This window comes from Hevea brasiliensis, chromosome 13 (genome assembly GCF_030052815.1).
Source record: "Hevea brasiliensis isolate MT/VB/25A 57/8 chromosome 13, ASM3005281v1, whole genome shotgun sequence".
NCBI lineage: Eukaryota > Viridiplantae > Streptophyta > Magnoliopsida > Malpighiales > Euphorbiaceae > Hevea > Hevea brasiliensis.
This window is the reverse complement of record NC_079505.1, coordinates 12655982-12728070: the sequence shown is the minus strand read 5'-3', so window position 1 is coordinate 12728070 and position 72089 is coordinate 12655982. Positions and strand designations below refer to the sequence as shown.

At 32.3% G+C, this 72089-nt stretch overlaps 5 protein-coding genes and 1 pseudogene across 10 annotated transcripts; 3 read left to right on the top strand and 3 right to left on the bottom strand.

The window, feature by feature from the left end:
• The first annotated feature begins 12694 nt into the window (after positions 1-12694).
• Positions 12695-28991, top strand: LOC110636185 (uncharacterized). The gene is made up of 4 exons (XM_058133041.1): positions 12695-12763; positions 15439-16655; positions 16883-17019; positions 28807-28991. The coding sequence occupies exons 2-4, from the start codon at positions 15481-15483 to the stop codon at positions 28989-28991; spliced, it is 1497 nt and encodes a 498-aa protein (XP_057989024.1). The 5' UTR covers positions 12695-12763; positions 15439-15480.
• Positions 28992-29509: 518 nt separating this feature from the next.
• On the top strand, positions 29510-34219 carry LOC110650147 (uncharacterized). 2 transcript variants are annotated; one of them, XM_021804973.2, is made up of 11 exons: positions 29510-29716; positions 29800-29892; positions 30105-30169; positions 31959-32013; positions 32290-32379; positions 32527-32611; positions 32709-32804; positions 33056-33240; positions 33319-33407; positions 33688-33787; positions 33861-34219. In XM_021804973.2, exons 1-11 carry the CDS (start codon positions 29663-29665, stop codon positions 33903-33905), a joined length of 957 nt encoding a protein of 318 aa, XP_021660665.1. In that variant the 5' UTR covers positions 29510-29662; the 3' UTR covers positions 33906-34219. The 2 variants fall into 2 exon arrangements, 1 of the variants encoding a protein (XP_021660665.1); XR_009142471.1 differs by having other exon boundaries at positions 29523-29716; positions 33345-33407.
• Positions 34220-35395: 1176 nt separating this feature from the next.
• LOC110652976 (uncharacterized) lies at positions 35396-36042 on the bottom strand (annotated as a pseudogene).
• Positions 35396-38110, bottom strand: LOC110650144 (uncharacterized). 3 transcript variants are annotated; one of them, XR_002493889.2, is made up of 5 exons: positions 37588-38110; positions 37440-37489; positions 37287-37343; positions 36077-36174; positions 35396-35977 (listed from the first exon to the last, which is right to left on the bottom strand). XR_002493889.2 is itself a non-coding variant. In XM_021804971.2 (4 exons), exons 1-4 carry the CDS (start codon positions 37883-37885, stop codon positions 36157-36159), a joined length of 423 nt encoding a protein of 140 aa, XP_021660663.2. In that variant the 5' UTR covers positions 37886-38110; the 3' UTR covers positions 35396-36156. The 3 variants fall into 3 exon arrangements, 2 of the variants coding, with proteins under 2 accessions (XP_021660663.2, XP_021660662.2); XM_021804971.2 differs by having other exon boundaries at positions 35396-36174; XM_021804970.2 differs by lacking the exon at positions 37287-37343 and having other exon boundaries at positions 35396-36174.
• Positions 38111-39844: 1734 nt separating this feature from the next.
• Positions 39845-41627, top strand: LOC110653014 (60S ribosomal protein L19-1). Its single transcript, XM_058131851.1, has 2 exons — positions 39845-40064; positions 40990-41627. Exons 1-2 carry the CDS (start codon positions 39953-39955, stop codon positions 41421-41423), a joined length of 546 nt encoding a protein of 181 aa, XP_057987834.1. The 5' UTR covers positions 39845-39952; the 3' UTR covers positions 41424-41627.
• Positions 41628-42493: 866 nt separating this feature from the next.
• LOC110651773 (uncharacterized) lies at positions 42494-65768 on the bottom strand. 3 transcript variants are annotated; one of them, XM_058131849.1, is made up of 42 exons: positions 65419-65768; positions 63691-63766; positions 63281-63361; positions 63115-63195; positions 62233-62309; positions 62040-62094; positions 61889-61937; positions 61485-61622; positions 61036-61114; positions 60040-60118; positions 59915-59961; positions 59568-59762; positions 58628-58703; positions 57581-57661; positions 57418-57498; positions 55905-55981; positions 55763-55817; positions 55622-55670; positions 55357-55494; positions 54663-54744; positions 54485-54563; positions 50956-51002; positions 50637-50848; positions 50299-50386; positions 50021-50140; positions 49611-49729; positions 49454-49526; positions 49253-49372; positions 48638-48706; positions 48359-48529; positions 48213-48260; positions 47905-48046; positions 47268-47365; positions 46054-46198; positions 45877-45965; positions 45697-45807; positions 45490-45564; positions 44319-44384; positions 44022-44210; positions 43820-43930; positions 43139-43219; positions 42494-42937 (listed from the first exon to the last, which is right to left on the bottom strand). In XM_058131849.1, exons 1-42 carry the CDS (start codon positions 65533-65535, stop codon positions 42758-42760), a joined length of 4146 nt encoding a protein of 1381 aa, XP_057987832.1. In that variant the 5' UTR covers positions 65536-65768; the 3' UTR covers positions 42494-42757. The 3 variants fall into 3 exon arrangements, with proteins under 3 accessions (XP_057987832.1, XP_057987831.1, XP_057987833.1); XM_058131848.1 differs by lacking the exon at positions 65419-65768 and adding an exon at positions 64471-64702; XM_058131850.1 differs by lacking the exons at positions 55357-55494; positions 65419-65768 and adding an exon at positions 64471-64702.
• Positions 65769-72089: the final 6321 nt, after the last annotated feature.

Genomic DNA, 72089 nt, shown 5'->3' with positions numbered 1-72089 from the left:
ATAAATATATATATACATATATGTATATATTTTTTAAGAAATATTGTGTCATTTTCGATGTTAATATTACATTCTATTAAATGTTTTGATTATTTAATTATTCATAATTTTTTTAATTATTAATTATATAAATTATATAAATTTAAAATATTAGATAAAGTAAATGACTCATTGGTTTAAATAGTGACATAACAGTAATAAGTGTTATCAAGGCGAAAGGCGATACTAAAGCGAGGAGTTGCCCTATGGCCTTAGACCCTTAGGCAAGAGACGAGGTAAGAGTTATTTTGAAGCAAGGCGCTATAGCTTTAATTGCCTAAATTATATATGTGTGTGTATGTGTCTGTCTACTTATAACGTAAAATTTCATACTTTTAACTAGTTTGATAAGTAAAAAAACATATTAAAAAGAAAAAAAAACATTATTTGCACTATGTCTGTAAGAAATATAAGAGAAATTGAAAATGGTGCATACCTACATTTCCAACTTAAGTATAAGATACAAGTAAAACTGTAAAATTGAAATTTATAGTATAAGCAACAACACAAATAATAATAAGAAATGTTAGAAAAAAGAAATAGTTCATACTTGCATTTTTCAACTTATGTATAAGATAAAAGTGATGTTATAGAATTATACATAATAAATAGAAAATTAGAAATAAGTCACAAGTCATAAAATAGAAAATGTAAATCATAGAAGTTCATACTTTAATAAATAGAAATAAGTTACAAGTCATAACAAACAAAATGCAATAAGTAAATAAAAAAACTTGCAACTAAAACTACTCATTATCAAGATTTTCAAAATCATCTTCATTTTCAATAGCAGCGATCACAAATTCTTCCTCCTCTTCATCATCATCAACTTGCGAATATGATGCACCTCTCATTGGACGAGGCCTTTGAAATGATGGAGTTTCAATAAGTGTTGATCTTGCAGCCGATCTCAATTCATAACGAGATTCAGAAACTCCAGTTGCCCTATCACCCCAAGTCAACATGTCATCCATAAAAATAAGAGAATCATCATCATCATCCCCCATCACCTTTTTCTAATTCATCAAGCAACCATTTATTACTTTCATCAATATTTGTCAAATCAATAGGTGTTGTGATATCTCCAAAAGCGTGTCGGTATAGTAATGCTCTATTGTACTTCACATATACCAAATTGTCAAAGCATTCTTGAAATAGTCGATCTCTTTTCTTATTATGAAGTTGTCATTAATTTTATAGTAACAAATAAGTTAAACTTCAAACTTAAAAGGTTCAAAATAAAATAACAAAGTAATAATATTATATTTAATATATATATATATATATATATTAATTACATGCTCAAATACACTCCAATTTCTCTTGCAACTACTTGCACTACATGTGAGACTCATATCTTTACAACTAGGGGTGGCCGCGGTTCAAGAACCACCGGTTACGGTTCCTGAACCACCGATTCAGGTTCAATGAAATCATGAACCTGAACCAAATCATCATTGGACGGTTTGGAAGACGGTTCTTGAATCGCCGGTTCCGGTTCGAGCCCCGGTTTTAAAATGATTTGAAGGACGGTTCGAAAAATGATAGTTCAAGACGGTTTGAAAGCTGTTTAGGGGTGGTTTAAGAGCAACTTAAAGAAAAAAATTAGAGGAAAATTTTATTGATTTAGAATTTAAGTTATATTTGTAAAAATATTTTAATTTTTCTTAGAAATCTTTCAATCAAAATAAAATAAGAAAAATAAGAATAAAAATAACTTATTTTTAAGAAAAATTTAATAAGCAAAGACTTGAACTTATTAAAAAATTAGAGATAAAATTAATTTTTTAAAAAAAATTAGAAAAAGATGCATGAACTTAATTTTGCCTATATATCCATTTAGGATTTAGAGGAATCAAAATTTTCAGTTATAAGTTGAGAGAAGGGAGATTGAGGTGATTTGGTCATATGAAGCATAGACATAGGAAAACTCCAATTAGACAAGTAGAGCATGTTGGGTTGAGGATAGAAAGAAAATAATAGGTAGACCTAAACTGACTTGGAGGAGAATAGTACAACATGACCTAGAAGCATTACACATTTCCGAGGATTTAACCCAAAATCGTTTAGAGTGGAGAAAGAGAATCCATATAGCCGACCCCAATAAATTTTTGGAATAAAAGCTTAGTTGAATTGAGTATTACTTGCCATTTTTAAAAAAATTATATGATAATTGATAATTAAAAAAATATAAAAGAAAAAATAAATCAAAATAGAGGGTATTGAAAATTTTATTGAAGATATAAAATAATAACAGAGTAATTGAGATAGTATTAAAAATTTCAATGAGCATAAAAATAATAAAGTAGGGGAATTGTGAAAGTACTGAGAATTAAAAGGAGTATAGAAAATAATTATTTAGAAAATTTGAGAGAAATTGAAAGAGTATTAAGAATTAAAGAGAGTGTAGAGAATAATTGTGTAGAGAATTAATGATATATATATATATATAAATGAATTAGGAGTAGAGTGAAGTATTTATTGAATTTTTTTGTATTTAAATCACCGGTTTGATCCGGTTCGGAATCGTCGGTTCAATCCTGTTCGGAACCGCCAGTTCACGGTTTCTAAAAATTATGAACCTGAATCAAACCGTAGAATGACGGTTCCAGTCCTGTTTAAAATCGATTCCGGTTTTAACCGGTTTCGGTCCGGTTTTGACCGAACCGGTTTCGATTCGGTTCCGATTCGAAATCGGACCGTGGCCACCCCTATTTACAACAAATTTTTGTAGGTTTGGCGTTGAAGAGCCGTATGTTTTCTACCAAGCAGCTATTAAAATATAAAACCAATAATTGTTAAATTCATAATATAATTTAATAAATGAGCAAGATGAAAAATTAATAACTTTGAGATTTGGTTGTTCTTCTTTATAATGGCAGAAGAAAAACCAAAGGTGCTCATTCCTTGTACCTCTCAATTTCATCAAGAATCATATCGACTTTTACTGAATCTTTTTCCATTTTATGAATGCACAAAAGCACCTCTTCATCAGAGTCAATTCTAATCTTTTTTGGATAAAAAAATTCAGGATTTAGGAAGTATCTGCAAGCATGCAAAGGACGATACAATTGAAGTGACTATCTCTCATCAATAATCTAAAAAATATTCTTGTATTTCTCTTCATTTCCATTACACTTAGCAATGGCTTCTTTACATAAATATATCCCAAGGCTGATTTTTTTTTTCCATTATCAACCAGTCGAAGCACATGAACAAGAGAACCAAAAACTCTAAGAGCATAAATAACATGATTTCAGAAGGCAGGACTCAAAACCATCTTTTCACACTTTTTGCCTTTCAACTCTTTAGCCCATTTACTAGTTGTCTTACTTTTTGAAGTAAACATTTTTGTAATATTGGCCTTCTGAAGATGAATCCTTCTCAATATAATAAAAGCAGTAGCAAATCTAGTTTGCCCTGGCCTTAGCAATTCTCCTCCATTAGTAAACTTTTGCAACATATTTAGAACTTCTGAAGAGCCGTATATAAAACCAATAAGCTCAACACCTTTGTGGAACACTTCTTTGAAAACATGGATCTTAAAAATATCCTCCAACATCAAATCTATACAATGGGTTGCACATGGAGTCCAGTATAGATGAGGAAAATTTGCTTCCAACATTCTCTTTGTCATAAATAAGTAAATAACTCATTTCATTGATAATAAAAAAAATGATATTTTTTCCATTAATGGAAAATATTAAATAAAAGTTTTACCCGCTACTACATTATAAACACTAGTGTAGACACCATATTTTGGTCAACCATCAAATACAATATTCTTTTAAAATTGAAATTTCATTATGTTGTCCGTTCTCAACCGATGACCCGATCACAGGTCGCTTTTCCGAACTCAGCAATGGCTTGTCTTCGGAATAACTCGATCTCACGTTCAAGTTAGATTGTTTTCCAATCTCTTTGCCTTTATCCAATGTGTTCGGATCAATATTGAATCTCCAGACCATTCAATCTTACATGCTATTGTTTTTTGATCTCTCTATGTTTAAATACCTCAAAATTCCAAATCTGCATATAGTGTTATGATCAAGTATCTCGCTCGAATTGTTCAAACATTCCTCAAACAAAGCTAAGGTTTTATCCGATCTCTAAATAATGATTCCGACCCTAATAAGCTCAAGTCATTTTCAAATCTTTATAATTCTACCAAATCACTCTTCAAATGTTTCAAGGTTTCAGTCGATATTCGGTCATAGCATCGTTCGATCTCATGTTCACGTGTAATGGTTTTTTGATCTCTTGAAGTGGCTTGATGTTTTATAATTAATAATCGATCTCAGGTTTAATGTTTAACTGTCAGGCAATTTGGTTTAGATATTTTCCAATCTCATCAAGAAAAATGAACATAAAAAGACTTGGATTCATTTCAAAATATAAAAAATATACAAGTCATTTGGCAGGAGAGTCTCCCCTAATCTACTCTCCAGGTACATTTTCGGTTCCATCATTCTCTCTCTCTCTTAGGTTCCTCCTCGCTGTCTTCTTCAGCTCTTGGGATGAGATCCACCATCCAGGAGAAGTCTTCCTCAGGATGGCGCTTCGTGAGCTCAGCCAGAAGATCTCCATGTGCATTCACATAAGACCAGCCTCTCTCGCCATAGCCTCTTCTTCTTTTGCCTTGATCTCTTCGGTAAGTCAAGTGACATCTGCAAATCGGTAGGCTCGAGCATCTTCAAGTTCCCGCTCCAGTTCAGCTATCCTTTCCTCATAAGATTTCACCCAACCTTTTATCTGTCACGACCCAACCTATGGGCCGGACCGGCACTAGGACCTGGGCTAGCCTAAAGTCCCCGAGGCCCATAGTAAGCCTAACTATTCCTCAACCCATAACCAAGCCCACAATTTAGGCCCAATATGCATATAAAAATAATTTAAATTAAACTGTTATAATTTTATTTCAGGCCAACTTAGCCTAGAAATTCTCAGAAACTAAAATTAGGGGAGCCCAGCTCAACCCTATTACCTCATTTATAAACTGTTTAAATACCATACAAATCTTCATTTATTAATCTCAAAAATTTAAATTAACACAATTTCTAACAAGGTCCATACTATTACTAGCACATGCAGAGTTCTAGATTTCAAATTTAGAAAAAAATAGTAAAACAATCAAATAATCGACGTTAAACCTGCAAGGAAGAAAACAGGTTGCTCTATAAAATAACTCCTCCTGTAGCCTGGAAAAATAGGTGAACAGGAGTAAGCATTCGACTCAGAGAGTAAAATATCAATTTTAACCATAATCTCTATAACTATCTAAAGCTAATGCACCCTGTAGAGTGAAATGCAACATCGATAATATTTTTACATCATAACAGCAAAAAGGTAATTTGGAGCACTCACACACCCGATAATGTCAAACAATACATATATGGGAGCTGATCCCCTATACAGCTCTCTTAATCCAACATGTGCCAGCGAAGAACTCAAGCTCAGACTTCCACTTAATAAACTAAATCGAGGTCCCAGCGAAGAACTCAAGCCGTGTCTACCCCGAAGGACCGGGTCCCAGCGAAGATCTCAAGCCGTGTCTACCCGTCTTGTCCATAGCCAACACCATACCACACGCACGCCAACTTACACACACTGCTCCAAATTACCACAACAACATCCATGGCATTTTAACAATTATGAATGCAACATAAAAAAGTGCCTAGTGTTTAACTACATAAATACATATTTATAAGTGATGCATGGGCATGCTTGAACATATAATAATATCGAAATTACAATTAAAATTAATATTTTACTCACGATTAATCGAGGACTATTGTGGTCTTTGGATGGAGAAAAATAGCTGACATCGATCACCTAATAATTAAATTATAAATTTATTAGTACTAAGTCAAAATAAAACTCTAAAGAGGTAACAGACAGCCTAATTCATGCCAGAAATTTGACAGAGTTTTCCCTATACCTGAGACCTACCCAACCTGCAAAAAGGCTCAAATAACACTTCTAAATTCAACTCATTTCTCATCATCATTATATGGCCCCTCCTAGACCCTCCAAACCAAGCAATACTCTAAACCTTAAAAATTTCGTTTTAGTCCCTATAATTAACATTTTGTAAAAATCCACTCAAATAAGCTCTAAAAATTTTAAAATTTTGCCCCGCATTCCTTAATAATATTATAAGGCTATTGCAGAATGAATTGTAATTTTCTAAGCACCCATTAATATTTTACTTAAAAATATTACTCAATTTCATAAGTTTCCAGCAGCTAACATATTCTTAATTCAACCCAATTCAATATTCACATATTTAAACCTCCATCCTCAAGCTTCAACCAATCATATAAAATTTAAATATCATAATTTCAAATAATCTTATATGCCCATATGCTAAAAATCTAACTAAAATCCATCTATATTTTTTGAAAATATTCTACAATCACTCAAAAATTCAACAAACACCATAGAATATCTCCAAATAATTTTACTTTCATCATATATTTTTCTTAGAATTTTTCTCTAATTTTTCCTGTTTAAGAAACACTGTATTTATGCTCCACAGACAGATAAATAATGAAAATAATCTTACCCAAAGCTTGTCTGTGTCTCAAAAATTCCAAAAATTTATGAAGAAGCCTCTGGAAGTTGAATCATCTCCAAAGCTCACCGGAGCCACCGCCGGAACCACCGCGCACGGTGGCCGGCCGCTGGTCACCGGCGACATTTGCTGGATCTGATTGTACCATCATGTTTCTCTCCTCTTCCTTAGTCCATAGGTAGTCTCGGATCGTCGATCCAACGGTCGGATCGTCCTAGATCTGACGAAAAAGATTGAAAAACTCGAAACTTCTCTCCTCCATATCTCACTCATCCAACCTCCATTTACTGCAAAATTGGTATCAAAAAGAAAGCTCTCGGAACAAGCTTTCCAACGCCACCTGAATCGCCTTGATCATACGTCAGATGAAGCCGGAAGCGCGCCAGAAAGCCGCTGCCCACTGTGCGCACATTTTCTCTCTCTTCTCCTTCTCTTATCGCCGCGTTTAGTGGTGCTACCGGGCAGCTGGTGGCTCGCCGGCGTCGCCTGGGGCCGCTTGGTTGCCGGTCAGTGGTGGTTGACCTCTCACCGATCGAAAAGTGTAGAGAAAAGGGGGAGAAGAGATGAGAGAAAGAGAGATGGGTGAGGGAGAGAAATGGGGCTCTGCTGGTTCTGGTTTTTTTTTTTTGAAATTTTGGGAATGAACCTAGACAGACATGTTGTCCAGATTCATTCCTGGAAAAAAAATATTAAATTTTTAAATGTTTAATTTAATTTTTAATTTATTTAATTATTATTATTATTATTATTTTTAAATTTTTGGGTTGTTACATCAGCAATGTAGTTCTGGGCAGTGGAGAGTTGGGCCTTGGCAGAAGATGCATCCTGGACCGCTTTCAGAATCTTCTGTCTCAAGAGATGAGCATTTTCTCTAATCATATGTTGGTTTACAATAACCTCTAAACCCAGGCTCATCGTCTGAGCCAGGAATTCGTCAATGCTATCATGGGCCAATCTATTCCGATCTTCTTGAAAATAGATGGTGGCGCCCAGAACCTTGGCTAGGTCTAAATTACCCCAAACTGAACGTTTCCTTTCCAGATAATGGATAAGGACTTGGGAACCTCGAGAAAGAGTCCTTATGGCCGATCGGGAAGGTCCTCCTTTTGCACTTAAAGAAACCGGTGGAGGTGGAGGTTCGGCCTGTTGAGGTGGAGAAAAAACCACCTCTACCTCTGAGACTAATTGCTCTAAAGGTCGGAATGGAGAGCTCGGTACTTCTACCTGTTGACCCCACAAGCTCAAAGGAGCATAGATTTTGATGATACCAAAACTCAACTAGAATCAAACTAACATTGTTTTAAGTGTTGTGTATCTCAAAGAAAAAGGACAAAAGGATTTCATGATGGATTCGTGCTTATGAAGAAAGGATGACATTCTAAGGATAACACAAGACGAAGCAAAAGAGATAAAAGAAGAAAAGGTTACCTTCCAAGGCTGCAATTGAAAATCAGAATTGAAGGTACATATAGTATTAGAGTTAGTTTTATTTCTTAGGATTACTTGTGAAAAGAATTGAGGAGTAAAAGTCAATGATCCTTATTTTCAATCCCTCAAATGATTTTTTCTTTGAAACATCATTATTATTGGCCTAAAAAATGTTTAACTATGATTTGGTGAAAAGTTTTATAGTTTTGAAAGTTATGCAGAAAAGTTTTCCTGGTATGCTAACTGGTTTGCTACTATTTTAGTATGCTAACTGGTTTGCTATTTTCTCAAGTACGCTAACTGTTTCAACTCTGCACAACATCGCAGAAAACGACAAAATAACGGCTATTTTCTTGAAATTCGTATCTGTAACGTTCAAATGAGTTATGCAACGGTAAAAAACGTTCCAAAGCTATAAATACACCTTCCTTTGGCCATTTTGCACTTAATGAAAGTCCCTCTACTGTTCAAAATCTTTAAAGCTTTCATTCAAAGTGCTCAAAGTGATTTATTGCTCATCATTGGCTTATTTACTCAACTCTTCTTTATAGTTGCTGTTGTAATTGAGTGAGAGTGAGTTTTTCAACACATTATTATCATTTGTGAGAGGTCATTCAAGCACCTATTGAAGCTTGGTTGTGATAAGTGTTTGGGATAACACTTGGTAGAAGTGTGAAGCTACTTGTAAAAGCTTTGTTGAGAAGATTTGTAAAGGGCTTTGTCTCTTGCCTTGAAAAGAGAAGAATAGTGGAGTGAAGACTCAAAGTGGGATCTTTGAGAGAGTGGATGTAGGCTAGTTAAAGCCGAACCACTATAAAAATTCCAGTGTTCATTTTCTCAACCCTTGCTCTTTACATTTTTGCAATTTAGCTTTATGAATGATATGCTTTTGCTGATATGAAAATTGATATCATATGCTGTTGATCTTGCTGCTAACTGAGAAAATTAGTTTACTGCTAAATCTGCTTTTACTGGTAAAACTGCTGATATCTGATTTAATCTGCATGTTGTTTGATTTGCTGTCAGTTGGAATATTTGGTATACTGCTCTAGTTGCTGTGATAAAAACGTATTCAGTTTACTGATATATTTACTGAATGCTTATATAGTCTGTTATATCAGTATACTGATTGCATACAGCTTAACCTTGAGTCAACTTGTCAATAGAGCTATATTGTTCATATTTAGCATTAGTTAATTAAGTTGAACTTAGCTGCAATTTTCAAAGGTTTTGAGCAAGAACCGAAAATTGTTTTTAAAGTCCAATTCACCCCCCTCTTGGACATATTTTGGGACATCAATTTGGTATCAGAGCTTGTCTCTCTTGCTTGAGGATTAAACCCCTTAGAGTGATCCACACACATGGCTAGTTCATCTAGAAATTCTGCTGGTATACCTGCCCCCTTAGCTGAAGGTTATTCCATCACTAGACCACCACTTTTTAATGGCACAAATTACTCCTTTTGGAAAACTAGAATGAGAAACTTTATACAATCTGTTGACATTGATGCTTGGAGAATAGTTAAAGATGGTCCTTATATTCCTTATAAAACCAGTGAAGGAACTGTACAAATTCCTAAAGCTGAAGTTGAATTTGATGATAATGATTGGAAGAAAATTTCTACAAATGCCAAGGCTATTAATATTCTTCATTGTGCTCTTGATATTAATGAGTATAATCGTGTTTGGGATGTCAAATCGCAAAGAGATATGGGACAAACTAGAAGTCACATATGAAGGAACCGATGTGGTAAAAGAGTCAAAGGCAAACCTCCTCATCCGTGATTATGAATTATTTGAGATGAAACACAGTGAAACTATTGCTGAGATGAGTACCAGTTACTGGACCTTGTAAATCTACTTAAAGCTCTTGGAAAGAGATTTGAAGAACAAGAACTTGTAAAGAAAATTCTGAGGTCTCTTCCAAAGACGTGGGAAGCAAAGACTCTTGTTATTCAAGACACCAAGGATTTGAAAATACACCTATGATGAGTGATTGGTTCTCTCATTGCACATGAGATGATTTATAAGAAAGATGAGAATGAAGGTGATCAAAAGAAAAAGAAAGGGATAGCTTTCATATCCAAAAAGTAGATGAGAAAAAGAAAAATGTTGCTCTTAAAGTGGTTCAAGTGATGATTCAAGTGCTTCAAGTGATGATGATGAAGATATGTCTATGATAGTCAAAAGATTCAAAAGAGCATTTAGAAAAGGTGGAAGCAAATACAAGAAGTTCACAAAGAAATATGCTCCAAAGACTCCAAATCATTCAAGTGAAATAGTTTGTTATGAGTGTAACAAACCAGGCCACATTAAGCCAAAATGTCCTACATTGAAGAAGAAAATAAAGTTTAGAAAGGACAAAAGCAAAAGGCAATGGCAGCAACATGGAGTGACAGTGACTCTTCATCAAATGATGAAACAAGTGACAAAGAAGTTGCAAACACTTGTATGATGGCTATTGAAGAAAAAGGTGAAAGCTCACACATCGAAGATAGTGAAAATGAGGTAAATCTTGAACTTTCTAATGTTGATGAATTAGAACTTGCATTTGTGAAGACATATGATAAATATAGAACTTTTAAAAAGAAATGCAAAATTTTAGTTCATGAAAATTGTGCTTTAAGATCAGAAAATATTTCCTTGAGTATGGCTTCAAAAGAGAATGAATTTTATAAATCTCAAATGAAATTATTTAAGGAAGTTAATGATGAGCTTCAAAGATCAAAAGAAGTGTGTGAACAACTTCTTGAGAAAAACAGAATTCTTGAAGAAAAAGTTGAATCTTTGACAAGAGATTTATCTAAATTTACAAAAGGTAAAGAAACACTTGATATACTTCTTGGGAATCAAAGATTTACAAATGAAAAATCTGGAATTGGATATGATGGATTTATGAAGTATGGAAAATACAAACAATTTTTTGTTAAAGCTACATCCTTTTCTCAACCAAGTATTACATGCTTTTATTGCAATCACAAGGGTCATATGATTAATGCTTGTCCTATTAGGAAAGGAACCTTTAAGGCAAAGAAAGTATGGGTGCCTAAAGGAACCCTACCTAATGTTACTAACATTCAAGGACCCAAAGTTGCTTGGGTACCTAAGAGCGATTAAGCGATTTAGTGCGCCTAAGGAGTATCTTTGGAAAGCAGAACATTGGTACATTGATAGTGGCTGCTCTAGGCACATGACAGGAAATAAAGGCAAGTTTTCCTCTCTTACCTTGAAAGAAGAAGGTTATGTGAAATTTGGTGATAAAAGCAAAGCTAAAATTGTTGGATGTGGAACTATTGGTAAAAATCCTTGCATTGAGAATGTTGCATTAGTTCAAGGATTAAAGTATAATCTTTTAAGTGTTAGTCAACTTTGTGATAATGGTTTTAAAGTGATTTTTACTTCTACACATTGTGAAATTCATGGAAATAATGTTATGTTTGCTGGTGCTAGAATAGATAATATTTACCTACTTGATTTAACAAGTCTTGAAGAAAATTGTGAAACATGTTTTATGACTTGGATGATAGTGCATGGTTATGGCATAGAAAATTAGGAAATGCTAGCATGAGTACAATTGATAAAATTTCTAGAAAGAACCTTGTTAGAGGACTTCCAAAGTTAAGATTTGAAAAAGAATTTCAATGTAAAGCTTGTGCACTTGGTAAGCATACAAAATCATCTTTTAAATCAAAAAATGTTGTAACTACGTCTAGACCATTGGAATTGTTGCATCTTGATCTTTTTGGTCCAATCACACCTAGAAGTCTAGGAGGCAAGGCATATGCATTTGTAATTGTTGATGATTTTTCAAGATTCACATGGACTTTCTTTCTTGCTCATAAAGATGAAACCTTTGATATATTTGAAGCTTTTTGCAAAAGAACTCAAAATGAAAAAGGGTATTGCATTACATCTTTAATGAGTGATCATGGAAAAGAATTTGAAAATAATTTGTTTGAAAATTTCTGCTCTCAAAATGGTATTTATCATACATTTTCAGCTCCTAGAACTCCACAACAAAATGGAGTTGTTGAAAGGAAAAATAGATCTTTGCAAGAAATGGCAAGAACAATCTTTGAATGAAAGCAGTTTACCAAAATATTTTTGGGCGGAAAAGTAAATCTGACATGCTACATTTTAAACAGAGTTTCCATTAGAGCTATTTTAAAGAAAACTCCTTATGAACTTTGAAAAGGAAGAAAACCCAATATTGCATATTTTCATGTCTTTGATTGCAAATGTTACATTTTGAATAACAAAGACAGCAATCTCAAGAAATTTGATGCTAAATCTTGTGAAGGAATATTTCTAGGGTATTCAACAAATAGCAAAGCATATAGGATCTTCAATAGAAAAACATTAACCATGGAAGAATCAATGCATATACTTTTTGATGATGCTAACACTTCCTTGCAAAGGAAAGATTCTTGTGATGATGAATTTGAGCAGATTCTAAATTCAAAGAATTCGAATAATGATGAGCTTGAATCAAAAGAACAAGTGGAGGATGATCAAAATGACAAAGAAGAAGAACTCCCTTGCTCCACAAATATTGAAATTCAAGAAGACTCCCAACCAAATGTGGAAGAACTACAAATTGAGGAACCTCAACATCAAGATATTCCACAAGAATGGAGATACCATAGAAATCATGCCAAAGATGACATTCTTGATAGTCCATCACAAAGAATGATGACAAGAGCTCAACTTAGAAGATATTTTGGTAATGTTGCTTTTGTTTCTCAATTTGAACCCAAAACATATGATGATGCTCAAAATGATGAAAATTGGCTTTTTGCTATGCAAGAGGAATTAAATCAGTTTGAAAGAAAAAAAGTTTGGACACTTGTTCCTAAACCTAAAAAGCATTCTGTTATTGGAACTAAATGGGTATTTAGGAATAAGATGGATGAAAAAGGACATGTAGTTAGAAATAAAGCTAGACTAGTAGCTCAAGGATACAACCAAGAGGAAGGTATTGATTTTGATGAAACCTTTGCTCCGGTTGCTAGAATTTAAGCTATTAGAATGTTGTGTGCATTTGCATGTTTTAAGAATTTCATGCTTTATCAAATGGATGTTAAAAGTGCATTTTTAAATGGATACATTGATGAAGAAGTTTATGTAGCTCAACCTCCTGGTTTTGAAGACCCTCACTTTCCAAATCATGTTTACAAGCTTACTAAAGCTCTCTATGGTTTAAAGCAAGCTCCTAGAGCATGGTATGAGAGACTTAGTAAATTCTTGCTTCAAAATGATTTTAAAAGAGGAAAAGTGGATACTACTCTTTTCATTAAGAAAATTGGAAAAGACATGCTTATTGTGCAAATCTATGTAGATGATATTATTTTTGGTGCTACTAACCATTCTCTTTGTAAGAAATTTTCCAACATGATGAAAAGTGAATTTGAAATGAGTATGATGGGTGAACTTACCTTCTTTCTTGGATTGCAAATTAAGCAAATGAAAGATGGAATTTTTATAAATCAGTCCAAGTATATAAAGGATATGCTAAAGAAGTTCAAAATGGAGGATATGAAAAGTGTTGGAACTCCCATGAGCTCAACAATTAAATTGGAGAAATATGAAAAAGGTAAAGAGGTAGATAACAAATTTTATAGAGGTATGATTGGTTCTTTACTCTACTTATGACATCTAGACCGGATATTCATTTTAGTGTATGTTTATGTGCAAGATTTCAGTCATGTCCAAAAGAATCTCATCTTGTAGATTAAGAGAATTTTTAAATACCTCATTGGCACTCACAATATTGGCTTGTGGTATCCAAAATGTGAATCATTTGATCTTATTGGTTATAGTGACTCAGATTTTGCTGGTAGTAGATTGGATAGAAAAAGCACTTCTGGAACTTGTCAATTTCTAGGTCATGCATTAGTTTCATGGCACAGTAAAAAGCAAACCTCTGTTGCACTTTCTACTGCAGAAGCTGAATATATTGCAGCTGGAAGTTGTGTTGCACAGATTTTGTGGATGAAACAACAGCTTGAAGACTTTGAAATTAAATTTGATCACATTCCCATAAGATGTGACAATACTAGTGCTATAAACCTATCAAAAATCTGTGCTCAACACTCTAGAAGCAAGCATATTGAAATTAGACATCATTTTATTAGGGATCATGTTCAAAATGGTGATATTCAAATCGAATTTGTCCCTTCTGAAAAACAGCTTGCTGACATTTTCACAAAGCCACTTAGTGAGGAAACTTTTTGCAAAATAAGAAGAGAACTTGGTATGATTGATGCTTTTGATTAAATTTTGATGTATTCTCATGTTTCCATATGAAAATGAAGTGATATATGTTGATTTGCAGTGTTGAAAATGCATTCTGATATTTTTGGTGCAATTTGAAAAATTCTGGGTTATATCAGATATGAACAGTAATCTGCAGAATTTGCTCTCAGTGGCATACTAATCCGTTTGCTAATTTTCTTGTTTGCTAAACGCTTTACCACTGCTCCTACTTTTTCGTTGGCAAACTGGAAGTCAGGTCTGATTGCTCTAAAACTCTAAAATTATTTTTTTTTCGAAGCGCCTATTCTGCATGTTTAAAGCCCATATGACTTAAATACCCCTCTACTTAAAGTATTGCATCATTATGTATTTAAGGGCAAAATGGACTTTTTAACACTTTGATTTGCGCGGGATTTAATTTTTTCTTCTGAACCATCAGTCTTCTCGCCGTCTCTCCTCTGCTACACGCTACCTATTCCCTGCAAAACCTACAGTTGTGTCCTTTCAAGTTTTAAAATTCAAAACCCTTCTTTCCGTCGCCTCGTTTCCCAGAACCCGAACGGCTGCCTTTCTCTTTCCATTCACAAAACCATTTTGGTCGCACCCCTTCAAGCAATCGTTTTCCTTCATCATTTTTAAATTCTTCCGAAACCTATTGTTAGTGAATCGATTAAATCGATTGTTTGCAGATAGAAAATTCCCAAAATTTTTCGTTTCCGTTATTTCTCTAATCTGCCGAAAGAAATCATTTGCTGTTGGTTATTTTTCTTTGTCGATTCGCACACTCTGTTTCAGTATATTTCAGGTATAAAGTTTAAACCTTTAATGGAATCGTGTTTCATATTCTATTTATGCCTGTTTGTTCTGCTATCGTAATGTGCTGATTTTTTTTTATTGCTCTCGGTTGTTTGTTCTGTTCTAGCGCTCTGTTGTTAATTTTTTTTGGGCATTAACACTTCGTGAAATAATAAATCGACTGCCATGGATTCGTAAGAACCCGAATATTTTTTCTTTGCTGTCTGTTCTAATTTTTTTTTGTCATTGCGCTCTGTTGTAAAAAATGGATGTTGATTTGCTTAAAATTGATTATATATATAAATGTATATATATTGGCTGCTCACTTCACTGAATTTATAATCTCAGTTCTCTCTGTCATTTCGGCCTAATTTGTTTCTGAGATTGGTTATGGCACGAGACAAAGGAAAAGGGAAAGCCAAAATCACCACATACTCATCATCAAACTCAACTGACGCAAGTATCCCTGCGTCACCACCTCCACAAAAGGATGCTCCTCTGATAATTGGTAAACCAAAAGAAAAGACCAAGAAAAGAACAAGCGAGCCAGTCCAAGAAAAGGGAACCAAAAAGAAAAAGATTTCAAAAGCTCCAGTTGTGCATATGGAGAGGGCTATTCATGAGCCAAGGTATATTCACTGGCCTGCTTTTGTTGAAATTTCCGTTCCTTTGCAATCTTTGTTTGAGTATCAAAAATGGGATAAACTGTGTTCTGATACTGAAGGAGTGTATGTGGACTTAGTGCAAGAATTCTATAAAAATTTGAGGGTTGATGATTCTGAAAAAGATGAGTCCTTTAAGGTGAAAATGAAAGGGACAATTTATGAAGTGACAGTAGCTAGATTAGCTAAAGCCCTAGGAATTCCAAACAGTGGAAACAAAATCTGCTCCCACAAAGATGTTTTTGCTGTTGGTGGGTTTAACAAAAGGGATTTTGAGGGTGAAGTGTTTAAAGGAGAAGTGAAGGATAAGACTAGCATTACCCATGCTCATCAACACATTAAAATTCTTCATAGTTTTATCATTTATGTGTTGAATCCTAGAACCGGCAGTCCCAACTATTTGAGTACCCTTGACCTCTGCATAATTTGGCATATAGTGAACCAAATTGAGTTTAATCTTGCCTATTTTATGCTGAAACAAATCATGAAATGGAAGCCACCTTATAAGCTACCCTATGCTCATCTTCTAAATGGTCTATTTAGAGACTTTGGGATACCTTTGGAAACTGAGAAACTTAGGACCAATATGATCCCAGTCACTAGCTTGCAAAAAGATGATGATGGTAGAAAGCTTAGATTTGAGCAAGGTGCTAGCTCCAAAGATAGTGCAAGTGGTACTTTCAATGTTGAAGGTATTTTGGAGGAAGTAAACAATTTGAGAGAATTTGTTGAAATGGAACTTGGAGAGCTACAAAAATTTAGAAATTTTCAAACTATTCTTATGAATGCTCTAGACTCTAAAGTTGATGGATCTTTGATGTTGATGTACAAGATTGTTGAAGAGTTGTTTAAAATCAAAGTCCATTTGGGTATCTCAACCAGAAATTTGGAGAAACCGATAAGGTTGCTACTGGTTCTGTTCCTCTAGCCGAGAAAGTGAAAGAAAAGGAGAAAGAGAAAGAAACAGAAGAAGAAGAAGAAACAGAAGAGGAAGAGGAAGAAGAAACAGAAGAAGAGGAAGAGAAAGAAACTGAAGAAGAAGAAGAGAAAGAGGAAGAAAAGGAAGAAGAGGAAAAAGCTGAAGCAGAAAAAGATGATGATGATTCTGATGAAAGTGGTAATGGAGGCAGCAAAGATGGTAGTGGGAAAGACATGAGTGACTCAGAGTCTGAAGCAGAACCTGAGACACCTGCTCCTGCTGCTCCTGCAAAAGGAAAGGGCAAAACAGCTCAACAAGAACAAAGACGCAAACAGAAAGAGGAAACTGGTAAACCCACTGGCAAAAAGACTAAAACTGGCAAAAAGTCTGCAGCTGAGTCTGGCACTACTGAGTTAGCAGCTGGGCCTATTGTTCCTTTGACACCCGGGACTGAATTGGCTGCTGCAATTCTTCAAACTTTGAGTGACAAACCTATCAAGCCCAAAAAGTTGAAAATGGGTGCTCCAAAACCAATCAGAAGAAGTTCCAGGCTGAAAGGATAAACTGAATTTTAATTAAATTTTGTCTAACAGTCTGTCTGTTAGTTTGCTACTTAGTCTGCTACTTTTGGTTTTTCTGAACTTTTAATTAGTTTGCTATATCAGTTACTATTTTGACTGTTTATTCACTGCACTTAAACTGAATTTTGACTTATTCACACATGCATGATTTCTCCCATATTCTTTTGATGCTGACAAAAAGGGGGAGAAAAGTAATGAATGGTAATCTTGATACTTGATATAGTTTGTGATTAATGGTGCATGATATAGTTTGTGAATAGTATATTGTTGATATAATTTTATGGTGTGCATATTGTTGATATCACTTGTGAATGATATATACAATTTGTGATTAGTGTGTATATTGTGCATATTTAGTTAGTATCTTTAGTCACACTTGACTCCTTAAGAAAATGCTTATGGATGTTTTATTGAAATTATTAAGGGGGAGTTATTTGTGATTAATTGTTGATATAAGCACATACATAGGGGGAGTTATTCTCACATACACATTCATACACATACTCACACTTATTGACATTTACTTGGTGATTCAATTGAGTTTTGTCATCATCAAAAAGGGGGAGATTGTTGACCCCACAAGCTCAAAGGAGCATAGATTTTGATGATACCAAAACTCAACTAGAATCAAACTAACATTGTTTTAAGTGTTGTGTATCTCAAAGAAAAAGGACAAAAGGATTTCATGATGGATTCGTGCTTATGAAGAAAGGATGACATTCTAAGGATAACACAAGACGAAGCAAAAGAGATAAAAGAAGAAAAGGTTACCTTCCAAGGCTGCAATTGAAAATCAGAATTGAAGGTACATATAGTATTAGAGTTAGTTTTATTTCTTAGGATTACTTGTGAAAAGAATTGAGGAGTAAAAGTCAATGATCCTTATTTTCAATCCCTCAAATGATTTTTTCTTTGAAACATCATTATTATTGGCCTAAAAAATGTTTAACTATGATTTGGTGTAAAGTTTTATAGTTTTGAAAGTTATGCAGAAAAGTTTTCCTGGTATGCTAACTGGTTTGCTACTATTTTAGTATGCTAACTGGTTTGCTATTTTCTCAAGTACGCTAACTGTTTCAACTCTGCACAACATCGCAGAAAACGACAAAATAACGGCTATTTTCTTGAAATTCGTATCTGTAACGTTCAAATGAGTTATGCAACGGTAAAAAACGTTCCAAAGCTTTTAATACACCTTACTTTTGCCATTTTGCACTTAATGAAAGTCCCTCTCTTGTTCAAAATCTTTAAAGCTTTCATTCAAAGTGCTCAAAGTGATTTATTGCTCATCATTGGCTTATTTACTCAACTCTTCTTTAGAGTTGCAGTTTTAATTGAGTGAGCGTGAGATTTTCAACAACATATTAACATTTGTGAGAGGTCATTCAAGCACCTATTGAAGCTTGGTTGTGATAAGTGTTTGGGATAACACTTGGTAGAAGTGTGAAGCTACTTGTAAAAGCTTTGTTGAGAAGATTTGTAAAGGGCTTTGTCTCTTGCCTTGAAAAGAGAAGAATAGTGGAGTGAAGACTCAAAGTGGGATCTGTGAGAGAGTGGATGTAGGCTAGTTAAAGCCGAACCACTATAAAAATTCCATGTTCATTTTCTCAACCCTTGCTCTTTACATTTTTGCAATTTAGCTTTATGAATGATATGCTTTTGCTGATATGAAAATTGATATCATATGCTGTTGATCTTGCTGCTAACTGAGAAAATTAGTTTACTGCTAAATCTGCTTTTCTTGTAAAAGCTAGCGATATCGATTTAATCGCATGTTGTTTGATTTCTTTGTCGCTTGGAATATTTGGTATCTTTGCTCTAGTTCTTTGTGATAAAAACATATTCGGTTCTTGATATATTTACTGAATGCTTATATAGTCTGTTATATCAGTATACTGATTGCATACAGCTTAACCTTGAGTCAACTTGTCAATAGAGCTATATTGTTCATATTTAGCATTAGTTAATTAAGTTGAACTTAGCTGCAATTTTCAAAGGTTTTGAGCAAGAACCGAAAATTGTTTTTAAAGTCCAATTCACCCCCCTCTTGGACATATTTTGGGACATCACTACCGAGTCCCGGCTTGGTTTCTGAGCGGCAGCAGCAGCAGCAACCTTCATCTTCCACACTTTCTGGGCGAGCTCCATTTTTCGCTTGCGGTTCTCCTTTGTACTCTCGCCTCCTACCATACCTGCACAGAGAATAAGTTAGTGAGATCACTAAAGTTAGGAGACTGAAAATTTAGATTATACCGATCTCGGGGCTGAGGTCAGAGAGTTGCAGCTCATAGTCCTCACGGGCGATCACTTGCATCAACCACCATTTCAATTCGGCCATAATCGCGTCCAGACATGAGTACTTATGAGTGGCCGCCTGATCCTTCAACTCCTTCACCATGGCATTCTCATCTTTATTTAGGGCGATCTTCTTTGGAACTGAAGGAACCAAATACTGCCAACTACGCAGGATACCCTCAAAGCCATTCGGGTCCTTGCTCCTTAATATGAAAAACTGATCTTTCCAGTTCTTCAATGAAGAAGGGAGATCGGTGAAGAGCCCACAGTTCGGTTTGGCTTAGAAAAACCAATATTCATCGTTGTTTCGTCGAGCGAGCCTATGCAACTTAGCAAAAATCTTCACCGCAGGCTCGAGCTTTTTAGCTCGGCATGAACCTCTGAAAGCCACCAGAGCCCGCCAGGAGTTCGGATGCACCTGGGTTACACAAACAAGATGGAATTTCAGAACGGCTCTATAGAATTCATTCAGGAGAAATCAAAACTTGGCTTTCAATTGTTCTTCATATACCATGATCAGGTCGGTTTCTTCAAATAAATGATGGGCTCGGAGATCGCCATGACATCTGATAAGTTCGAAGGAGTCAGTCAGATGGTTGTACTCTTGGCTAATGGACTGGAGATTGGTCTCCTTGAGAACCGATGGCAACTCGTCCACGGGTAAGTTCTCTTTTCTTGAAGAAGATGCTTGTTTTGACTTGGTCGCCTGACCATGGGCTGGGACAGTGGTTGTAGAAGGTTCGGGTCGCTCACTCGGTCTGGCCACCTCACCTTTGTCCGATGTCCATGAGATGTGAACAAAAGGAGGACTAGCAGCTCTCTGACCGTCGGTACCGCTCATTTTCAAAGATAAAAAATGAAATTAATCAGAAAAAGATTAAAGCTCTTACTGGAGTATAAACCAGCACCGAAAAACTCTATAAAACAAGGGAGAATGTCGAAGTCACTAAAAGAAAGTCTGAAAATGATATAAGGGAGCAAATGGCTAACCCCCTCCCTATTTATACCCGCTTGAGCATTAAATGCTCATGAAGCCCCAAGAGACGCATCGGTTAGCGGGACTGGGCCGTTTCAATAACACATCAAAAGAAGATTCCAGAAACATAGTAAAAGGTCGGACAAATAAGATCGGTTAACGAAGATCATCAGATAGAACAGGGTTCCGAACCAACAGATCGGCAGAATGGCAATTCGTCTAGGGATCAGATCGGGCACAGTTATCAGAGATCGAAATAATAACCAATGCAATAATAAAAAAAGAATAAGCAGATCCAAATTTCAATAATAGATTTCATTTCATTTCCAAAAGGTCAGATTACATCATTTGGGCGATCTCTCATGATTAGCAATTACAAATGTCCTTACACTACATTCTACCTAACTTGGACTACTCCCGAACCCAAAGTGTCGCACACTAGGCCTGTGTCAAAGCCTAGTCTTATGGCTGAATCAAAAGATGTGTTTGATCAGAAAGCCAGCAATAAATACTGGATAGATGTACAGCTCAGATTGGGTGACTATGACTCTCATAATATTGAGCAGTGTCATTGTCTATGTCATTGACCAGAACTGAGTTGTAGTCGGGACAACCGACATTGTTAGGAGCCAAATGAACTTTAAGAGATAGTCACCGACACCAAGATTGAAATTAGCAGTCTCCTTGTCTGATATCGGTCCGTAGATCATACTGGTAAACCGATTGGAGATCGGCACGGTAATCATTTTGGACCCTGATCGAATTAGTCCAGTTTTCTCGCTGTCATCATGCTGTGCTCTAACAATTCTGTGATCACCAAAATTATCCATTTTCAAGCGATGGGCGAAGAAGATGATCGAAAAAAGATTAAAGCAGTTGTCATCACAAGAAATTTCACCGAAAAAGTTAAGAACTGGAAAGCGGCACATTAGATATTCACCAGGGAAGGAAAGAATGTAAGTGTGAAAATGACGAGCTTCTCTCCCACATATATATAGGGCTTGGCATTTAATGCCTACAGAACTCGAGGCGACTCATCGGCAATTGAAAAATTTATTGCTTTGAACGACACAAAGAAGGGATGAGAAGGAGGTCGGAGAACAGGAAGAGATCGGGAAGTAAAAGACCAGATGCAAAAGAAAATAGAGATCGAAATAATAATCCTAAGACTGGTCAGTCACAATGAGAATATCAGAAAAGGGAAGGATGACCTATAGAGATTTGGAGAACTCAGGGAGTTGAATAGCTTCTAATCATAACCTTTAATTCATAAAAACTAGCTCCCTCCACCATCAGATCCGAGTCAGTTAAAGCATTACATGCATGATCTAATCTTCACCACACATCTCATTTGTAAGGACGTACTCCTAGCCGTCGGATTCCAAACGATTGAAGCAGCCCAGTACATCTCGATTTACACCGTTTATTATAATTGTAAAGATGGATTTGAGGCCTTCGGATAAAAAATAAATGACAGATTTGACACTTTTTGTTCCCAGCCCTTGGATCCATTTTGTAAGGCAAGACCCTTGACCATTGGATTAAGGGGCGAAAGGACAGAAATTCCGAATGGAATCCCAACCCTCAATTTTGATTCTCTTTAATTCCAAGACGTCAGATTATGTTCTTTTGAATCTAGGCTTTCTGTCTCCTCCTGCTAGAATCCTGACCCTCTATTTTGAGTACCCATCTCCTATAAATGCCTGCATGCAACGCTATGGAGGTAGCGGTGATTATTGAGAAAAAAACCCTAAAATTTTGCTGTAGCTTTATTTTTAATAAAAAACTCTCAAGGTTATATAAATATATGTATGTAGTTAAATACTAGGCATGCTCTATGTTGTATTTTATTATTTGAAAGATGGACGTGGATGTCGCCTTAGAGTAATTTAGAGCTGTGTGTGTGTGTTGACGTGCGTGTGGTGTGGTATGATGGATATGGGTAGGATGGGCAAATTGGCTTGAGTTAGTCTCACTTGGTGCCCAGTCCTTTTTGAGAAAGTTAGAGTGAGTACGACTTTGATTTGATCTCGCTGACCCCCGCATTTAGATTATTAAGCGAATGTCCGGCTCGAGTTGATCTCGCTAGCAGACTTTGGATTAAGAGAGCTGTATAGGGGATCAGCTTCCATATGTATTTATATTTGATGTGATGTATGGGTGTGTGAGTGCTCCAAATTATTCTTTATGCGAATATTATTTGAATTTGGTGAAATTTATTAATCGGTGTTGCATTTCATCCTTAAGGATGCATTAGAACTATATAGTTATAGAAATTATTTTTAAAATCAATATCTTACTCTATGGGTTGAATGCTCACTCCTGTTCACCCTATTTTTCCAGGCTGCAGGAGGAGTTCTTTTTTTTTTTTTTCAGAATAACCTGCTTCCTTTTTCGCAGGTTTACTATTAGTTACTCATTTATATAATTATTTCTTAAATCTGTAATCTAGAACTTCGCATGTGCTAGTGATATTTTATTTAGCTGGGTCTGTAAAAGATTAGCTATTTAAATTTGTTAACTTATCAATTATGTATGTCTGAATTTATGGATTTATTTGTTTATGTGAATGAGGGATCTAGGCTCCCAGTGATCACATTGTGTAACATCCCCACTGTATATATTTTGTACGTTCTATTGCTCCAGTAGTCAAATAACAGTCCAGGCAAGTAAGTATGTCTGGAACTACACTTCGGTGATAGTGAACAGACATATAATGATGAAATAAATAAAAAGAAAATACAAGAAAAATCAAACAAAAATGAAAGAGAGAAAATGAAGCTAAGCTAAATGAGCCGGCACCACAGTGATGGGTGACCGCACCGGGAAGGCCGTTGCCGACCCCAGGACCGCGGGGAACCCTCTGAATCTAATTTTGAGATATAAATAAAGGTTTATTGAAATGTAATTGACACAGAAATATCAAAGAAAAATTAATAAATTAGTATCGGTGTTACCGAAAAATCGAGAAACAGACAAAAATCGGTGTTACCGAAAAATTGAGAATATAACCCGAAGTGGGGCATTTTGGTCAATTGACACCTAGAGTTGGCTTTTGACCTAAATGTCCATTAAAAATAAGTAGTATTAAATTTTGGGAATCCCATGAAAAAGGAAGTTAAATGTGTAATGAAAATTAGGGAAAATATGGGGGAATTAAATTGAATTATGAAACTTTGGATTATTAAAATGTTAATCTAAGTTAGTGGGGTTAGGTGGCACTATTTGAGGCACATAAGGACACTAATCAGCCCATTTTTCATCATCTTCTCTACTCACCCTTCCCATGGCCGAATTGGAGCTTTAAACTTCCTCCATGGCCGCCCCATGTTCAAGCTCCATTCCCCTACCTTTAAGCCATTATTTCTTCAAGCTTCCTCCATGAAAAATGATCCTCACCTCATGGGAAAGCTATAGGCAGCAAAAAGAAAGGAAAATTTTGAAGTTTCACAAGCTTGGGAAGTTCTTGAATTAAGGTTAGTGCTTAATCTCCCCATTTTCTTTCATTAGATCTTGTTTTGAGCTTTGGGTGAGTTGATTTGTGAAGAAATTGAATAAATTAATGTATATTTTGTGAACCCTTCATTTCAGCAGCCAAGAAATTCATGGAATTTTGATGTGTTTAAATGATGTAGATGAGTTTAAAGATGATGTTTGATATGGGTATATGTATGGGAAGTGATAGGACTTGAATTGATTGAAATTGAGAAATTTAAATTATGGTTTGAAACAATTATTGGAGATTTGTGTTGTTGCTTCATTTTTGGGCAGCCATGAACCTTTGTTGAGCTTGAGTTATTTTTACTTCTAATGAATGGAAATGAAGGTTGATTAATTCAAATGAAAGTTGTAGCAAGTTTGTATCTAAGTATATGCATGTAGTGTTTGAATTAAGGGTGTGAAATGGAACTTTGATGCCTTGAGCAAACTGCCATGTTTGGCAGCCCCTAATAGCCTGAATTTGTGTGTGAACTTGTGGTTATTAATGATATATACTAATGTTAAATTGTGGGCAGCAAGTGTAAGTGATATTGAAGTATGAATATGTTGAAGTGTATGTGTAATATTGACATTGAAGTATGTTGAATTTTGGTGGAAGTGAATGTTGAACTTAATGATGAATTGTGTGCATTGAGCACTTGAACATTCTACCCAAAATTGTTGCTGGGATTGTGTACAAAATATGTATGGAAGTGTTGATTGAATATTGTAGTAATGAGGAGGAGAAGGAACATTATATTGGGAGTGTATGTGCTTGGTGCAGGTTATATATTGAAGGCAGTACCTAAATGAGGCCATAAGTGCCAAACCATGAACCCAATTGGTATGAGGCCAATATGGGGTGAAACTAGACACCAAATAGGCCAACTTTCATGTACAAATATTGCCAAAATTCTGCCTAGAAACTGACCTTAAAAAGTGACCAAATCCGGATTAGTGCATTTAAGGCCTGAAAACTGACCATTTGGGCAGCAGTTAGTGTTTAGGCCATAACTCACTCAAAACATGTCCAATTGACCTGAAATTTTGACCATGAATAGTTAAGACCTATATCTACAAGTCTTATGAAGAGACTCAAGCTCAGAAATGACCATAAGCAAGTCAAAAAGCTTGCACAAGTTCCGGTCCAAAAACTGGCCGAACCTAAAATGACCTAAAATGACCTAAAGTGACCAATTTTGATACATTTTGACCAGCAATAGTAAAATGACCATAACTTGGTCTACATAACCCAGAATGACCTGAAATTTTGCCCCGCGTTCCATAAGACATAGACCTACAAGTTTGTAGTTTGGACCGAAACCCAAAAATTGAGGAAACTAGGTCGTCCGGTTAGGTCAAAATTGTACACCGAAATCTGGTAAATTGCAATAAAATGCAATACACTTGGAAATGAAATTGGTAATATATACCAACACTAAAGGGCTATAAAATGTGACATATTGGTAACATTAGAATTGACTCACGTAGAGTGCATCAAGGGTCAACATTATCGGTTGACTAATGAAATGAATTGAAGGGAATAGTACCAAGAGAAATAGGACTTTAAGCTAAACAAATCTAGCACACAAAAATTGAGAAATTGACCAAATTTTGCACCAAAGGTGCAATATGTCCAGTTTTAGTAAATTGACCATAACTTGGTCTATACAACTCGGAATGACCTGAAATTTTGCCCCGCGTGCAATGAGACATAGAGCTACAATTTTGCTTCTTTGACCAGAAGCTAAAAACCAAGAGAAATAGGACTTTAAGCTAGACCAATCTAGCACACAAAAATTGAGAATTTGACATTTACATACAATGATGCTTAAAGCAAATTGGCAATGAATGCCAACTTGTAAAAATGGTAAATTGCACTATATTGACAGCATATTGAAATGCAAATTGTGACATGTTGATACTATAATCAACTTATCCATGATGTATAAAAAGGTCAATATTTTCATTGATAAGTGAATTGTGTAATGACCAGTAAATCCTGAAAATAAAGAAATAAATATTTAATCTTGTAATATGCCCTAGTTTGCCTAGTTGACTAGTTTGGATAGGTTGGCATGCCAATAGGATTCTGACAGCTGTTCTGTAAATGACTTTATGTCATACTGTGTTTTATGGCTTATTATGCCATACTATGATTTTAATAACCTATGGCTATACAGATTGTGTTATTATACTCGGCTTAATGCCTGATTGATTATATGGCTTTTTAGCCACACTATTTGCACACCGGGAGACACTTTGTGACCGATGGTGTGACGGCCCGAGGTATTAGGTACCCAGTGCTAGTATATCCGTTTATCCAGTCTGGTCAGTGCATAGGCTACACGGGCAGTCAATTAAAATATTATTCAATTCAAGCAATTAAGTTAAGTGAAGTATAATGAAATTTCAGTATAATTAAATTAAGTATTGAATGAATGAGTAACAGAGATTAGCAAAAGAAACATAACAAAAATATAAATTGCAGAACCGTAGAGACTTGAAATACAATACAGTTAGAATAATTTATATACTGGCTAGTATTACTGAAAAGTTATAAGTTAAGCACTTCCAAAGAGGAACAAACTAGTATGTAAGATCGTTGATACTAGAAATACCATACCAAGTTAAATTGATTCCTGGATATCCGAAATGATGATTTATTTCTTTCTTTACTTGTATATATTATTTCTTGTTATACTATTGCACCACTAAGCAGAAATGCTTAGCGCGATGGAATTGCTTCCTCACGCAGGTACTAAAGGTAAAACCAATAGACTGTCGACTGAGATTTTTGAAGTCCAGATCTGCAGAAGTGTCAGAAGAATTGAAGGTTGTCACCTCCTCAGCAATGCATGTAGATAGGGCTCATATTTACACATGTTATGTATTTTGTTCATTCTAAGTATAATGTAAATTATTTGTACATCCTGTACTTGATAGATTTATGTAATTAAGTTGGCAAATTATGCAAAATAATAAAATGTAAGAATTTTGATATATGAGTTAAGTATCTAATCATGATGATTCTGATTGAGATTGAGTATGAAAAATTTTGAGACTGATTCTGAGTTGTGAATTTCAGTATATATTGAATTTGTTTTTGGCAGGTTCAGAAGAACTGTTAGTCCAAATTACTGCCAGCACTCTGCTGGATTATCATTAAAATTTTTGAATTTTCCAAATTAGTCAGATTTTGATAAACAGTGAAAATAGCCTAAACCTCAGATAAAGTTTTTGAACAAGTAAATCTAGAACTATAATGAAATCGGATAAGATCAGGTGCTCCGGCACGCCGTGTAGCATGCCTTGCTCGGCTACACTGTAGACGGGTGAGGGGTGTTACACATTGTATTGATTGAGGATGTTGTGCGTGAGCTAAGCTCCCCAAATAGTTATGTATTGTGATTACAAGTCGGGTGAGTAAAAAACTCATCGTTGGATAGTCCTGGATATGGTCGAACCCTGTCCGATTGATTTTTTGAAATTGGACTCCAAATATGGGCTTCGTGGATGGGCTAGAGATTAATTAAACTTACTATAGGTTTCGGGGGCCTTATGATAACCAAAGTCCTAGTGTCAGTTTGACCCATGTGATCAGGTCGTGACAACTTTTTAAGCACTATGATGAAGCTATATAGAAAATACTCTTGTGAATTCATTTTTAAGGATTGGGAAGTATTTAGTACTATATTAATATAGAGTAATTATTATCTTTATAATTTTTAATCTTTATTAATATTATTTAGATATTTTAAAAAAGTATATTAATTTTTATTTCATTAATATTTATACATTCTTAACGGGTTAAATAACTTTGGAAGGATTAGGTTAATAATTACCTTTTTAAAGGTTAAAATTTATAAAGATAACATTTAATCCATGATTTTTTAACATTCTACTAAATACACCTAGCTTAATAAAAATAATAAGTTACTCCATGTAAAAAATACATCAAATATTATATGTATTTTTTATATAAAAACTTTATTTTTCATAAATTAATAAAATTTTCATAATTAACAATTAAAAAAAAATCAGATTATAAAAGTTTTATGTGATAAATTATAAAAATTTATTAAATTATCTTATTTTAGTACTATTATCTTGTAATAAAAAAAATCAAGTAATCATAGAATATATCAATATAAAAAATATATTTTTATTATAATATTTATACATTTTTATCTATATATATATATTATTTTAATAAATAGAATTTAAATATTTTATTAAATTATTAATAATTTAAAATATAAATTATTAATAATTTAAAATATAAATTATTAATCAAAGTTATTTTATGTAGACTATTAATTAAAATATATAAAATTAAATAAATTTGGGTATTATTCGAATGATACTAATCGAGTTTAAAATAAATTCGAGTAATTTAAGATAAAATTTAATCAGACTTAGAATAAATAAACATATTAAGGATGATATTCGAATTCGAATAAGATGATATTTGTGGGTATCAATTATCATTATTAGGGCAATATAATAAAAAAAATTTTCCATAAAATTGTCTAATAAATAAAAGGTAAAAGACTCATTTTTAATCTTTTAAGTTATATTAAATAGCCATATTAACTTTTAAAATGTTACGAGTTTAACTAAACACTCAACTTTTTAAAATGATACATTTAAGCCTACACCTAAGCTTTAAGTTACCAACACATCCCTGTTCATGTGTTTAGAAATGTTTCTCTCCAAAATCATCAATTCTACCGGTCAGTTTAAAGCGACAATCCAAATTATGCCGTTCAATTGAATATAATGAATTCTTGAGGAAAACAGGTGACTTGAAGCTCATCGAATCCATCCCCATCACACAGGCAATTGAAGGTCTTCATTCTTTCCGTAATGCTTCACCTGCATGTCGTGGTTATATTAGACTTCCACCTCTATCATCTCCGGTAAAAATTTATCTATTGGGGCCTGTGTTGATGTCTCGTTTGAGGATGCATGGTGTGAAGCTGTAATGCCCGTTTGGCATCGAGCTTGAAGGCCTAAAATTAATTTTTTAAATAAAAATATTATTTTAAATATTATTAAAAAAATAATTTAAAAAAATAATTTTATTATTTTAATATTTTTATAATTAAAATTTATTAAATTTAATTTTAAATTAATTTTTATTATTTTTTAATTAATATATTTTAAAAAATAAAATTTTCAATAATAATTTTAATAACAATAACAAATAAGCTCGTAACCTTCGATTTTCATGATAATGCATATGAGATTTTCTGGCGAGGAGAAAGACTAAAAGTTTTATTGTTTTTGATATTGATCAAATTTAAATAAAAATTTTTTTAAAAATTTAAAAATAAATTAAATAATCAATATAATAATCAATAAAAGTTTAGTTCTCTTATTTTAAATAGATTAAAAAAATAAATATAATAAAAAAGTAAAAATATATTATGAATTTATAAAAATTTAAGAATGAACTAATGAATAATATAACTACTAAAAAAAAACTCAAAATTATCCATAAATAAAATAAAACAGAATTCTAAAAGAGCACAGAGCACAAATTACAGTAAACTGTAGAGAGCTGCAGAATTTTCCTCTCTCTTGTAGGGGTCTCCCCTCTTCTCGCAAGTCTCACACATAAATCTCCACGATTCTTTTGCTTGGCGTTCTCGCAATGTCAACGATAGACCTCAAACTCTCTCGATCCAACCGAATCTATTGTCCCTCTGTATGTTTTCTCTCTCTCTCTCTCTCTACAAATATATATGCACTGATCGTCAGATCAAACGACATTGCTCTGTATATTTTCAGGAACCTCTTCAAGGCAAAATCGTTATCAAGTCTCCATCTTCACTTTCTCACTATGGAATTCGCCTCACCGTCAATGGATCTGTTAACTTGCAGGTTTTCAATTCAATCCTCTGTTTGGTTTCTGACTGAATGTGAACCAAAATTTCAACTCATACATTCTCTTGTGGGAATGAAAACGATTCTTTTAGTTGTAAAATTTTCTTGGGATGAACGAAATTTTTTTTGGATTTTCGATTCAATTTTGGTAGCTTTTACGTTTGATACTGATTTGTGCTTCTACTTTTCGATGCTTTTCGTGTTTTCAGATTCGGGGAGGATCTGCAGGAGTTATTGAGTCCTTTTATGGTGTTATAAAACCCATAACCATTGTGTAAGTTCCTATTTTGGGCATTTGTTTATGCTCTTATTTTTCTAAAATTAATTGCAAAAATTCTTTGAATTATTCTCCCCATCCCTGAAACAAAAAATGAAGCGCGCACACACACGGTGCACGCGCGCGCACACACCCATAAAAAAAAAAAGAAAGTGGAATTATTTTCTTCAATACTTCGAGGGGTAGGGGAGCAATTGGTGTCCCTTTCAGAAGGTAAATGTTAAGAAGAGGAAATTAGTTGACAGTTGTGTGATCAATTGTGTACAACATGAAGAAAAGGATGAAAAATAAAGGAGATTGCAACCCAAAATCTATACTTAATCGATACATGTGAATTTGAATTTTTTAGCTGATAGTAGATTGAGTACGGGTAATATTGCATGTATGTTAGAGCTGAAAAAGGCATTTAAAGCCTGGTTGTGAGCTCTGGTCCAAGCCTTCAATCCTCTAATCATAAGTTGAGCACTTAGTGATCTTTGTTATTAAAGAGAGGAAGAGAGAGTTTCACTTTGGAACATGTGTAAGATGCATTGTGGTTTTTAAGATTTTGTTTACTCAGGAAAAGAAAAAAGAATAAGAGAAAAAAATGTGATCAGTTCTAGCAATTTGATAGTTGTAGTGTTGATGTGCTTACAGAGATAGATATGCATGCATAAAAACACATTCAAAAAGTAATGCTAGAGTTATGGTAAGTGCTTGACATAGACATGGAGCTTCGTTGCATGACACCATTTATAATTGTACCCATGTAGTGCCTGATGCAAAATTTTTTATGGATGTGATGTTGATGTAGAACGTCTGGTGAATTAGGGTTTAGAATCATGTGGAAGCTAAAATAGTAGGAAATTAACATTCGCAAAGTGGCATGATTTAGGATCAAGACAAGATAAACCAAGTTCTTGGAGTTAGAAACTATAGTGGTTTTGGCACTATAAATAACGGCACGATGGATGATAGCTTTGGGAAATCTGGGTAGTATATGAGGATTTATTTCTACAAGAGGGTCTCTAAGTTTCAAAGTTGTCAAAAAAGCAAGGTGTGTTAAGGTGCCAGTTTTTCATGTGTTGTTGGGGGGGGGGGGGTGGTTGGTGTGGTGTGTGCGGGCCGCTAAGCACAGGGTTCATGTGAATGCTTGAGGGATGTGAGACATTAATAAAATTTTCACATGATGCAATTAGGTATTAGCAAATGTTTTCCATGTGCAACTACTAATAAATAAATAAAAAGAAAATAAAAAATAATTGATAAATTATCAATATTGCAAATAAGATAACTGCTAACATTTATTCATTATATAATTTATAAGCACAACAGAGCATAATGGTGTTTATGTATAAAAAAAAAAAGAAAAAGTATTTAACCACACAAACACACAATGATGTTAATAACAAATTTTAAGCCGTGTCATAAAGCTATTAATTGATATAAGATAACAGCTAAATTAGTTTAAAATATTTCATGTGTTTATAAGAGCACAATGAAAATAATACTACCACAATGCATAATTCAACACAAACACAAGCAATCACAAGCAAACCTCAAACTGTCCTCTTTTGCAAATCATAGGTGGTATAATGTTTCGTAATTAATTCTACGATTTATACATGAATGAAGGATCTCTTTCCAAATTGCAAAATGCACTATGATAAATAATAATTACCATGCTTCATTTAATTTTTCAGTTACCTTTAATTTTGTGTAATATTTGTCAAAAATTTAATATATGCATATATATGGCTTATACCTGTATCCATAAAAGTGAATTCTTTTTCTCACTTGGTGATAGGAATAAGAGCATCGAGATTAGATCTTCAGGCAAGATTGATTCAGGTACAACAGAGGTAGATATAATTTACAGTAAATTAAATTTGAATGATATTTAAGTTTAAGCCAATATTTTGGTAGCGGATTTTCTTGTGATGGTGATTGAATGCCCAAAATGCCATTTTTACTGTTAAGCTTTTGGTTTCTCCTGCAGAAATTGTCTTCTTGCCAGTTATTAGATCATCGTAGATAGAAATTTCCCGATGTAGCTTCTATGTTTTCCTTTATTTTGCTAGCTGCATATGCAATTTGTTTCCTTTGGAATTTTATAAAGTGTTTGCATCTTGTGGCAGATACCATTTTCTGTAATTTTGAAACAACCTGGAGAAGAAAGTTTAGAAAGGTTTTATGAGACCTTCCATGGAACAGACATTAGCATCCAGGTGAATGTTGACTTATAAAAGTGAAAATATATAGTTGATATTTTCATTATCTCCTTGTTTTCTGTTTTCCACCCATCTAATTCTTCTCTTTTCTTTCACTTTTTTTTTAATGGAAAAACTTTGATGATTAATGAAACCTTGTGATAGTATTTGGTGACTGTAGATTTAATGAGAGGGTACCTCCATAAATCATTATCTACAACAATGGAATTTATAGTTGAAAGCGATAAAGGTGAGGTTGTGGCGTCATGTTTATTATTTCTCACTTTTTTTTTTTCTAATAATTGAACTAAATATCTCCTTCCTTTCTGTTGCTCTTATATTTTCAGCTGATCTTCTTGAGCAATCAGTTTCTTCCGAGATGGCTATATTTTACATTACCCAAGACACTCAGAGACATCCACTGCTTCCCGAATTAAAGTCAGGTCTGCTTCTTATTGTCTGATCTTATTCTCTTCTTTCTTAGTCTTTAATATAAGTTTATGAGCAGTAAATTTCAGCTACAGCTGTTTTTTCATATAATATAAATTAAGTATGCACACATGTCTATTTGTTTCATATGTGATTTGGAGGATATGAAATTCCAGCTGCATGCATTAAGTGTTGTATATATGTAGCTTCAAATTGTTCAGAGATTTGTTAACTGTGTGTGGTTTTGGACTTCTTGATTGAATAGGTGGTTTTCGGGTGACTGGAAGGATATCCACTCAATGTTCCTTGTTGGATCCTATTAGTGGAGAGCTAACGGTAGAAAGATCTGCAGTTCCCATTTGCTCTATTGACATTCACTTGCTTCGAGTAGAGTCAGTTCTCCTTGGAGAGAAAATTGTGACTGAAACCTCGTTGATTCAGACCACACAGGCATGACACGTTTCACATCTCAAATTATTTTAGCTCATATGATGTTCATTCTTACTTTTTTCCATCTGCATTTATCAGATAGCTGATGGAGATGTCTGTTACAGTATGACTTTGCCCATCTATGTTATCCTGCCCCGTCTTTTGACTTGTCCAACTGTCTTAGCTGGGTGAGTCTTGGAGTCTTGTTTGATCTATTTATTTTGGTGAATACATGAAGGTGAAAAGCAAGAGTAATCTTGATTAAATTAAATTCAGTTTTTTGCTGAAGTGTTCAACTACTGCTCAAAATTCTGTTTGCGATTTTGGTTGGTTCAAGTAGATTTTAAGTGCTAGCTCACCTGCCATTTTATGTGTGGCTAACATCCTTTGTTTAGCTCTAGAGCTGCTCAGGATTAAAAATGTCACTGGGACACCTCAATAATTTCTTTTTTCTTCTGTGTCTTTCAGTCCATTTTCAATTGAGTTCAAAGTGTCCATTGTTATCAGCTTTCAGTCAGAACTGTCCAAGTTGCATACAAAATCTGATCCAAGAACTCCAAGACTCTGGGTAAGCATTATTTTTAAATTTCACTACAGAGGCAAGCTATTTCTTATATCTAAAATGTCTTTTCAATTTTCAGCTGGCAATGGAAACTTTACCGCTGGAACTTGTCCGTACAAAGTGAGGAGCTCTATATGAAGGCAATAATTTTTGGATAACTTTGTACATGATTTTTCTAAATTCCTCAAGTACAATGATAACAATGCAAGTACAGCATTAACTGAATTTTCTGGGTTTTTTTGTGATCAGCTTATGCTTCCTCTCATCTGAAATATGTTTACAAGAAAAGAATTTAACTTTATTGTGAATATATAACTCTACTTCCAGATTAGAATCATGTTACTTGCATATGGAAACTGTAATCTGGTTATTAAGATCCTTGGATTCTTATCTTCTGGTTGTCATGCCTGTTCTATTCCATGCTCTGACTATTTGGCATGTTCTGTTGTTTCTTATGTTGAATTGAGAACTTCATGTGAACTCCCTCATAAATGATTTGGAAAATGAGGTTGATGCTAAATACCAAGTAAATATTCTGAGGTTTAGAAGTAGGAGCTTTTGAATTCGTGGCCAGTGTAAAAATGGTGAGACGATCAGTGGCAGAATCAACTTTTTTTAGCCTTGAATATTTATACTATTTAGTCCGTGAAATTTTAACTCTATATTGTTTAATACTATTTACTTGCTTAGTCTATCTGATCAAGGATAAAATAAGGTGACTGAAGTGTTTTTTTGACAGAAATCTATCAGAAGAGTTTGATTTTTCTAAAAACAGGACGTTTTAATTGGGTTTTGAAAGAACATGGACTTAGTAGTTAATTTTGATAAATTACAAGGACTTTTATAGCAATTTACCTTTTCTTAATGTTTGAACACCTAAAATGCATTAACTTCTGAATTTGATACTTTTTCTACTTTCAATATCTGGGGAGAGACCAATCATGCCATTTTCTGATCGACATGATAAATTTTTTATGATAAGTAATACTGATAATAGTATTAGCTTTGATAATATGAAAATATAAATAATATTAATATTAGCAATTGATAATAAAATTTAAAATGCCACAACAAACTTTTACAAGTGTTTTCTAGGAACGTGAGTGCACTACCTTTCTAAAGCATTGTGAGGAAATAAACAAAACAGAATGGATATGTAAACTTTGACATGAGTTTCTAGGAACGTGCACGAGCAGAGAAATTATTGTCTTAATTCGATTTATTATGGATTTATGATACAAAATATATGGTGAAATTCACATGTTAAATACATTGATTTCATATATTTGTGTCTTGGATTCATGGTGGATTAAGTCCCAAGTCTCTACTATATTATAAATATTAGCAAAAACTACACCTACCCAGTCCTGATAAACTGCAAAACCATCTATTGTTGAATGATTAATCCCATAACTGAAAGACACCAACATTCACAAGGTAATCTGGTCATTCAAGTTCTGGGTTATTTGTTCTGAGCAAGACCAAGACATTAGAGAAAGTGGGAATGCAAACACGAGGTTAAAATTCGAATCTTACTTACCTCATTTATTAATTAGATATTTTGACACAAGGTAAATTAAGTTTGTACTTGTTCATACTTCAAGCCATTGAGCATTGGCATGCAAAATGCGTTAAGGATGTAAATGTGGTATCAAATGTAAATGACCATAAGTTCTCGTTTGCAATTCTGCAAAACCAGAACCAAGCTTCATTCTCACAGCCACTCAATAGTCAATACTAATAATTCACTCAACTGAAAACTCAAACAACATTGTGTGCTTATACTTCTCACCAGGTTGAATGACCACTGATGCGAAGTTTGATTGTTTTCTGGCATTAGGAAACCCTTGTCTCTCTAAACGAAGACCTGAATGCTTTCCATAAACAGTACCTCCTTTATAAACAACTCCATTCACGTAGTTTCCAGTGTAAAACTGCATCCCAGGAGCATTGGTTCACAAGTTAAGGACCTTTAAGCTTGATGGATCCTTGAGTTTTGCAGAATGTTTCAAACCTGACTTTTCTTCCCCACAGTTAAGCACATATTTGTGATCATTACCCTAAACCAACTTCATGAATTGAATCACCAACCTTCTTCTCCAATAGTGAAGTCAAAAGGTGTGCGTGCCTTTAACTAGCATGACTGGAGATGGTTTATCCTTGGGCACTGCTTCCATGTCAAGCCTCATTATTGTGCTTGAAGTAAGCGTGTATGGTTCAGATACAGAAAGATCCCCACTTATTACCACAAGAAACGTTAAAGATCAGAGAGAGAGAGCAGTGAGTAGTGACTACCTTCCTATCCACCATGACTCTGGTACTCGAAGGTGATTGATGGGTGTTTTCGCCTTTATTATATTCTGCTACCTCCCATATTACATAATTGTGCCCACCTAAACATGTCCAAAAGATTATCAGTATTTAAATATAAGAACAGTATTAAACACAGGCATTTAATCTGGAATCCATGTTAGCCACATACTGAAACTATCTATCCTTGAAGAGTTACAAAAAAAAAAAAAAAGAAATGAATGAAATTTTATTAAGGTTGCAGCTCGTTCTTATATAAAAATTACTATGAGATTCATGCAAAGTTAGCATTCTCGTTATTTCAATTATGATCAGCATTGCAATCCTGTCATTCCCATCATAGCATATTTCCATTTTCCCCACAGAAATTGCTCACAAATATAACAAAACTATAAGATAAATTATAATTTAGCCCTTAAAGTTTAGTGGAACCCGTAGATTAATTCTTGTATTTTTAAAATCTACTTCATTGATATTTTAATAAACTTACAAATTAGTCCAATTGTCTACTTTACTGTTAATTATACAAAATAAATAATCAAAATACACTTAACTTTATTTTCAATATGAAACAATTTAGTCTTTAAGATTTTGATTTATTAACAAAATAATCTCTTAGATTTAATTTATTATTTTATTTATAATAAAATAACATTATAAATTTATAATATAAAATAGTCCTTATATTTTATAATATTTATTTTTTTAATTATAATATTATCATTTTATTTTATCAATACTCTAAGTATATTACATATTTAAATTAAAAGAATTCAATTAGAAAATTTATTATTATATTATATTATTTTATAATTAACAAAAAAAAAAAAGAATTTGAATGATTTCGTGTCCATATTTGTCTAGGTAGGGACTATAAGTTTATTAAAATATTAAGGATTAAATAGGTAGATTTTAAAAATTCAAGGACTAATTTATAAGTTTCACTAAATCTTAAAACTAAATTGTAATTTATTTAAACTACAAAATAGAAATAACAAACTTCCTCAGAACTATATACACTGATCCCATGACAGTTTCAACAGGATTGAACCATACAAGAACATGTTAAAGGAGTTTGATGATTAGACACCATGAAGACTGTTTGGAGGCTTGTTAAAAAAAGACTATCAAGAAAAGTACAATGATTCCCTCAGAATGCTAATGCAAGCAAGCAACAATGAATCCAGAAATATACCTTTCTTAAGGGAAAGGAAATCCCATGAATATGATCAAATGTTAATTGCAGGCAAAGCTGATAGAATTTTGATCACATCATTAACAAAAGCCAATCAATTCGCCAATAAGTTTGATTAGAATATAAACAGAAAGATGAATTGAATAGAATTACCAGATATGGCTCAACAGAGTCAAATCCAAGAACAACATCAGCTAAATTCCCTTCAAGATCAAGAAAACCGAGAAATCATTGATGAGAGAGAAACAGAATAACATTTGAGTGCGGAAAAAACAATAAAACAAAAAGAAGCATTAGCTACCATTTTTATCAGGTACGGGCATGGAAGTAATGATGCAACCGAAATTCGTGATCTTGACGAGCATGGTACCATTGTTGAGCTCAAAAATTTGTGGATTCTGGGTTTGATCTGCCATGGATATAGAAACACTGGGGCTCAGAGAGAGAGAGAGAGAGTGAATGTCTCTGTCTGTTTGGTGGCAAGTTCTGTTTCCTGTTGTATTACATTTGATCAGTTGGCACTTTCTCTCTCTTATGACGTCCTTATCCGTCTCCACGTAGATCAAGAGATTGGCCTTGAACTTCCAAGCAGTAGGCATAATAAAACTAAAAAAATCCAAATTGTTTTCTGTTGTTGGACTCTTTACAACTTTCTGACCTTTAAATTTTGCCAAGCAGCAGGCAGGTTATGTTCACAATCACCTACTGTTCCCTGTGAAGTTATGAAGGAATTAACAGGAAGGAAACATAATATGAGCAATTCATAGATATTTGTTGCATAGTTTGTTGAAGAATCAGTTTTAATTAATAGCTGCATAAGCATTTCTCTTTGATGACTTCTTCATGCATTGGATTGATGCCTAAATAGAGCATCCTTTCATATTTCACCTGGATTCTGTTCATTTCAAGCAGACTACTTTTAGTTTACCGTTTATTGTGATTGATCCCATCAATGACTAATTAGCCTGTGATTAATCAAGCCATTTTTGCATATGAAATCAAGCCATTTTGGTTGATCTTTATCTCCCTAGTTACTTCATCAACAGTGCCAGCAGCTTGTGGCTTTTGTTGTAAAACTACAGCTGCACTTGAAATCATATATTTGCTGTAGCTTCCTCTATTCCCTGAATGGTCTTATATTGGCTGTTGATCTGCTTGAAAGTGATTTCTAATCAGTTATCCTAACCATTCACTTGAAGTTAACAGATTTATCTCAGATGGGACTCATCATTTCTCATAATTCTTTCTTTGGCTACCTCTTTCCAATGTATTTCTTTCGGAGATGGCTTACCTTTTAGCTAACGTTGCTATATATATATATATATATACACGGAAACAAGTTTTAAATCGGTCTAGTTTCCGCTCAGAGATGTTAATTAGTGAGGGAGATCCATTACCAGCCACCACCGAGCATGGTAGCATGCCGGTTAACTTAGTGAGATAACATTGTCCCACTCCACTCCCTACACCAGCATAATGATTAAATATTATCTCTACATAGAAGTGTAGTGAGAGGAGACAGCATGTTGTCCAATATTTTGTCTCATTTGGTACTATCTCGAGTTCAGTGATAGATCCCCTATAGATTTGATGAAATCGAGAACGTTAACCGGTGACCCCAGGCCTAGGGCTGAGCATTTGATTTAAACCGAACCAAACTAAATCATCAAAACTGAATTAATTGAATTATTATATTTTAGAAACCGAGTTAAACCAAAATGAATGAAAAACCAAACCTAATGGAACTGAAATGAATGAAAAACCAAACCTAACCCAACCACTCTATTTTGGTTCAGTCCAGTTTGAACCAATTGATTTTTGAGTTTTAATAGATTTTTTAATTTAAACTTGATTTTCAAATTATTTAGTCTAATTTTGACCTTGATTTGAGCTTAATAACCATTAATCAATGAAATTAAACAATTTATATATATATATATATATATATATATATATATATATATATAATTCATAAATTCCTTATAAAATAAATCAATTTAAAAATCAATAAAGCAATTCAGTTTAATTCAATTGATTTTTTCTCTTCAAAATAAAACCGAACCGAAATAATTAAATTTCTTAAAATGTAAAACCAAACCGAACCTAAATATCTTAAAAACTAAATCAAATTATCGACTTAAAGTGGTTCGATTCAATTTATTCGGTTTAAACTGAATAGTACTCACTTCTACCCGAACCTCAAACTTGAGGGGGCTATGACCACATACATGAAGAGTCCTAATTTTTACAATCATATATATATATATATATAACCATTACTAGCCCCCCATCCCCAATTTGGAGCCAGTTCAAGGCTCGAACCTGTTGAGCCGGATGATCCCGATTCGGTTCACAGGCGAACTGGCTCATGACTAAGTCTATCCTGAGTCCTGACTTTGTCCCCAAGAAAAGAAACTGAGAAAAGTTTCTTACCAAATTGGAAAAGGTGACCAAAGTCAAACAAGAAATTCAAAACACTTGGCTCCCAAGTAACATTTCTATCTTTGACATCACACCCACAATACAAATGAACCATACCATTAATTCCTTTTATATATATATATATGTATCCATTCTTTCCTTTGCACATTGTCTCAATATCTTTCTAGCGTTTGATTAGAAAACAGAGGAGATTACAGAGCAGAGAAAGAAGCTGTAGAATCATAATGGTGTCATTGAGGCTGCAGAAAAGGCTAGCAGCCAGTATATTGAAGTGTGGTGAGGGAAAATTGTGGCTTGATCCCAATGAGACCAATGAAATCTCAATGGCCAATTCTAGTATGTCATTATTTACTCTTATCTGCTTCATTTCTTAAGCATTATTGTCTTATTTTATTCTTCTTAGGGAAAAAAAAATCATCACTTTTTTATAACTATAATTATGTTATAACTTTTTAATTTCTAAAATTAAATAATTATTTAGAAAAATATTTATTTATAATATAATAATAAAAAATTAATCATATTATTATAAAATAAATGAATAATACATATTAAAAAATTTTAAAAATAAAATAACTTTTTAAATATGTTTTTACAATGATTTATTTTTTTAATTATAAAAAATATGAATAATTTTTTTCTTTCCTTAAATTAGAAAATCATTTTATATTATTTGCAAGTGAATACGTTTTTTTATATTTTTCCCTATTTTTCATAGAAATGAAAACTCTAATTTTCTTAGAAAATGAAAAATGGAAAACAGAAAATTGTTTTCCACAAGTAAACAGATCCTAAATTTTTCATTACATTAAAGTTCCTAACATTTTAAATTAAACCATATTTTAGGCTTTTTTTATTTTATAAAAAATTTATTCCTTAAAAATATTTTTCATATTTTTTAAGATTTGAAATACTCAGTAAATACATGAACGAAAAATATTTTTTTAATTAAAGAAAAAATTAAGCAAGGAAAATGACTTCATCTATTAAAAATGTGATTACTGCAAAAAAAAAAAAAGAAAATAATTCCATGAAAAATGTTTTCTTAGAAAACAATAACATTTTCCATATACAAGTTCTGTGAAACAATCGAAGCATAGTATCTAAAAAGTCTTAAATTTCAATTACACTTTAGTTCTTCAATTAAATTTGATTCATTTGCTTTGTTCAACTTTATTTTGGGTAAAGATTATAGAATCAACAAACAACTATCTTCAGTATGAACACTATTATGAATATGATATTTGATGTGGAACTGCAGGGATGAACATAAGAAAGCTGATAAAGGATGGTTTCATAATCAGAAAACCATGGAAAATCCATTCCAGAAGTGGGTCTAAGGCGGCGAAGGAAGCGAAAATGAAAGGGAGACATTCAGGCAATGGGAAGAGGAAGGGAACAAGAGAAGCAAGGTTACCATCAAAGCAGCGGTGGATGAAGAAGATGCGAGTTCTTCGGCGTCTGCTTCGCAAGTACAGAGAGCTTGAAAAGATTGACAAGCACATGTACAATGAAATGTACATGAAAGTGAAAGGGAATGTTTTCAAGAACAAACGTGTGCTCATGGAGAGCATTCACAAGTTGAAAGCTGAGAAAGCTAAGGACAGAGTACTTTTGGATCAATATGAGGCTAGGAAAGAGAAGATTTCATTGAGGAAGACAGAAAGACTCAGCCAGGCTATATGTATGTATTAGATAAATAAAATTCCTCTTTAGGGAGAAAGTTCTTGTAAGTAATTTAAGTGATTCAATACTGATATGGTGTTTGTTTTTCCTGGTTTTGTCTGATCTCAGGCAAGGTTTAGTGTTTTTCTATTGCATAATGTGTATTAGTTTTGATGTACATAAACTGAATCGAGGATACTCTAATCGTAAAATTCTTGTGTCAATTAAGGTTAATTTCTTCTTCTTTAGACATCACTTACTCGATGCAAGTAGGAGTGAGCATTCGGTTCAAACCGAACCGAACCGAACAGAATTAAATTATAAAAACCGAACCGTAAATTTTAGAAACCGAACCGAATCTAAATATGTGAAAAATCGAATCGAACCGAATCGCTCTATTTCGGTTTGATTCGGTTTAAACCGATTGGTTTGATTTTTGATTAATTTTTTAATTTAGACTTAATTTTCAAGTTATTTGGTCTAATTTTAACTTTGGTTTGAACCTAATAACCATTAATCAATGAAATTAAACAATCAATATATATAAAATTAAATATAATTCATAAATTTTTCATAAAATAAATTAATTCAAAAATCAATTCGGTTCGATTTAGTTCGATTTGACTATATAAATTACTATTCAATTCGATTCGGTTTAATTGATTTTTTTCTCTTAAAAACCGAACCAAACCGAAATAACCGAAATTTTTATAATGTAAAACCGAACCGAACCGATTGAATTTTAAAACCGAACTGATTGAACCGAATTGACTCGATTCGATTCAATTTTTCAGTTTGAACCGAATTCTGCTCAGCCCTAGATGCAAGTTGTTCAGGAATATCTGAATTGGAATACTTATTATAATTTAATAATTGATCTCGCTTATATATTTATTAGGATATTCAGCTAAATTTATTTTTGAATTTTTATATAAGTTAGTTAAAAATTTCAATTTAAATTCAATTTCACTTAAAATTAAAAAAAAATGAACTCATTAATTTTAAACTAAATTAAAAAATAAAAAAAATATTTACTCCAATAATCAATAAATTAATCTTCTTGATTTTTATCTAAATTAAGAAATAGAAAAAATTTAAGAGATTTTAATTTTTAACTAACTTGATTTTAAATTGAAACTTCTTACAAAAAGTTAAAAATAATGAACTAAATTAAACATCCCTAATCCTTAATAAATACAGAAATGAAATTGAACATTTAGCCAATTAGGTTTCGAGTATTCCCATTCCCTAGTCCCAATGTCGTCTCCAATACACGGAATAATTTGATCTATAAACAGCAATGCCATGATGCCAAAGAAATTATTGCTGGTTAGGACCCTTCACAGTATCAAACAGAAGTAGAATCATGCTTTTCCTGCCGAACCAAACAAATGCATCTTTTCTGCAACCACAGCTTTCATTGCTTCTTTTGCAGAAGCTATAACATGGACCAAATCTTTCTTGGGGCTGCTCAGTGAGTCCATGTACGCCTTGCGTACCTCAGTATTCACATTGAACTTCCTCACACCCCGCTCTATACAGGCCTGCGTAAGGTATTCATGAAGATTGTTAATGTTTCAGCCTCAAAAGTTCATCCATTAGTGTTGATTTGAACTTTTAGGAATCCAATAGCATACTTTCAACCGAAATCCATTTTCTGTCTTGTTCCAGAAAACCGAAAGGAAGCTGATGCCTTGATATACAAGAATATTCGAACATTCATTCATATAAATGGGAAAGCATACCTTTACAAGTTCCTTGGGCAAGCCAGAAGCTCCGTGAAGAACCAGAACAACTCCTTTCTTGGAACTCAAGTCATGCAAATCCTAATGATAGTGACGATGCAGAGTTCATGTCAAATTAAATAAACTCTTAAATTGGCAAGCACAGTTTAGAAGTAGGCAAATCTTGACTTCTCAAACTACATTTTGTAAGCAACCCTGGTTAGAGGGAACACCAGAAAATTGAGATATTGAATCAGGGAAAACTTGAGCCATATGCAATGGAAGCACATTTACATGTTTACAATGTTTTAATATTTTGATTAGGAATTACTTCCACACTTGCTATTTAAAATGATAATCCCAGACCCATATTTACTTAATCAGACTAGCAGCATACCACAGGACCAGAATCTATGAAACAAGCCTTATTGCTTTTTTTTTTTTTTTTTTTCTCTTTTCACTTTCTTCCTCTTAAGTTACACAGTTTGTTTTTGCACGTACTGAACATCAATCACCCATGCAGAACCGCAAGCAAAGGTCAACATCAAATATGGAAGACATTACTTCATAACAACTGCTGCATGGTGTCCTTAATATACTAGAAAATTCATGCTGTCTGTGATTGAAAAGGTGGAATCTAATGCACAGAACTCATGAATATTACGCAAATCTTTACACATTGGCAAATGCTGATTATGATACCTTGAGCAAATCAAGCCTGAGCTTTGGGCCACTGGCAGGATACTTGCCATGTACATTTCCAATGCACACTGCCAAAGCGTCTATGCCAGTCTCATCGATGAATTCTTCAGCCTGAAATTCAAGTGAAGCCAATAGCATCACTTCACTGTATAAAATATATGAGGATGATTATTCCTGTCAAAGGATTAGGAAGTACAGTAACCTGACTAACATCAGTAAGCCTTGCTTCATAATCTTCAACAGTCAAGTCATCCTCTGTTCCTGACAATCTCCCTAGTTCAGCCTCCACCATTATATTTTTTGGATGGGCCAAGTCAGATATGCACTTTGTGTATGATATGTTATCCTTGAAAGGAAGATGTGAACCATCTACCATCACTGAATCAAATCCCTGGGGGATAGCAAATTCATTACTATACTAGTACTCTATGGAGATGAAGGGGTGAAGAAAAATCAATATAAAAACATGTCATTTGCTGAAAAACAAGAAGCAACTTACCAAGTCAAGAGCTTCCACCAGTTCTTGCTTCAAAGCTCCATGATCAAAGTGAACAGTAATAGGAACCTGCATAAACCAACAATTAACTAATAAATTTACAAGTAGAACAGGTTGTAAAAGGGTCATCACTCAGTTATGATCCTGCATTAGCAGGACCCTGCAAACGAAAATTTTAACGGTCCCATTCTTCAGCATTTTTGTATAACATGAATACATCCAAGACTATTGACAGCCAAGATTTTACCTTTGCACCATATAAGATGCTAAGTTCCTAACATAACTTTCTTCCATGGCTCTGTTTCTGTAGATCATAATGGTATACCATTTCACTAACTAGCAAGCCTCTCTCTCTCTCTCTCTCTCTTCGCGCACACACACTGCCATGGAACCACAAAGAACAACTGAAGGGAATAGAGGAAAAGAACTTAAATTCTATTAATTCTCAGTTGTCAATAAAAATAATAATAAGCTCTCCAGAAAAATACCTAAATTACATAGGCATTTATAGACTAATAACTAATCCCAATACTACTAGGATTAGGAATCCCAAAATAGGAAAACACTATACCAATACTAAGTTACTAAGTAGGAAAATAGTAAACCTAACAGAACTCTTCAAATATTTCTAAACGATAACTGAATTCCTAAACTTCCTAATTATAAAAATAAATCTGAACGAAAGATCATAATTTTACAACTAAAGACCAAATCAAAATAATTCCTTAACCTAGTTTTCCTTGACTGCATCACACGCGTACACACACTGACAGATATACAGGCATCACACTAAGCAAGGAAGGAAAAAAAACTTCCTAAAACATTAAGGTGTGATTAATAATTCCCACAATCTATATACCAAATTCCCTTTCCTCTTTATAACACTTAAAAGTTAACCATGAAATTGCTAAAATCCCTTCACTTTTATCCCCACATTACCTTAGTCCCTCAACTTCTCAATCATTTCAACCCTAGGTGTGCAAATAATGCCTCCTATGCCACCATAGTTTGCTTATAGCTGATATGCTCCAAACTAGACATCACATTACATGTAGATTATACATTGAATATGTTGTCTACTGGATGACTGATCTGTAATTATACTTTACATACCTACCCCCCTTTCTTCTATAGTCCTTTCCTTAATTTTCTTTAAAGTATAAATGACACTTACATTGGCCTGTTCAGCAGCAGAGACACAAGCAGCAACCAAGGGAATTCCTCCTTGCTTCAAGGCACTAGGATGAATCTGTAGATTGAATAGATAGCATTTATGAATTCATTAACCACCATATGAAACTCATAGCTACGTCCACAAGATGTTAAAGCTAAGTTTTGGTTAATTTTACATTGCTCAAATAATTCCAATTCTCAATCAAACCTGTAGAATGGCAGGACTATTTTCTTCCTCTGCTGCAGCAACAACAGCCTCAGCTCCTTCCATATTATAAACATTGAATGCACCAATGGCATATCCACCCTTTTCTGCATTCTTTATACAGAAAGAAATTGTCAATATGTGAAAAAAATATATTAAAACAATTAAGTTTACAGTCCTTACAAGAAGAAGCTCTTTTGTTGACGAAAGCCTAGAAGGACGAGCCCAAGGTTTCACTACTTCCGCCAATGCTTTACTGTCACCAACATTACCTGCAAAAGCATCTTTACAAGTTAGACTTCCATTTTCATTTTTATGGAAATAAAAGAAGTTTCAAAAATAATATAAGAATTAATTTACCTGGGAAAACAATGTAAGGAACTTCAGGATGTCTACTTTCAGGACCTAGCAGCCACAAGGGAACACCAGCCAGAGCTTGTCCAACTATTTTGGCACATTTTGCTTCTAGAGCTTTTGTAGCAAGGTCTGATGAGGTAATTCCACCCTAGAACAAGAAGACACATTAGCAAGTGTTTGCTAACTGACCAGTTAAGTCTCTTATATTTTGAAGAAGGGCTTGAGAAAGGAGGGAAAGGTTACGCCACAATATGAAAACAAAGGCCCAAGGAAGGGAAGAGTATGTCATTCCTTAGGAAGTCTGACAATTTCTTCTATGTCTATTTCATGGTAACCCAGCATAAAATATATAGGCAATCTGACACAAGGTTGGCTTACTTTTGTGAAGCTAGTAATGTAGTGCACATCATGGACTTAAATAATGGCTGTTACTTCACAGCTGTTATTTAACAGATTTTTTTTGGGTGTTTGTGTGTGGGAGAGAAGAAAGAGGGGGAGGGAAGCTGTTTTCGCCAGGGGGGGAGGGGGGGCCAGTGGGAGATGGTTGTTTACTGTTTAATTATCTAATTTAAATCTTCTTTTTCCTTTTTACAGCCACTACCACTATAGAACTGCCAAACTCCCACTCCTATGCATACCCGAATTTGCAGCCCTCATGACCACCATTTTCAGCTTTTCTTCAACTCAATAATTCAACAATCTTGCAGCTCGAAATTAATGCTTGATTTCACTTAGTAAGGAGAAGCAATAGAGCAGTTTCAGACTTTCCTAAAAATAGTTGGGTTAATTTTGACCTTTTTTTGTTGCCAAGATTTGGATCATTAATCCTGCACTAGAAGGTAAGCACACAACCACTAGGCTACTAGCCCCATGGCTTAGTGAACTCCTTTAATATCTACTAGTTTAATGCGTTTTGCAAATTTTACCCAAAAAAAAAAAAAACGCATAGGAAAGGCTGCAATAGGGCCCTTTCCAAATTCGGTTTACACTGGCAGGAGCCTTGCAATAAAGATCGGTTAGCCTATTGCAGGGTACATGTTACATTTATGGAACATATGTATAAAGGATTAAAAATAACAATGCAAGTCTAAAACACAAAAAGAAGTATATTAATTACTCAAATAAACTGGAGATTAAGGATTGAAGAACAAAAAGCTGATCAGTTAAAGCATAATCAATAGAAATAAAAGTTTGATTATTTAAATAAACTAAAATACCTTTGCTATAATGTATCGAGGTCTTATTGATATCCGCCGCACAATTTCCACCAGTGCAGAACTCACTTTAAAATTGATCTCCAAACTCTCAGAAGGAGCTGCAGACAGAAAAACATAAATAAGAGATGGGGCATTAGATGACAGTTGGAAAAAACATCTTCCCAAACTGATGTTATTTTTAGTGCTCTATGCCTATTTTATTAAAATAAAAGACAACCAAATGTTGAACTGACAGCATGTTGCCAATAATACCCAGTTCAAACATATTATCATGTACAAAAATGAAAATGGTTGGTGTAAGGAGTCACTACAGCTACAATGCCATAGCGACTACACAACATGAACGAATCAAATACAAAAAGTGAAAGATGATCATATAAAGTGAATGAACAAAATATAAAAGTGTAAATTATAGAAAGTGAATCATAAAATATATAAATTTTTATAAAAATTCTATAATAAAAAAGTGACTCACTACAACACTAGCTGTAGTAAGTCACTATACCTATCAGCATTCATGCCAAAAAGAGGTGAGAACTGTGTTGTCTTTGTTAAACCATGTAACAAATCACCATCACATGAACAATACCAAGAGAGAGAGAGAGAGAGAGAGAGAGAGAGAGAAGATATGACTGACATTTTCCAGTGATCAGTTCACGACTGGTCATTATTAATGTGTCCTTGCAGGTCCCAAGGAAAAAATCTGCCATCTCAGCGGCTCTACTAATTTCCTCCTCCCTCTGTTCCAAAGACTTCATGGCAAGTTTATCAACAGAAACCTGTTTATGTCAAAGAAGGAAATTCAAATCCCTTGCACTAACAATAAACACACACTATGTTATCAGATTAACTATCTAAAAGGTAACATGGTCGAATATTCTTAAGGGAAGAGCAAAATTAACATTATGGTCAACAAGATACAAAGACATTAGGCATTAAGTTCACCTCAATGGTTCTTAAGATATCACCACATTGTATTTTTAATTCTTCGACCTGTGAATTTCAATCCATGACAAATGTGAATCATATAGCAAATATTGTCATCACAGTGCTTAAATAGAAGCAAGGAAACCAGAGTCCACTCATTCAACCTGTTTTGTTGTTTTTGGAACATATGATCCCACAACAATTAGTCCACCTTTCTTGTATTTGTTTATTCCCAGATCCTTGGGAAGTATTGGAGCTTTTGGAATAATTCCAATTCGGGCAGAAACAAAACTAGCAGCAGTGCGGCATAAGAAAGACTTGCCCTTCAATTCTGCCTGCTTAATAAGCAAGAACTTATAAACATTTCTTCATTATTCAATCTAGAAAGGCCAAAGAATATACATATGTTTTTAAATAGAATAAAGAATAAAAGGATATTTTGCCTGGATCATTCCAGCTGCAAATACAGCCATGTCTCTTTCACTTGCTGCATTGACTATACAAGTTGAACCCTGTTTCAGCAAGTAAAAACAAAAGCACAGTCAGTGAGCAGTACATGGCCAAACTATTAACTCCTGGTGACAATGCAGCCTACAGGTTCAAAATGAGATCTTCAGAGGCATTATGCATCATTTGAATAAGCCCACTAAATAAATATTTACATTCGCCCAGAATAATTCACATGACAAGCTGATAATGTTTTGGGGGACCTTGGGGATGAGGGAGAGGGACTTAACTTCACAATAATAAAAACTCAAAAGCCCATAAAAAAAAGATTGTTTTAGCTAGAAAGTCAAAATATTTCTAATCCTAGCAATTTATAGGATGTCCAAGAAAGTCCAAGGGGAAGACAGACGCATAGAATAATGCTAGCAAAGAGATAACTAGTACAGGACAACGTACAACCATATGCATCTAACTTTTCACAATGGGGCAAGAATAGAACAAGCATACTAAAGAGTGTAAAAAGATTGTGCCAATAAGGTAGCAGCAAAACTAGTATACTGGACGTACAAAACAATGACGGAATTTCACACCACATTCCTAATTATTTGTACCTTCTGCAAGCCGCAGAGAAGCTCACAAACAGCATTTGGTCCGCCTTTCCTTAGAAGTTGGATAGATACAGATGTAACACCATTAGCTGTAATTCGGCCTTTAGTTTTCTCCTCCACCCACTAAAATTTCAGAGAGTTTTGCAAAATCACTATCAAAATTAACATTTTTGCAACTAGATATCAAAATGAAAAAAGGTAGACCTCTCGAAGATTGGATGATTTAAAGCCAAAAGCAGCATCTTTAGCAAACTCTGTGTCACCAGCAGGGACAAGCCTACAAAGGCAGTGGTTTCCATGTTATATGCTAAGAAAATTGAATCATGATCATTATGATTAAAGAAAAAGTGGAGACCAATACCGATCAGAATCTGCAACATAGTGTACATCTTCAATAGTATAACGGCCTCCTTGAAGGAAAAAAGGGCAAATGATCCATGCGTCCATCTCACCAAGTATAGAAACAGCTGCATCCGCTTCCTACACAAATCACAGAGTCTCATCTCATGCTGTGATTAATAAAAGTAAGCCACAGAAGCAGGTGTGGAACTAGACTTCTAAAATTGGAGGGGACAAAGATATATTTATTATGAAAAAATTGTTTAGATTATTGGGGCAAAGACATATGAAAATTTATGAATTTTAGAGAAGCCATAATTATACTTAAAAATAAAAAATGGGGGGCCATGGCCCTTGCAACCCTACACCTAGTTCCACCCCTGCGCAGAAGTGCTCGACATAATAACACTACTTAGGAGCTTCTGTCCTTGCCTCTGGAAAATGACCTCTTAATGTTGAATCACCTCTCAAAACTACAGTATAGTCAACATCCTCAACTGATTTAGCTGCGTTACTTAGGTTTCTGCAGATATCTTTTATCAGTGCACTGGCCTGTAAACAGTATTAGGTTACTCGTAAGTACAAGTCTCCACAAAAAAGTTTATTCCCACCAGCAGCAAGTGAATTCTTAATAAGAACTTATCTCACTTTGCTTATAGGAATCAAGCTTTAGGAATTGAATAATGTTCATATTGAAGAAATGTCTTTACCTTCTCAGAACTCAATGACCTGGAGTTAGTCAGAATGAAAAAACATGTTGGCTTTTTCTTGAACTTCTCAACTAGTGACTCAACACTCCTGAAATGTACAAAACACAGTTACTTAAATAACTGGAAAATGAGTTCAAGAGGGCTAGTATGTTATATAGATATGAAAGTATAGAGATTTCACATAGGATGGAATCTAAAAAACAAACAATATTAAACCAGTGATAAAGAGGAAAAACTTGCCCTCAGAACATAAAATATATCATAATTAAAAATATCTTATATTAGATAAAAAAAAAACCATTTTGCAAAGCAGTTATTTACGTAAGTTAAGAAATCACCATTCTGTTAATACTTCAATATCATGAACAGTTTGAGTTCCAGTTGGATCATCATCGAGAACAACCAATACTTTTGAATTGCTCTGATTCAGTCTATGTATATCATCAATGGGATCCACAGGCCACTCAGCTGGAAGACATTTCAAAACAGTTTCTTTCTTAAGAATGGGGAGTTTTCCTTCAACTCTAACACCTGTGAGAGTCTCATAATACTGCAGAGATAATGGAAAAACTTGCTGTCATTCCCATAACTTCCAACTTCAATCAACTATATTGAATATGCATGATGTAAATGTTCTAAGCAATTCGTTTTGCATACCTTGACTACACCAGCATCATCTTGACGACCCCAGCCAGCAGCAGAGCCTGTCCAATAGTGAAGCTCAAGTATTATGTAAAGCAAACTCAAATGCATATAAAAGAAACTGCACACACAAACTAACATATATTTTAAGTGCATAAACAATTACCGGCTTGTTTGGCATTAAGTTTTGAAAGCTAAAATTATTTTTCTAAATAAAAGTACTATTTTAGATGCCCTTAAAAAAAAAAAGTTTGAAAAAAGCTATTTTGTTATTTTAGTATTTTTATGACTAAAATTAATCAAATTTAATTTTTAATTATTTCTAATACTCTTTAACTAGTATATTTCAAAAGGTGATTTTCTCACCGATAGTCTCTACAGCAATGTCAAACGAGCCTACATTAACCTCACAAGCAATCTGAACAGTCAGTCCAAGAGAACTGGAAGCACCAAATACAACAATACCTATCTGTTTGTTATCCAAGCCAAATTGAGCTATAATCAAGGATAAAGATTCCACGACACGGCCAATTTGAGTATCAAAATGTTGCTGAAAAATATCAAGTCGTTGATCAATTGAGTCAAGTTTCTGATCAACTTTCTTCCCCCACTCAGATAATTCAGCAACTTCTCGTTGGAGTTGCAGAAAATCATCATTATTAACCATGTTTCCAGCAATTAAACTGCTTTTGTTTCCTTTCGTTTGAAACCCAACAATAACACGATATGGCCGCACAAAGTAATTATCTTTAATAACGGAAATTCAAGAGAAACTGAAGTTACTGCAGCTTTTCACTTCAAACAGCTGCCTCCCAGGCGACGTTGACGCGCGTGGACAATGAAGAAGCGAAGAACCGAAGTGGGCGACCCTGATTATAATAATCCAGCACTTTTCCGGAGAGATCCCAACCCGTCGGCAATGGATTCAGAACGAAATATCAATTCCAAGTATGTTAATGTTAATTTCAGTCAGAGGGAAAGTTCGACAGCAATGAATAGGGGGCACAAAAATACTCATCGATTTTCCGGTGCGGAGGTTCAAGCAAGGGGTAACCGGAAGTTGGGTTGTCGGTGATCGACGAATGTGGCAGTGATGGACAGATCCAAAGGATGGATTTTGGGTACTACACTTAAGAACGAATGTACACTAGACGGCATATGAATGGCAGCATCATCGCTTTTTGTAACCTCACATTGGGCAGAAACCTTCTTGTTTCATATTCAATTCAAGTACTTTCCATGTCCCTAGAATTTTTAGTATAAACAAAAATAAGAATCTTCTTGTCAGTGCACCGTGCTAGGCTTTTTTAAACTTTTATATTATTTTTCCACGGTTAAGGATGAGAGGGAAAAAAACACTTAAAAATTAAAAATGTTTTTAAAAAACATTATTTTAAATGTGATTAAAAAAATAAAATTGATTAATAAATTATAGTAATCAAATATGGGGTACTGTGATCCGGATCGCACATTTTAATTCTCGAGATATTTGCATCTCAAATTATTATTTTAATAATTAATAATAAATGATAAAATGAATTTTAAATTTAAACAGTATGTATATTAAAATAAAAAATTATCATATTAATTAATAATTTCTATTAAATGATATTTCTCCATTTATTTATTTTACTGTTCTTTTAATTATATAACAAAATTTTAATTTTTAAAATGATAAAAATAATTATATAAATGAATAATTTTAAATGCTTTTATATCTTTAAATAATATTCTTATTATATTACGATATTTTTATTATTTTTATTATAAAATATTTATTAAAAAATTTAAAAGATAAAAAAATATTAAAAATATAAAATAATATTTCACTAATAAAAAAATGAAATAATTAATAAAAAAATAAGATATTATTTGATTTCCATATATTAAAGTTAAAAAATGTAAATTAAGATTATTTATGTATTAAAATTATTAATAATAATGTGGCAATTCCATTTTATTACTGGCCTGCTATACCTACCAATAACTTGTGATTCTAATTTCTAACATACTACTCCATCAAACTTTAAGCCTCTGTTTGGATATGTGGAAAGGGGAGAGGAAAGAAAATAAATGATAGAAAATAAAATAAAATTATTATTTTTTGGGAATAGAAAAAATAAAAGAAAATAATATTTATTTTACTCTTATTATTTTTTCTTTAATTTGAAGAAAAAATAAACTAATCAAGAGGAAAGTGTACTTGGTTGAATAAAATTACTTATATATCTTTGTTTACTCATTTAAACTTTTAAATATTTATAAAATTGAGAATAAAATGATAAATTTAAAAAAATAGTATTATTTTCTTTCCCCTCTTATCTCTTACCAAACAAAGAAAAATAAATTTTATTTTCCTTTCTTCCATTATTTTTCTTTCATTCCCAAACAGAAGAAGAGAAAATAAATGATAGAAATAGGGGTGTCCGCAGTCCAATTTTGAACCAGAACTGAACTAGAACCGGTTCGGTCAAAATCGGACCAAAACCTATCAAAATCGGAATCGGCTTCAAACCGGACCGAAACCTTCCTTCTGCGGTTTGGTTCAGTTCATATTTTTCAGGAACCGTGAACCGACGGTTCTGAATTGAATTAAACCGACTATTCCGAACAGGATTAAACCGGTGATTTAAATGCAAAAAAATTCAATAAATATGTTACCACACTCCTAATTCATTTATATATATCATTAATTCTCTACACAATTATTCTCTACACTCTCTTCAATTCTTAATACTTTTTCAATTTCTCTCAAATTCTCTAAATAATTATTTTCTACACTCCTTTTAATTTCTAGTACTCTCTCAATTTTTCTACTTATTATTTTATATACTTACTGAAATTTTTAATAAAAAAATGCAAATAATAGAACTAGAAGTTTTGATTCCTTTAAATCCTAAAGGGATACACAAGCAAAAGTAAATTCATACATTTTTTGCTAATTAAAAAAAAAATTATTTCATCTCTAAAGTCTTTACTTATAAAATTTTTCTTAAAGATAAATTATTTTCTTTTTTTTTCTTATTTTACTTTGATTAAAAGATTTATAAGAAAAATTAAAAAATTTCTACAAATATAACTTAAATTATGAATCAATAAAATTTTTCTTTAATTTTTTTTGTCTAAGCTACCCTTAATCTGCCCCTAAACCGCTCCCAAACCGTCCTCCAAACCGTCTTCAAACGTTCTTTTTCGAACTGCTCTTCAAACCGTTTCAACTCGGGCTCGAACTAGAACCGGCGATTCAGGAACCGTCTTTTAAACCGTCCCCCAGCGGTTTGGCTCAAGTTCATGATTTCATTGAACCTAAACGGGCGGTTCCTTAACCGTAGCCACTCCTATATGGGAAAAATAAAATATTTTCCTTTCTTTATTTTCTTTTCTCTCCATTTTGTATCCAAACATAGAGTAAGACTAACCATTTCTTTCAGCCAGCTAAAAGCCTCAAACCATATGACCAAAATGCCACTACATCTTATAGATTAAAGACTCACTGACAAAGATACTAATAATAATAATAATAAGAAGGAGAAGGAGGATAGACCTGCCATGAACAGTTGGTGTGCAACAGTTGAAACATGAAGTGGCACTTTACGAGATGAGCATTCATGAGAAACAATGCCCTACAAATGTTTAAAGCAATTGCTTTAATAACCTGATGATGAATTATTTAAATGGTTGTTCTTATTTCAAATAGAACACAGAATCAAAATAGGTCTGACCAGATCTTTCACAAAGATATCGAGAGCCGAATATGGGGTATAGTCATTATCCAGCATGTGTGGAACACGATTCTCAAACATCCTGCAATAATAGCATTAAATTCAACTTCAAATCTGTCAAAAGTGTATTTCATTACATTTAATTAGCTGATATACAGCAAGAATGCGAGCACTTCATTTTTGGTACTAATAGTTGTTTGGCTTTTGTTTTATTTCTCGCAGTTGCCTAGAAAGAAAATCTTTGTTACTTTTCTTAGCCATTTTCTCCGACTTTCTCAATGCAATATCTTCATTTTCCCAAAAACCAAAAAGGGGTTCATAAAGGAATCACAAAGTCATAGGAGGAATTTCTGTGAATTGACAGAGTTAATAGAACCAGCTTTTTTTTTTTTTTTTTGCCTCAACTCAACTCAACTCAACTAAGCCTTTATCCCAAAAATTTGGGGTCGGCTATATGGATTCGCTTTTTCCACTCTGAACGATTTTGGGTTAAATCCTCAGAAATGTGTAATGCTTCTAAGTCATATTGTACTACTATCCTCCAAGTCAATTTAGGTCTACCCCTTTTTTTCTTTCTATCCTCTAACCTAATGTGCTCTACTACTCAAAATTTTTATTTTTCAAATCAACTCCATATGAAGAATATCAACAACGTGAAGGGAAAAAGGATAATCAAAGTGTAAGTGACACAAACCATGATGTTCCTCCACTATGTGCAATGAAATTAAACAGCATCCTTGTGTTGAGACCTAATCGGGCTCCAAATGCCATTGCCTCAGCTGCTGAAGCTATATGAACTCCAGCAAGCAACTGATTAACCATCTTTACAACACTGAAAATGATGATTCGAGAGAACAAGATAAGTTCCTTCACCTTCATATATGTTAGAACAGAATACCTTGTATGTATAATTAAAAATTTAATATAATTTTTTTTTTGTAAAATTGATGCAGAAGTACCTTCCAGCTCCACAACCTCCCTTGATGACATAAAGCCTCTCACTTAATGCTGTTTATGGTTAACAACCAACGATAAATAGCATTCTAAATTTTCAGAAAACCGTTCAATCAAAATTAAAAATTTTATGACATGTTTATTACCTGAAAGGACTGAACCAGCATGCATAAGAGCTTCCTCAGCACCAGAAGCCATTATCTGGGGAAAAAAAAAATAATAAATTTCTGTTACAATACAGTCAACAACACCTGTCTCTTTGTCCAATAAAATGTGTTATTTTCAAACCGTAAGTGTTCCATCAGAGGCCCTCTTGACACCACCAGAAACAGGAGCATCCACCAGCTTCAAATCTTTGCCTTCATCTATTATATTGGCAGTTAGATTAATATGATATTGAAGTAGATCATATATATAAGGCGTCGCACAAATCATAAATTTGACAGTCTAACACATCCTAAACAACTTGAAACCGCTAGGTATCCCTCCTATTTGTAGTGCCACCTTCTGCTTCTAGCTACTTACAAGGGTTAAAAGAAAATATTTGCACAATGTCCATTACAAAACATACCAAAGCTCTTCTAGTTTCTATAAGCAAGCATATTTACAGAGTAAAAAAAAAGGGAAAAAGAAAGTATACGAAACATACAAGAAAGAACATCTTGAACCATTACAAAAGACCAAGAAACCGATAGAGAAATGACAAGGAAGTGAGTCAATAAAAACTAGTGAGGGAAAAGGAGAAACACCCTAGTTATCACCATCTGTGACTTTGGCATAAAAAGCATGTACTCTGATAAAGTCAAAGTTTGCAAAAAATCCTCCGAGAATAGAAAAGAGAAATAGAGAGAGAAAGTTCTTGCAATATGTTCACAAATCTTAATATATTATTGAAGAACATTCTTAGTAATAGTTGAATAGCAAACATCATAGGTAAGAGATCCTGGTTTTCATCTGGATTAAAGGACCAAAATAGACATTCTGGTTCGGCCTTTCATAAGAAAAACATTCAAGCAATACTTACTGGTCATGTACCATTCAAGAATGATCATAAGGAGACTGGAATTTAATCAAATGTTCTCTCTTTCCTAGAATCTGTTCACCTCTCTGTCTTCCTCTCTTGCTTAACAACAAATTTGACTATAGTTCCCTTCTCAAGGAAATCACATTCAGCCGCACATCCTATTTCCCCATCACTAAAAGGAACATTTGAATTATATTTAGCTCCAGGATATTGAAATGTGTTGCAAAATTCCCCATTTCATTTTTATATATTTGTATTTGAAGGTTCACATACATTTACTTCAATGTATCTTGTATTTGCAGGCATGTTATAGTGCCAGATTTGTGAATGAACAAAAAGCTGAAAGGACATCATCACAATTATGACTTATATTTTAATACCTTATGGTTTTTCATGTTTCTTATTTTGGCAAGCATTCCAATAAGTCTAATAAATGAGGAAAGAATCGACAGAAATCCAGAGTTGAAAATGTAAGAGTTAACATGTGAAATAAGTAAAGCACCTTTGTACAATTTGTAACAAGAAGCAATGTGATTTTGTAACCATAGAGGTTTACTCCTTGTCCTTTGCTCTCCAAAAATGTCACATACTATGACCTATGCAATGTCTCTTCAGTATTCTAATGAATTCAATAATATTGTTCCCAGACACTACATGTAATTATATATTTTCTCCAATGGCAGTATTAATTTGCACCTCAACCAAATAGTTATTCACTTATTGGAACTGGAGTTTACATATCAAAATATATATAAGCATAACAAATATAGGACATACTTTGCAGTCGCCGATCTAGTTGGATCACAAATCCCGGAGATACAGTAGATGAAAGGATGATGGATGATCCTGACGGAAGTGCTATAGGACACAAAAAATAAAGTTGGTTGAGTAACTTCACCACAATATAGATAATAATAATTTAATATACTGTGGATGGTACCTGAAACTGCACCATGATGTCCAAACAAAACACTCTCAGCTTGAGCTTCATTTGTAACCATGAGTACAAGCACATCAACATCTGAACAACAAAGAGTAAGTACCATTAAGAAATAACTAAATATGCCAAACTATACTCAAATACCATCTAGCTACCTGATCATAGTTTCCTGATAATATGACTATGACATCAATATAGAGTAGACATATAGCAACTTAAATTCATAATGCTATATAAAATAAATCTCAGAAAAAGAAATTTAAAATTAGTGAAGATATGTCACAACCAGCAAAGGTAGTTCCCTCCAGAAACATCAGGAGGCAGGGAACATACTCAAATTTATGCCATTTTCATTTAATTTGTGGAATATTTAAAGCATCAACTGAACCAGAGAAGTTATTGACACTAAAACATAGGGTTTTGAATTGATCACAATATCAGTCATTTCTTTTTTAAAAAGTTACTAAAATTACTCAAATTCACAATCTAACGAATATTTAACTAAGTATACAACGTACCACTACTTCTAACATCTAAAATGACTCTACTTGTTGAGAAGTATGATAGTCATAACTGACATTCTTGAAGTACAACATTTTTTTAGTATTGTAAATTTGTAATAACAATATCTAAATTTGACAATCAAGCTTAAATTATAAACTAAAAAAATTTAAGAAACTTATCTTTAAAGTATTTAGTACAAAAGCCATGCTTTTATATAAATGGTTAGAAGAACTTTTATTAATACTTAACAACTTCAGCCCCTGTTCCAGTTGCATAAAATCGACAGTACAATGGCTGGCACTAAGCGTTACCCCTATTAGTGGCAATAAAATCCCCAACACATACTTGTTGAACTAAGACATGTCACATATTGGGGTGCAAGCCCCTCTATGCTGTTAAGCTGAACTGGATCACATGAAAATGTGGAAACATGTCAATAAGAAACAAATTACCTGTTTGCAAAATCATTTATCTCTATTGATCTTGCATAAATCCTTTTACTTGCCAACTGAAATTCATGACCTAATAATATGCCTAAATTACCTTTGGATATTTCTGCTGGAGTGTTTCCAATCAAGCCACCAGCATTGGCAAATCGAGTTAGTGTCGGTTTATATACCTGCCGGCCAAGAAAAGATGCATCTAAATTCAAATTTACAAAAGCAGTTTAAAGAAAAAAAAAATTAAACACAATCACGGCATGGAAACATACACCCAAATGTATACACATACATATATGCACATGCATAACTATGATACATGTGCACTTCCAGAAAAAAGCTGCAGAGTACAATAACACAAAGGTGTGCATCATGCATGCACACATATTTTCAAGGAATTTGTATTAGCTGGCAAAATTCTGGTAGCTCAAATCAGCAAGTAATTTTTCAAAACAAAGATTGAAGTCAAGATTATCAATTTTCTTTATAGATATATAAAAAAAAATCCAGCGAATAAACATACAAATTCAGGAAAAGTATAATCAGTTCTAACACTCAAAGCTTCTAAGGATATACAGTTAATTTAAATACTAGAATTTCAAAAACTATCATGTCCTGTTGATGCAACTCGAATCACCATCTCAACCCCTAGAAATTGGCAAGAAAAAAATTTTGAAAGATGATCTAAAAGACAATAGCTATTTATTCCTTGAAAAGTTTGTAAAGAAGGCTATTTTTATTCTGATTTAGTCCCCTGGCAGAATTAAAAATTTGATAAATCCACTTCAAATTAGAGTCAGCATTAACTAATGTACTTAACCCAACTAAGCGTGAGAGCTAAGAGAAAATTTTGAATCAATTAGTTTCAGTTTTCCAAAATTCAGACAACTAAGCAGGGAACCTGATGAATCATTCTTGATCTACTGTATAATGCATGAAATATAAATAAATTTTGGCCAGTTTATTAACAAAACAGTAACTGTACCAATCCATTTTTCCAGCCTCCAAATCACAATATAGTGACAAATAGAGTGAGGAATTACATCATAACCAATAACACAGAAATTTGATTTCAGCAGGTGCGTTGCCATGCCAAATCCCATTGCTCCAAGACCAATGAAACCAATCCGCTTCACAGCAGCAGATTTAGAAGTAATTTGGAATGCCAATTGTTCAGGGCTGTAGGACTCTGCACTGGCTGCTTCTTGAATATTTACTCTAAGTACTTTTTCCCAAACCTGGAGAAGAGTTGTAGGAGGTACAGATAACAAAGCAATGACAGCATTAGTCAAGCCAATTTCTCTTCGTACAACAGTCTAGAGCAATCCACAGCCAAACTGATAAAAAGAACATTTCAAAAAACAAAAGGGTTTGAAGGAGGGGCAATGACCTGGAGCAATGTGACATTGTCATCATCTCCAGCAGAATATGTAGACCCTATAAATGAAAATTTACTGATCAGGAACTTGATTGGTTTAATAATTCAACAGTCAGCACATCATATGGTAGTTTTACCAGCAATAAGCTGTTGATGAGCAGCAGCCAAAAGTGGAAGAGGAAATGTCAGTGATTTGGCCGTATCCAAAATGACACCCTGAAATTTGAAAAACTCCATAAATGTCAAGTAATGTTTTAATAAATGTAACAAAAGGATAAGACTATAGATGCAATCCCAACACATTCATTATTTGCATTATTTGAAAAAAAAAAAAAAATAATAATAATAATAATAGGGAAAAACATTATCAATATCCATATGATCTTAAAGTAAACAAACAACAAAAACAACAACAACTAAGCCTTAACTATCCCAAACTAGTTGGGTTCGACTATATGATTTTAAAGTAAAATTTAGCCAAAAATTACTACTTAGATTGCAAGTTATCAAACCTTCAAACAGAGTCCTATCCCTTCATGCTAAAAACATTATACAAGATATCATAATACTATTATACTAATATTTTTCATAAAGATATCAGTATTCAATGGCACTTTTCAGAATTTGCTGGTATTTCTTTTAGCTGTTACCTGTTAGTATTTGGGCCTCCAACCACAAGTTGCTGGTTGCCAATATCCAATGGCTAGATAGTAGTTGCCAATGGCTAACCACAACTGCTAATCTAAATTGATCATTACTTTCAGAAATCTAGTCAAAACTACATAGTGACCTCATTGAAATACATATTTAAATTGTGATTTTTATCCCCTTTTATTCACAATCAATCTGACATCGAATTAAATGACCAATCTAGAGATTTCTTAGGTATGTAGCTTGCAAGAACTCAAAAGACTAACATATTATTCTCTTTAATCACTATCATGCATCTATTGCCATTTTTTGTCTAGCCAATAGTTTAGCTTTTGAAAGCCATTCATTTCAGCAAAGGCAATCAAACATTGGTTCTCAACATTTCAGTACATATTGACTAATTCAATGCAAATATGCAATACATTAAAAAGGCACCGAATGCCAACATCACTTAGAACATGTATCACCACAATATATCTTACCAATTTCTGGACCAAAATATTAAGGGAATGGGGCTTGGCATCCCCTCTCAACAACTGAGGTATATGATTCTTGAAAACCCTGCATTCAAAAAATAATTCCCCATCCACAACCTCAAAGAATAAGAAGAGATTTTCTTTAAAAATATAAAATATATATATATATATATATATATATATATATATATATATATATATATATAACTCAACTCAACTAAGCCTTTATCCCAAAAATTTATATATATATATAGTTAAAAGCACTAATCAAAGAGGATGACTTAAATAAAAGAAGAGACAAGAAAGCTGCTAGCCCTAACTAAAGGTCTTTTTTACGCAAGCAATAATTACAAAAATTAATATTATCAGAAGTGGTTCCAACTCAGAATTCTGGAGTAAAATGTACATTAAGGAATGGTAAAAGATATTGTGATTTGTGAATTGTAAACACTCACCATGAATTTCCAGCAGCATTGGATATTATGTCATAGACCATCCATGGATTAGTTGCAGCTTGAGAACCAAGAGAAATAGCCTCCACTGAAGCGACAAGATGAATGCCCTCAAGCAGCTCATTGACCATTTTAATTTTACTATTACGAAAAAGGAAAGACTTATACATAGTTTTCTAAACGTCAACCACAATATCCAGTAATACTATAATGTAGTCACACACACACACACACAAAGGAGACATTTGATTTCTTACGAAATTAAGTGCCATGCACATGCTATTTTTCTCTTGTAAAGCTTGCATTTCTCAAATAATAATCAAATGAAAATATAAAACCAGGAAGAGCAATTAAATAGTGTTCGTAATTGTGATAAGAAGGTTGCAAAGAACAAGAAGAAAACACACCTTCCAGCACCAACTTCACCCTCAAAAGTGTACAGCTTTTCACACATTACTGTTAAAAAAACACCATGATTTGGATTAGAGAATACATGGACAGAATGAAAAATGAAGCTTAATGCTTCAATGGCACAAATATATGTAAAATGATTCTTACCAGAGAGAATAGGACGCGCCCTTGCAATGGCTTCAGATGTCCCTGAGGAACTAATCTAGATAAGGCAAAAATAATCAGGGTTATAATAGAAATTAGTCGACAATAATGAGGAACTTCAAATCTTCATGCAGTCATCCACTACAAAGCAAAGTATGAGGAACAATATATGATACAATGTAAGAAACAATGGTACCATGATTCTTCCATCTAAAACCTCAGACATTCCCCTGGAGACATGTGCATCTACTAAATAAGTTGGCACGCCATCCTCTGCAAGAAAATCAAGTATGCCAAATTTATCGTAACTTGATCATATTATATTTCAGAAAAAGAAAAAAGCAACTGTTAAACTCATGAAATGATGATCAGAAAAGGCAAACATGAATTGACAATTGGTATATCATTAAAACTTTAGGTTCTTAAGACATTTCATGCTTTTGGTTTGGCAATGTTATAGAAATGATTCCATAGGGACAAGAAGATTCAGCAGTCCCATACCCACACTTCACTTCCCAACCATAATATTTTCCGTACATGTATGTATGACCAAAATCATTAGCAAGCCATAACCTATCACACTGATTTTACAGTGACCATCATGTATATTGACATCATTCGTCTGTATGTACAGTAATAATACGATTAAGGCAAAAAACATTTGAGAAATACTTAAGAGTGATGATTTAATATTCAAGATTTAACCAGTTGATTTAGTGAAATATGAGATTTTACTCATTATGAGATGTCTCCTGTACCTTAATATGTATAACTCTGGAATGATATATAATGCACAAGTATCAATGTAAGCCAAAAGGAAGTAAGCGCAACATCTACAATCTAATTTCAGACTTGGTTAGTTTGAGCATACACTATACTCATATAAGCTGCACAGGTAAATATGATATACGGGGAGATAAACATCAGTAGAGAACAGAAATTAAACATGGGTCATTAAATTGCCATTCAAACATAATTTAAGATATCAAATTTTCAATTTCATGCTCAATTATGCAGTAGAACACTTTCAAGAGAATGAAATACCATATGGATATGAGAACATTTGCAGATACATTACCCCTGAGACGTTTCTCTAGAGTTTGTATGTGTGATGGCAAAATAGTTGAGCGTAGGATGATGACTGCCCCTTTCTGCAACCCTGCATACCCTTAAATTATGCATCCATGTATAAACAACAAGGACAAAAGAAAAACATAATATTCCATGCAGAGCTTTATAAAAACCTTTCAAAGCACCCTGTTGACCAAATATTACATCATTGATTTGATCAACATGAGATATTAAGATAACCAAAGCTACAACATCTGCACACCAAGAATAGAACCAAAAAAAACTGTATTAGTTAAAGCAAAAATTCCACAAGGATCAGAATCAGTCCCGAGACAATGCAGCTCGCTTAACCGTGACCACATTTATAGGGAACTATTATAGCAGAAAGTTTGTGTGGCAATGACTGATCAAGAGCTTTCCCACAAATATCTCTAAAAGTGGAAATAATGAAAACTTTCTGCATATTTGCAAGAATTTGAATAGAATAAGCAAAAACAGTTTAAATTAGTTAGACCACTCTATGACACTTCAGAAGTTAATATGTGAAAATTAATGCATAGTTGTAAAATATTTTTTTGTTTACCTTTCCCAACCTCATGTGGGCTGGCACATTTAACTTCCGCCAGATTTGAAAACTCATCCACCAGAGCTCCTTCTATCTACAAAATGAGACAAAGTTATTAACAATCACTAGTCCGGTCAAACAAATTTATTGAGTAACACATCATCTCACAGTTTAATTCAACCTTGGCTCGGCTCAATTGATCTTTTTGACCATTCAACTCAACTAAGGTTTAATCAACTCAAAAAAAAAAAATTAATGGCAAAATAATTCACAGAGTGCATATGTGTAGAATGCGGAAGAGTTGTAAACATGCTCTAATCCAGAAGTTTCAACCCAATTCCTCTTTACGGCACTGTCCAATCTCCAATCTTTTGTATATTTCCAATAGTCTTTCAATAAGCTAGCTGGTTTTTCCTAAATTAAATTCAAATTTAAATAAAAAAAATATATAAACGCATTAGATTCATAGTTCCCACTACGTTGGTACATGATGATATTTTTATATAGCATTGTGCAAGACAGTTACAAGACAGACAAATTAGTAATGAATTGGCAAGATAAATTGTAGCTTCAGTTAACAAACGCTTCAAGGCTTTGGTAGAAAGGGGAAATAAAACAAAGGGGCAGTGATAGGAAAAATTGCAAGTTTCTCCTCCTTTTGGATGGTTTTAAAATGAGAAGAAGGAATTGTATATGTTTGATAGTCAAATCAAATTACAATTATATCCTTAATAGAGAATAGGTGACACCAATGTTTATAAAAGGAAAAAAATAAATAAATTAGAAACAAAGACAGACTTGGGAAAGAATCAAGTGGCTCAGGTGATAATGTTGTCCCCGATTTTCCCTTCCCTTCTCTCCTTCCACCATAACCTCCAATTCCCAAGTCCCAAAACAGAAGAAAATATTTTTCTTTTTCACTCTCATCTATTTCCCTTCCCTCCCCCCCTTCCACCAGAACCTCCAATTCCCAAGTCCCAAAGCAGAAGAAAATATTTTTCTTTTTCACTCTCATTCATTTCCCTCGTCCCCTTCCACCAGAACCTTCAATTGCCAAGTCCCAAAACAGAAGAAAATATTTTTCTTTTTCACTCTCATCCATTTCTTCCGCCTCACTTCCTCTTGCCCCAAACACAGCTTGTTAGAAGTGGCAATTGCTCTGATCATCCCGCCTCAACCCACCCAACACGTGTGACGCGTGCGCCGTACGAAACTACAACTGACAGCAGCGCTCCACTAGAATAGTACAATTTGATAGTTCTACTGCTCAAGAAATGACTTCTTTGCAGAGAAAAGGAAATTTTCAAAAGTAATGAAGGGTAATTTGGTCATTTATGATGTTTAAAAAATAAATCGCTACGAAGCCGAAAATAAACTAAATACGTTGAACTGTAATCTTATTAAATATAATATTATCCTAATTTATAATTATAATTAAAAAAAAAAATATGAAAGACATGTTCTTCAAGTTTCATTCAATTCCAGGCCTAAAATGGTCCTTGAATTCAGGTTGAATATTGAAGCAAGAAATTTTCCATTGCAGATGAAGAAAAAGTGAAGAATATATTACATCGAGCCAGCGGATTTTCCTTTCCAGGAAAACGTGAAAAATGAGATTTGATCATTTGAAGAAGGAGAAACGGGAAAAGAAATTTTGATTTCCTTAATCAGCTTCTTTTTCTCGCAACCAAACAGCAAGCAAAGAAATCTAAATGGCAAAAACAGAAAACAAAAGCATGTATTTACCTCAAAAGCCTGGACCTTGTAACCAGACCGAACAAGTGCAGCTGCCATCTCCAAGCTAAGCTCGTCCAAGCCAACGAATCCAACAACAGCACCACCACCATGACGTTGAGACACCATTGCTCCGTTAGCTACGTGCAGATGATTCTCGAAATAAAGCTTCTCTTCTCTCGCTCTTTTCTTCAGTGAGAGAAAATGGAGTAGTTTTAGAGAGTAGAATATCGCTGATGACGATGACGATAATAGGATGATCAATGAAATGAATTTAATCGGATGGGAAGGAGGGCGAGAGTCGAAGACGTACAGCGCGAATCCGTGAGGGACCACTAGATCACAGCATTTCCTTTCCAATAAGCAGACATTTATTTAGTTATTTATTTATATTTTACAAATTAATCCCTAAAATATATCATAATACATAAACCAGTCCCATTATTTTTAAGATAAATTACAACTAAGTATTTAAAATATAATAAAATTAACATGTCAAAATTTGATAAATTTAAATTTTATTAACAAATTAATACTCCATTAATTGCTTAATTTAATTCTTAAAATTTTAATTAATTTAATTTTTTGAAATTAAATGATTTATTATTTAAAATTTAATTGATATTATGATTTAATTTTTATATTTTATAAATTCAACATATTTTTTTCTAGTGTTTTAATTTATATTGATAATATTTTACTACTTTAAAAATATAATTTAGCCCATAAATAATTTTTATCTAATTTCACATTTTATTTCTTATAAAAAATATGTATGAATCAAATTTTTTATCACTCAGACATTAAATCGACTCAACACAATAACTTAAATATGGGCTATTTATTTAGACACAGTTAATTTAATTTTTTATTATTTTTTAATTAAAATTAATTATTATTAAATAAATTAATTTTTTTATTCAATAAAAATTAATAAAAAATAAATTTTAATAATTTCAGTAATTATTAAATACAACAAAAAAAAATCTCACGCAAATGCAATTCAGCTCTGACCCGTTTCGTGCTGATTTTGATTGAAGGGGAAGGGTAGGAGGGGAGGAAGGAAAGGGACATAGAAAAAGATTAAACAATGATTGGATACTTGAACTTTCCTTTGCATTCTTAATATAAAATAATTAATTTTAATAATAAAATAATAAATAAAATAAAATGAAAATAAACAAATAAAATAGGAAACTATATTATATATTAAAAGTGTTAAAAACTAACTTTTTTTAAATATAAAATAATGATGTATTTTATGGTATTTAATTTTAACAGTTAATTTAATTATTATTTTTATTTTAAATAATTATATAAATAATTTAATAATTAATATTTAATAACTATCTGTTAGTAGAATAATTAATAATTATTAAAATAATTAATAACTATTAAAACAGTTAATGATGTTAATCATAGGAATGGCAATAGCCAAGCTATTATCAGCTTGTTTCGTATTAAATTTTGAAAGTTAAAATTATTTTTTTAAATAAAAATATTATTTTAAATGTGATTAAAAAAATTTATTTTAATATTTTTATAATTAAAATTGATTAAATTTAATTTTTAATTATTTTTTAATATTTTCTAACTAGTATATTTAAAAAAATTATTTTCTAAACAGAAGTTTTGACAGTAATGTTAAACGAGCTTTACAAATGCACGATCTACCAGAACCTTAACAGGATAAGTTTAGGTAAAAAATAAAGTCTAATTTCCTCCCTGTATTTATTGGAGAGGTTCAATTTAGCCCAATTTTAATTTTTTATTTTATTTAACTCAAAAATTTCAATTTATGTTAAATTTAGCTCAATTTTAAGAAAAATACAACTCACTCACCACTTTAGTGTGTGAGTTGCTTTTTTTTATTTTTTAAATATTTTTAAAGTTAATTATTTTTTAATATTAATTTCTTAGTTAATTATTTTTAATCTTAATTAATTAACTATAATTAGTTATTTTTATATTTTACTTTTTTAATATTACTTAATAACATGGAAATAAAAAAAATAATATTTTTATATTTTTAGTTTTATTTAATTTTAAATTAAAAGCATAAAATACAAAAATTATATTTTTATTTAAATATTAGAATTAATTAAATTTTTTATTAATTATATGAAAATATAAAGATATTTTTTATATTTTTAATTTAATTAATAATATTGAATAATAAAAATAATTTTACAATAAAATAATATTTTAATATTAAAAAATAATTAAATATTAAACAATGACACATATTAATCAATTAGACTAATTTGAGCATAAATTAAAATTTATGGGTTAAATTAGATCAAAAATTAAAAATCGACTAAATTAAACATCTCCAATAAATACAGCTGGCAAATTAAGCTTTATTCCATTTAAATAATATATAATCAGGTTTGAAATAAGTTTTAATTTGAAATTTTATACTTACAGCGGATTCGAATCAAGTTTAAATTTTTTATGTTAGATATCTATTACTTAAATTTATTTATATAAATATTTAATTAAATATAAAATATATTTTTTATAATAATACTTATAAATTTTTATATATTTTATTTTATATAAAATAAAATTAAAATTTTATATGGAATTATTAAATTTTTAAAATATTAATTATCAATAAAAATTATTTTTACATCGATTTTTAATTAAAATATATAAAATTAAATAAATTTAAATATTTTTAAATAATAATAATTAAATTTAAAATAAATTCAAATGATTAAAAATATATTTTAATTAAATTTAAATTAAAATTTAAAAATTTAAAAATATTAATTAAATTTAAATTTAAATAATATAATTTTTTTAAGTATCTTACTGATTACTTTCCTTGATCAAGCAGGACCAAAATCGGGAGAGGGTATGCGGCTTCTTGGACAAGAATAAAATAAAGATTCGGAGTGGATTAAGTAAGGACTAAAGTGCAAATGGATATGCACAAACTTTGCTGTCGCCACGCAGCGTGCTTACCTGTTATTGATTTTGTTTTATTTAATTTTGTAATAAAATAATTAAAGGGTTGAACGGATATGCATGAAACGTTGTCGCCACGCACTCAATTTGTTGAATTTCCATAGTGGGATTTATATTTTTTAAGACGCAATCGAAAGTGGCACCGCAACACCAACTTGGTACGATTTCAAATGCCTAATTGGCTATTAGGCTTGTGCTTCCACATAGTGGTTGGATTTAATATATAAAAATTTATATATTAATTAATTAATTAATTAATTATTTTATAAATAAAATTAATTTATTTTATTAATTTATTTAAAAAAATAAAATGCATAAAATACCATTAGCTATTTCCTCTTGTTATCAAACTCCTTTTTCTTCATTTTTTTTTATTAGTAATTACTAATTAGATAATTTTATTTATAAAATAATTGACACATCAATATATTAATCTAAAAATTTTTAATTTTTATTATAGTGACTTTAATGAAATAAAATTAAAATTTTATAAATTTTATAAAAAAATTAAAATTTAGTGACTTTATAAAAATACTCAGAAAATTAAATGATCACGTGTGATAATTATCTTAAAAGTGAATATTTAAAAAAAATCTTTCTTTTTATTTTTAAATTTTATAATTTAATAAATTTAAAAAAATCAAATACATAAATTAACTCATGATTTTTGTTTAAAAAAAAAGTTTAATAACACTTTTAACTAGTCTAATTTTTTTTTTCAATTTGAATATTTATTGAGATTGCAAGTTCACTTAATTTTACATTTTTAAGGTTCAGGGTGTGTTTAAGTCAATTTTTAGCTCTTAAATTTTTTAATTATTAATTTAAAATATTCAATAAATATAATTTTTAAACTAATTTTTAAAGTAAATAATCAACCAAACCTCAAATTTTTAAGTTTTTAAATACTACTTATTAATTAAAAATTAATCATTAATAATTAATTACTGATAACTTACTATAATTATTGAATTAAAATATATCTTAAAAAATTAAATATGTATTTAATAAAAAGTTAAAAAATTAAGAGTTAAATGTTGTAATAAATTTTAATTTTTTTTAAATAATTATTAATTTAATTCTTTTAAATTAATATTTAATAAATATTAATAAAATAAAAATTAATATAATTTTTTTAAATATTTAAATAATATTAATGAGATATTAAAAATTATAAAAATAACAACTCTCAATTATTCTGCTTACCGTGACATGAGCCTAAGCAATTGTTTAGAGAAGCTAGCGCCTCGTTCCGAGTTAGCCTAATTTTATATATTTTAATTAATAATTTATAAAAATATATTTATTTTTATTATAATAATTTTAAGTAAAATGGTAATTAATAAATTATTAAATATATATATTCAAGTGTAAATATAAAAATTAAATAATTAATTTTATTAAAATATAAAAATTAAATAATAATTTATTATATATATATATATATTAACTGGTGGTCGGCTGGTCGCCCAAGTTGTTTCCAGTATCCAATGAAGTCCCAATCATCACTCCATCAAACTGACGAACAGGTCCCTTCTGGTAAGTGCGCAACTGGTACTGTAAAACGTGCCAATTCTCAGGCCATTGCATGTGCACTTAGTCCAATCGTATTCATTCTCAGTTTCAACTGGTGTAGGCCCCTAGTGTGTACTGTTCGTCCTCCCATTCCCATGTCATAAATTTCTTTACTAAATTTGAATTTGAATTGATGACTTTTGTTTCAGGATTAAGGGAATTGAAATCATATTTAAGGGTTTTTTTTTTTAATTTTGATGTGATTAAATTCAATTTAAATTTAATCAAATTTATAATATAAATATTTTATTTTTTTTAAAAAATGATTTTAAATCAAAATTAAACCAATCAAAATAAATTTATCCATTTCTATCAAATTCCAATTTTTTTTTATTTAAATTTAATTAATTTCAATCAATGTTTGATTATAAATTAAGGGAATTGAAATCATATTTAAGGGTTAAATTTGATTAAATTTATAATATAGATGTTTTCTTTTTTTAGAAAAAATTGATTTTAATCGAAATTAGACAAATCAATCTAAATTTATCAATTTCTATCTAAGTTAAATATATTTTTATTTAATTTAAATTTAATTCAATTATATTCGGTTTGATTTTTCTTATCAAAATTCTATCTGATTTGATTATAAATTAAATCAATCTGATTGTAATTTTTAATCAAACCAGTTGGGATGATCTCTAAATTATTTTTATTTAAAAAAAAAGAGTGGGTTGCTTTTTTATTTATTTATTTTTTCAATGGGAGTTGGTGGGTTGGCCAATTTGCTGGATTGCATTAATAAAATGCAAAAAGTATACAAAGTATGGCTGCTACAGGAAGAAGATGACAAAGTGAGAAGCTTCTCAATGGTTTCCAAATGAATAGTATTGAAAGATAAAAAAATGTAATTGATTTCAACCATACATTACCAAACAAATATAAATATAAATAATTAAAATTTAATATGTCAAATGCACTCAATAATTTCTAAGCATTTAGAAAAGGTAAATGACTTGTGTTTAGATGAGAGAATTTAAAATATAAAATTTGAATTTAATAAAAGTTTTTTTTTATTATTAATTAAAATCATGAATATATATTAGATTCATTAATGAGATAAATATCTCATTTAAATGTAAATTTAAAATAATTTATAAAATATTGTTATTTTAAATTAATTTAAAAAATTTCTTAACAAGTAAAATAGAATATTTGAAAGAAAATTTTACAATTTAATCCCTAGGTTTTGTCTTTTATTATATTTTAGTTTTTAAATTTTAAGAAATTAATTATTTAGCCTTTAAATTTCACACTATATTATACTTTAATCCTTAAATTTAGAAAAATAAATTATTTAAGTCTAAAATTTTATATTATATAACACCTTAGTCCTTCTAATTTTAATATATATAACAATTTAATATTTCTGTCAATGAATGAATTTGTTATAAATATTAAAATTATAAAAACTAAATTATTCTATATATTAAAATTAAAAAGACTAAATATATCATTTCTCAAAATTCAGAGCTAAATTGTAATATAGTATAAAATTCAGGGACTAAATAATTAATTTTCAAAATCAAAAAACAAAAATATAATATAAAGCAAAACTTATGAACCAAATTATAAATTCTCTAAAAGTCATAATTTATCAATAAGCTATACTATAAATTAAATTAAAATCCTTTATTTCAAATTTTAGTGTCCAAACATATGATTACAATATTTTAATATCTATATTACACTTTAATTTTTAATTTTTGAGAAATTAATTATTTAACCCCTGAATTTTATACTATATTATATTTTAGTCCCTAAATTTTAAAAAAATAAATTATTTAGTTCTTAGATTTTGCATTAAACACACTTTAATCCTTCTAATTTTAATACATATAACAATTTAATATTTCTATCAATGAATGAAATTTTTGTAAGTATTAAAATTATAATAAATAAATTATTTTATATATTAAAATTAAAAAGACTAAATATTTTATTTTTAAAAATTTAGAACTAAATTATAATATAATATAAAATTCAGAAACTAAATAATTAATTTCCAAAACTCAATAGCTAAAGTATAATGTAAAGTAAAACTCATGAACCAAGTTATAAATTTTCTAAAATTCATAATTTATCAATAATTTATATTATAAATTTTTTTTTTTTTTTTTTGGGGTGGGGAGGGA

Excerpts from the sequence above, each read along its gene's own strand:
- LOC110650144 (XM_021804971.2), bottom strand. The coding sequence starts at position 37,885 with ATGCCTACTGCTTGGAAGTTCAAGGCCAATCTCTTGATCTACGTGGAG. Across the intron at positions 37,490-37,587 it reads GCCCGTACCTGATAAAAATG|GGAATTTAGCTGATGTTGTT; the intron begins GTAGCTAATGCT and ends TTGATCTTGAAG. Across the intron at positions 37,344-37,439 it reads ACTCTGTTGAGCCATATCTG|CTTTGCCTGCAATTAACATT; the intron begins GTAATTCTATTC and ends AAATTCTATCAG.
- LOC110650147 (XM_021804973.2), top strand. The coding sequence starts at position 29,663 with ATGTCAACGATAGACCTCAAACTCTCTCGATCCAACCGAATCTATTGT. Across the intron at positions 29,893-30,104 it reads ATGGATCTGTTAACTTGCAG|ATTCGGGGAGGATCTGCAGG; the intron begins GTTTTCAATTCA and ends TCGTGTTTTCAG. Across the intron at positions 30,170-31,958 it reads ATAAAACCCATAACCATTGT|GAATAAGAGCATCGAGATTA; the intron begins GTAAGTTCCTAT and ends ACTTGGTGATAG.
- LOC110653014 (XM_058131851.1), top strand. The coding sequence starts at position 39,953 with ATGGTGTCATTGAGGCTGCAGAAAAGGCTAGCAGCCAGTATATTGAAG. Across the intron at positions 40,065-40,989 it reads AATCTCAATGGCCAATTCTA|GGATGAACATAAGAAAGCTG; the intron begins GTATGTCATTAT and ends GTGGAACTGCAG.
- LOC110651773 (XM_058131848.1), bottom strand. The coding sequence starts at position 64,599 with ATGAGAGTGAAAAAGAAAAATATTTTCTTCTGTTTTGGGACTTGGGAA. Across the intron at positions 50,141-50,298 it reads GGTCATTGAGTTCTGAGAAG|GCCAGTGCACTGATAAAAGA; the intron begins GTAAAGACATTT and ends TACTGTTTACAG. Across the intron at positions 48,047-48,212 it reads ATATCTTAAGAACCATTGAG|GTTTCTGTTGATAAACTTGC; the intron begins GTGAACTTAATG and ends TGACATAAACAG.
- LOC110636185 (XM_058133041.1), top strand. The coding sequence starts at position 15,481 with ATGGCACGAGACAAAGGAAAAGGGAAAGCCAAAATCACCACATACTCA. Across the intron at positions 16,656-16,882 it reads AATTTGGAGAAACCGATAAG|CAAAGATGGTAGTGGGAAAG; the intron begins GTTGCTACTGGT and ends TAATGGAGGCAG. Across the intron at positions 17,020-28,806 it reads CAAACAGAAAGAGGAAACTG|GTGACTTGAAGCTCATCGAA; the intron begins GTAAACCCACTG and ends TGAGGAAAACAG.